At 37.5% G+C, this 60,948-nt stretch overlaps 2 protein-coding genes across 2 annotated transcripts; both read right to left on the reverse strand.

Moving 5' to 3' along the window:
* Positions 1-36,473: 36,473 nt before the first annotated feature.
* LOC126828082 (uncharacterized) lies at positions 36,474-36,894 on the reverse strand. Its single transcript, XM_050557660.1, has 2 exons — positions 36,739-36,894; positions 36,474-36,611 (listed from the first exon to the last, which is right to left on the reverse strand). Exons 1-2 carry the CDS (start codon positions 36,892-36,894, stop codon positions 36,474-36,476), a joined length of 294 nt encoding a protein of 97 aa, XP_050413617.1.
* A 2,622-nt stretch (positions 36,895-39,516) lies between these two features.
* Positions 39,517-50,881, reverse strand: LOC126827327 (protein rolling stone). The gene is made up of 4 exons (XM_050556608.2): positions 50,176-50,881; positions 46,540-46,771; positions 44,498-44,608; positions 39,517-41,163 (listed from the first exon to the last, which is right to left on the reverse strand). Exons 1-4 carry the CDS (start codon positions 50,254-50,256, stop codon positions 40,763-40,765), a joined length of 825 nt encoding a protein of 274 aa, XP_050412565.1. The 5' UTR covers positions 50,257-50,881; the 3' UTR covers positions 39,517-40,762.
* Between the last annotated feature and the right edge of the window lie 10,067 nt (positions 50,882-60,948).

Raw genomic sequence — 60,948 nt, forward strand, 5'->3', positions numbered from 1 at the left:
TCCCAAGCATCAATTTATTTTAAAAATCTAGAAAAGAATGCATTTGACCCAATTTTTGAATATTTATGTTTTGTTTTTACTGTTAAATATTCTTCCCAAACACAATTAGATTTTAATTCTCTACAGAAATTTATGTATAATATAGAATGTAAAGTGACATATTAATCACTTAGAATTTGGTCGGAAATCATAAAGTATTTAATAGGCATAATCTAGAAACCAAATGTAGATCAAATATACCCAGAATTACAAAAAACCTTGACCTACATTAAGGTGACTTTCCCTTGCTTATGAAATGAAATAGGGTTTAAGATCCTACTTTTCCGTGTTAATATGGTGATTCTGCCCTACAACCTACTCTTATATCAAATATTTCAACTGTCAAGGGTTGTTTAAAGGGAACCCAGGAGGGCCGAATGGTTAACACACGCACATTGGATCAGAAGGTCTGTCATTGAGTCAGATAATTCAATTGTCAAGGGTTCTTTAAAGTAAACGCAGTGGGGGTAGTTTCAATTCCGGGCTTATACCCAATTATCCCTTGCCATGTCCTACACTACTGACGTGTGGGAACCATGTCGGAAAATCCAATTGAAATTTCTCGGCCAATGCCTTATACTCACTGAACCACAGTGACTCCTCCTTGTTTTTGACTTATTTATATATATTTTGTACATATTATTTAATGTTTGCGATTTTCTCTGATATTTTTTTTATTTTTCAGTCCTGTAATCTTGATGCTTTGCTCCTTTTATGTACAAAATATTCATTTTGTTTGTTGTTTTTTTTTAATGAGGAAAAGGTTCTACATCATTTTATTACTCCTGCAAAATAGTGCATTTTTCTTTTGTTAGTTTTCTGTGTATGCTAGTTATTTCTAGATGCCTCACAAATCACTTGTAATATGACCTTGTAGCACTTTTCAGTTTCTGAAAGTATTTCAATTTAGTGCATAATTAATCTAATTAGGGCTTGGTTTGGATATTATTAAATTTAGATATATTTGAATTATATATTTTTGGGGTATGGGGTAGGGATCTTTCTTTGCTCAGTTCTTGTTTTCGGGTAAAGAAAAAATTAAATAGCTACTTTGTATTTTGTGATGTGGGGGGGGGGGGGAGAGCAAAGTATAACAAAATTTTTATTAGTATGAGAATTATATTTCTGTTTTTCTGTTAACATTTCAAATGATGTCTATTTAGTTTTGATTTGGTGGTGTTAATTTACTTTTTCCTATCATTTTATGAATAAATGATAATTTAACAAATAAAATTATTGTTACCTCATTTATCAAACTTTACAGGTTAAACAGAGCAAAAGGGGTGGGGGCTGCATGGAAAAGATTGCTAAATTAAGGGTAAATAAAACACAAGTTTTGGTGGTGGTTATACACAAGTTTTTATGAAACCACACAAGTTTCAGAAATTTCAACACAAGTTTCAGAAATTTCAACACAAGTTTCAACACAAGTATTGTGTAGATTTTCACACAAGTTTCAACACAAGTTTGTGTTATTTGGTAAATTTTAACACAAGTCTTGTGTTGTTTCAACATTAAACACAAGTTTGTGTTGTTTCAATACAAGTTTGTGTTGTTAAATAGAGACACCTAACTTGTGTTGAAAACAACACAAGTTTGTGTTGATTCAACACAAGTTTTTTTTTCAGTGTAGAGATATTATTTATTTTCTGGAGCTTTCAAGCCAGCAAGAGTGTTATTGTCCCTTTAATTGTAACAAAATTCCCTTGGAAGATGTAAATTATAATTTTATAAAATATACAATAATGAGCTTCTTAATGTTAATTCAAAATACATTATGATAAACGCAAAGTCTAGTAGACCAAAAGCTATTGACCAAATCTGGAGGTGGAAAATACATTTAAAATAATAAATAATTTATGTCTTAATACAAAACTGAGAAGCTTTGTATAAAAATATCTCCATGGGATTACATATATTCACAAAAGAAAAATTATTCCAAATTAAAAAATAATTTAATAACACACTACGTACCTTCTGCGAGTCTAATATTAAAAATGTGGAACATCTCTTTGTGTTATGTCCTTTCTCGCTAATAATATGAAATCATTTTATTACTATCTTAGATCGCAGTGATATAAAGATAACTAGACATGTCCTAGAGACAGGATTGATAGTTTTAATAAAAATAAAAAATAAAAAAGTACACGCTTGTCGTTGATTTCAACATCTGATATATTAATGTGTTTTTTTTTCTGCTGTTTTCCCTTTTCAAGAATCTTGAAAATGAAAGAATTATTAAAATCTGTCAAAAAGTCGGTATCTTATATAGCAAAAACATTTCATCGAGAAAAACTTCGCTTTTTTTTAAAAACAAATTGCTCATAACTTATGTTTACAGACCGGTTGTGGTAAGCACCAGAATAAGCACCAAACGATTTTTTGTACGATCAGGGGCCATAATCCAGGAAGATACTGTCCGGTATGCGTGAATGTCTACAGTAACCTAGATCTTCTGGATATAAACAAAATCAGATAAAAATTGTGACCTCTAGACGGTCCACAACCTTGGTATTACATACTTTTACACTATTTGCACACAAGGAGTGGCCATTTTTTTGTCGGACAGTTTCGATCCGATTTTAAGGTAATTCAAACTCAACCATCATTTTGGAGTAACGGTGATATATTTATACAGTTTTTAAAATCAAATAAAAATTCTGATCGGTCCACAAGCTAAAAACGCGATTTTTCGTACAATCAGGGGCCATAATCCAGGATGTTACTGTCTGATATGCACAAATAGTGAAAGGAACCGAAATCATTGGGACACAAACGTATATTTTAAGTTTCATCCAAATCTGATAAAATTGGGACCCACTTTCGTATTACATACTTTTTACACTATTTGCGTTTAGGGAGCTGTCATTTTTTGCACAGCAGTTTCGGTCCGATTTTTACGAAATGCGAGCTCAACGGGTGATAAATTTGAACTTTTGTTTTAAATCGGATTAAAATTCAGGCCTCAAGAAGTTCCACCAGCTTAAAATGCGATTTTTCGTACAATCAGGGGGTTACGATCCAATATTATTGATGTGTAACGGTGATATATTTCAAAGTTTTTTAAAAATTGAATGCAAATTGTGACTTCTAGGGAATCCACAAGCTACAATTGCAATTTTTCGTACAATCAGGGGCCATAATCCAGGAACTTACGTTCGGATATGCAGGATTATCGACAGGAACCAAGACCTTTGTGACATAAACATAAATTTAATGTTTCATCAAAATCGAATTATATATTTACACTATTTGTGTACGAGGGGCGGCCATTTTGTAATAATCATATTTATTGTTATCACAAAATAATCGTTTTTGAAATCACTAGAGTACATTAAAAGAGAGCTTAAAAACCTTTCGGAAACTCTTCATCAATCTGATTTACTGTTTTTTGTTTCATCACCTGGTTACTAGGTAACCTCGATATATTTTGCATAATATATGTATTAAATATATGATGTAAAATGATATCGCTGACATACAGCTAACGGGAAGAAAGGATTAACTTCCACTTGACACAAATTATGTCATTTCGGGACTAACATATGGCACAATGTTTATTTCAATAATTGCGGATTAAAAATGATTGATATGACAGAATTTTTAATGTATAATAGTATTTTTTGGTTTAAAAGGTATATCAGTCACCTGGCTTATAGCATATGAATTTATTATGACTGAATATGTCTGCTTGCAACTTTCCAGTAAATCTAAACTTTAACACACCCTTTTATACAATTCTATTTGCACACTACTATAAAATTTAAACAACGTTTATAACTTTGTTCAAGCTAAAAACCAAAAAAATTTGGAATAACACAATATAAAGAATAACAATAAAATCATATTTCTAAAAAATTTCTTAACAATAATATTCGGTACTTATGGGAATACGTTGATAAAATAAAGAAAATAATCAATATTTAGAAAAATGAAATGAAATCTAATTTAACGTCCTACTGTTCTGCTCCGAATATATAGAGAAGGACAAAATCATCTTAAATGAAATAGAAAAAATGTATCTTGAGGTATGTAAAGGAAGTAGAAGGCTGAAAAGACGAAAGGGTTAAAGGCTCAATACCACTCTTGTTGTAACTGAATAATATGTCCCAATCTTTATTCTGGTCAACAAATTGTACTATTTTAGAATATTTCAATTAATTGATGATACAAATTTCATCTTAACACACCTTATTTAAAAATTTTGAAAAATTCAACATAATGGTTTGAAACGTCTAACGTAAACCTTTTCAAATGAAACTTCGATTTAAAAATATTTTCGAACCCTCTGGACAAGTAAAATAGGATGTAATGGATAATTTAAACAACAGGTAGGACACTTAAACATCTAGTACTTAGATAGAGATATTATTTATTTCTGGAGCTTTCAAGCCAGCAAGAGTGTTATTGTCCCTTTAATTGTAACAAAATTCCCTTGGAAGATGTAAATTATAATTTTATAAAATATACAATAATGAGCTTCTTAATGTTAATTCAAAATACATTATGACAGCCGGATAAAGTTTAGTAGACCAAAAGCTATTGACCAAATCTGGAGGTGGAAAATACATTTAAAATAATAAATACTTTATGTCTTAATACAAAACTGAGAAGCTTTGTATAAAAATATCTCCATGGGATTACATATATTCACAAAAGAAAAATTATTCCAAATTAAAAAATAATTTAATAACACACTACGTACCTTCTGCGAGTCTAATATTAAAAATGTGGAACATCTCTTTGTGTTATGTCCTTTCTCGCTAATAATATGAAATCATTTTATTACTATCTTAGATCGCAGTGATATAAAGATAACTAGACATGTCCTAGAGACAGGATTGATAGTTTTAATAAAAATAAAAAAATAAAAAAGTACACGCTTGTCGTTGATTTCAACATCTGATATATTAATGTGTTTTTTTTCTGCTGTTTTCCCTTTTCAAGAATCTTGAAAATGAAAGAATTATTAAAATCTGTCAAAAAGTCGGTATCTTATATAGCAAAAACATTTCATCGAGAAAAACTTCGCTTTTTTATAAAAACAAATTGCTCATAACTTATGTTTACAGACCGGTTGTGGTAAGCACCAGAATAAGCACCAAACGATTTTTTGTACGATCAGGGGCCATAATCCAGGAAGATACTGTCCGGTATGCGTGAATGTCTACAGGAACCTAGATCTTTTGGATATAAACAAAATCAGATAAAAATTGTGACCTCCAGACGGTCCACAACCTTGGTATTATATACTTTTACACTATTTGCACACAAGGAGTGGCCATTTTTTTGTCGGACAGTTTCGATCCGATTTTAAGGTAATTCAAACTCAACCATCATTTTGGAGTAACGGTGATATATTTATACAGTTTTTAAAATCAAATAAAAATTCTGATCGGTCCACAAGCTAAAAACGCGATTTTTCGTACAATCAGGGGCCATAATCCAGGATGTTACTGTCTGATATGCACAAATAGTGAAAGGAACCGAAATCATTGGGACACAAACGTATATTTTAAGTTTCATCCAAATCTGGTAAAATTGGGACCCACTTTCGTATTACATACTTTTTACACTATTTGCGTACAGGGAGCTGTCATTTTTTCACAGCAGTTTCGGTCCGATTTTTACGAAATGCGAGCTCAACGGGTGATAAATTTGAACTTTTGTTTTAAATCGGATTAAAATTCGGACCTCAAGAAGTTCCACCAGCTTAAAATGCGATTTTTCGTACAATCAGGGGGTTACGATCCAATATTATTGATGTGTAACGGTGATATATTTCAAAGTTTTTTAAAAATTGAATGCAAATTGTGACTTCTAGGGAATCCACAAGCTACAATTGCAATTTTTCGTACAATCAGGGGCCATAATCCAGGAACTTACGTTCGGATATGCAGGATTATCGACAGGAACCAAGACCTTTGTGACATAAACATAAATTTAATGTTTCATCAAAATCGAATTATATATTTACACTATTTGTGTACGAGGGGCGGCCATTTTGTCCGGCAGTTTTGGTTCGATTTTCACTAAATTCGAACACAAACGACATTACGGTGTAGCGGTGAAATATTTGAAAGTTTTTTTCTTGATAATAATTGTGATCTCTAGAGGGACCACAAGCTAAAACGCGATTTTTCGTACAATCGTGGGTCATAATTCAGGAAGCTACGATCCGATATGCGCAAATATCGAAAGAAACCAAGATCTCTGGGATATAAACACACATTGCAGGTTTCATCAAAATCATAGATGAAAATGGTGACCACAAGCTAAAAACGTGATTTTTCCTACAATCAGGGGCCATAATCCACGAAGTTATGCTCCGATACATGCCAATATCGAAAGGAACCGAGATCTTTTAAAATGAAATATCAATTTTATGAGGTCCAATTTCAAAATTCTAAACCCAACGATCGATTACTAATAGTAAGTGGTTTCCAAAACTATAAAGATATTGAAAATCGAATAAGAATCGTAGGACGAGATAAATTTTGAAGATTAACTTACATTTTCAAAATCGTGGCACTTCCGGTGTATGTTGATAGACGACTCCTATTGACAAAATATCTTAAATATTCTGCATCCCGCATGTGAAGTCCAGAGCTAGAGAGTACCTATCGGCTTCCACACATAGGCCTGTCTTCACCAGCCTGGTTGGTACAGAAATCAGGAGCCATGGTGGTTCAATTAGTAAGATGCTGGCCCACAAATCAGGAGGTACTGGGTTCTATCCTATCCAATGTTGGTCAATAAAGTACCAGGACTTTGCAGCGTTGGTTCCAGTTGTCACTGGCGCAAGATGGAGGGCCTGACAAGGAACCGTGTCTTACATTCGGACAGGCCTGAAAACTTGTGTACACGTTGTCGTTCGCGTAAAAGATCTCTTTGACATAATTTGAAATAAGATTAGGCCATAGCGCTACTGTTCATCAGAAGTACCTCATAGCATACTATAATCTTGCGTTTACCTGTCTTCATTACCCCAGATGGTACAGAAAAGTAGGATGTTAAACCCTATTTCATAACTGGGATCGACGGTGGCTCACAAACCTTAAGCTCTCTTGTTCGATCCCGGTCTTTGTCGAGAAAGTTCATCTGTATTTTCCGACATATCCCCCCCCCGTCAGTGGTGTAGGACAGAGGGCCTGGCAATGGACAGCATATAGCTGTGCATGGAGGAAGCCTGAGGACCCGGAGTAAAATACATGAGGTTGGACGCCACTTGACTCAATGACAGACCTTGTTATCGAACGCGCACATTCTGCCACCAACTCCCGCAGGTCCAAGAAAGAAAGTATTTTCATCACTATAATATTATCTCAGTCTAAAGTAGAATTTATTCCCCATCCACAACGAACTGGCATTAATATTAATTATACTAAGTTCTTGTAGGATTCAGTTCCCCATAAAAAAGGAGATGTGTCAGTTTTGTTTGTATAAGTAGATGAGGTTGGTAATTTATCCATCATATTTTCTGCTGGTAAAATATATATAACCTTTCGCTTTTAAATTATTTAATGGTGAATGAAATAACTGGATGATCTTTAACTGTCAGTTCTGAAAAAAATGAAGGTGGATGTAAAAATGAATCAATAAATGAAATGGAATTTATTGTCCTTAATCACGATTTAGGTGGGTTATATCAGGAAAAACACACGTTTATTTACATTCTATGGTTAGCTGTGCAATGTCAGCAGTTTGTCTATCAAGCTGTTAATCTGCTTCCTCTTATAGATGCCTAACTCCCTCGAAATATCAAATGTGCACTGTCAGTAAATATTAATATGATTTAAAACTGCCACGTATTCGGACCCCATTCCCGATAACAATCTGTCGGTATCAGGGGCGGATTGGTGCTGGGAACCGGCCCGGGCTCCCGTGTCGGTGCGGCCCCTTTTACTGACCGCGGAGCCCGGAGGTGAGGGTGGGGGGTCCGGTGGATGTTCCCCGGGAAAATTTTGAAAAATGAACCCCAAATATGCGATTTGGTAGCATATCTGATTAAAATCTCTGTCAAATAAGATATCTCATAAATCGATTAATTTAGGCCAAAACCCCGACCTGCAAGTAATTTACGACCATCAACCTGTGAAATTATCATATCGTCATATTATCGTCATATTATCATTGTATCGTCAAGAGTCAAGAATCATAAGAATTTAACTGGTTAAAAAATGGGATTAGTTGAGAAAATTTTGACCATTTGATTAACCCGTTAGGAATATTTTTGTTAGGGACGGGGACTGAGATAACGTTCTTTTGCTGGTTCAAGGGCGTATAACAGGTGGCCTTGACGGAGTGGGAGCGGACATGCATAGGCGTACGGGACACAATTCATTTTTGAATTTTTGGAAATGGGAGGCCATTTCCGGAAAATTTGAGACCATTTCCGACATCCCAGTTCTGTAATTTCCATCTCTGAAAATAACGAGTTAATAAAAACGTCAAGGAATGTTTAACACCAGCCTCAGGAAATCGTCTCGCACTCATATTCAGCCAGCAGACCAGCTATCATCAAATTTTACTGAGGCCTTAAAATTGATTTTTTTTGGAGTTACGAACCATCGGCAGACGTTTCTGGCGTATCCCCACAAACAGGGTGCAGGTGACTTAATAATTAGTAAATTTGCGGGCGACAGTGTCGGGTGAATACGATGAAATTTTCGGATGAAATTCGGAATTCCCATTGCAGGATACCAAATTCCGGTCCACACCCAGCACACCCGGCCCAGAAAGTCTATTATACCAGCCCATTCCAGACTCCAGTGATGGCGTGGCGGTCCGTTAAAGCCACCGGCCACATACAACATGATCATCATCGCTCCATGGCCGGTCCAATACCCCTCCCCCCATATAATGTTCAGCAGAAAGAGGTTTTTTTAGACGAATTGGACAAAATTATTTTTTTCATTTTTTGTCCGACCGGCCCTTCGGGCCGCCCGATGGCCCAATCCGCCCCTGGTAGGTATCTTCCTAATGACGCCCAAACTCCAACAAAGCGACACGGTCCGCGACTTTAATTGGGATTAAATTCTCAAGCTTTTTCAAATGAGCATCTGCTATAATGTGTGATCGATCGACATTTACTTGTAATGTTTTTCTAGCTGTGACATACCTTTCTCTGGGGGTAAATTTACGCAACTTTCTATCGCGTCGCGTGCCCTTAAAGGTATAATGCTGTACTAATAACTGCAGTCTCCTTTCGCTTTCTAAACACGATTTGAAATTATGACGTTCGACGATTGCTTAAAGAAACATTGCCGCGTACAAACTGGGTATATTTGAACTAAAAACATGTCCAGAATCTAAATGAAGTAGGAGCTAAGGTGGGTCATAGAGTGGGACGTTTGCTCTCTTACTTCAGTGGTGTAGGAGGAAAGACCTGGCAAGGGACCACGTATAGTCGTTCGGATGGCATAAAAAAACAAGGTCCCGTGTTAGGCATCGAAATGAAGTGGGGGCTACGGTGGTTCAGTGAGTAGGACGTTTGCTATTTAACTTCATCAAAGTGCATCGGGATTTTTTATAAAGATCTCCACGCTTGTCAGTTGTGTAGGACGGAGGACGGAGGGCCTGGCAACCGATAACGTGTAGTCGTTCGGATGGGACAAAGAACGGGGTCCCGTGTGCACACATTGGCGTGGGGGAAGGGGTGGGGTCTGTCATTGATTCAAGTGGTTCGGTTTCGATTCGCCGCTTGAACGTGACAATGATTAGGGTCGTCTGTCCCACCGTGTGTGTTTTCTCCGGGTTCTTCGGGTTTCCGCCACTGCTAAAGACCCCTAAACGCAAGCAAATCATTTAAATAAAATTGTTTGTCCCGGGATGACCTGGTTTGTGTGGAGTCTATCTCTCCCTCTTTCTCTCTTTCACACACATTGGCGTCCACGTACAAGAACCCTTTACCGTGGGAATTCGAAATAAGAGTAGGCCCTCGTAGCACACTGCATGGCGTATATTCGCTTTCAATAGCTCAGTTGGAGAAGGACAGTATGGGTTGTGGTAGCCGAATGGTTAACGCGTTCGCATTTGATCATAAGGACTGTCATTGAATCAACTGGCGCGGTATCGATTCCCCGCTTGTACGCGACAAGGGGTATGTCGAATGTCCAACCCCCGTGGGTTTTCTCCGGGTCCTACTGTTAAAGACCCTTTAGGTGTATTTTGATTTAGCGTGGACGTTTACTGAAACCACGGATGCTGTAAACTTTGAGGTACGATAACTCGATAATGCAACATAGAAAGTTCGTGAAGAATATGTATGTACGGTGAGCGTGCCCTAACCCTATTTTCAGTAATGTATTTCGAAAAATCAACAAAGAAGGCTTCTGAAAGTGTGCAGTCTAGTAGTTGACTCTGTGAAATAAATAACAATTTTGCCACCAAGGCTTAATTAGGTGGTTTTGATGCAGCCTAAACGTACCCCTTGATTAATAAACCCAAAAAGTTTGTCCCGAATCCAGGTCATGAGAACTTTACGGTGATATCTATATAAATAAAATCAAAGTATGTATGTATGTATGTATGTATGTATGTATGTATGTATGTTCGCCCATCACACTTTGTGGCCATGAGCACTTTGCGGTGATATCTATATCGATAAAATCAAATTGTGTATGTGTGTATGTATGTATGAATGTATGATAGCCTATCACGCTTCGTGGCCATGAGAACTTTGCGGTGATGTCTAAAATTTAAGTGTGTATGGATGGGTGTGTATGTATGTTTGTATGTATTTTCGCCCATCACACGTCGTCGCTGCTCTCCACCCACACATTAACCAGCATCACAAAATGAATGTTTAGGCCAGTGAATTCGGGCCTCAGGCGAATTACGCTTCGTCGCCGCGCTCCATGTCCACATATCTCGTATTAAATTAGAAAGCCTGACCACGTGAATATTTTAGGCCATCGAATTTGGGTCACAGGCGAATTTGGGCCACGGGCGAATATGGGCACCTGGCAAATTTGGGCCCGGGCGAATTTGGGCTCCGGGCGATTGGAGCTCCGGTCGAATTTGGGCCCGTGTAAAGCCGGGTGTCCTACGAGTAATTTGATAATGCATCATAGAAAGGTAATGGCCATTAGTATGTTCATAACTTATTCAGCCGTTAATTCGAAAACAAACATCTTGGAGCCACCAAAGCTAGTTTAGAAGTTATAACGTGCGTAGTGAGCCTAAAATAACCCAATTTTCCCATACTTTTGGTATGTATATGGTATTTTATGTCGACAAAACAGCAAAGGAGGCTTCTGAAATGTTGCAGTCTAGTACTTTATTCATCCCTTGATTCTGTGAAATATTAAGCATGCTGCCACCAAAGCTGGTTTGAATACTTTTTGATGCCCGTACCCTTTTCTGTGTGCTCACTTAGTCTAGTGTGCGACATTTTAGTGAGTGTAAAGTAATGACTTAATGTGGTTAATTTTGTCTAGTTCTTATATTATGTATTAATGTGTCTTAAAACCTTATTTTCTAATACAAAGCAATTTCGGGACTAACAATTTGTTTGCGCGTAGGGGCCTTTAACAGTTTTTTTTTTTGGGGGGGGGAGTGGACCTGGAGAAAACCCACAAGGTTGGACAGACGACCCTACACCTTGTCACATATAAGCGGGGGATCGAAACAGAGCCCCCCTCCCCCTCCCCCCCCCTCACCACCACGCCAATGTGTACACGGGACCTAGTTTTTTCATGCCATCCGAACGACATGCTGTCCCTAGGCATTCCGTCCTACACCACTGACAAGGGGGTACCTCGCCAGAAAATTCCCGACTACGCACTGAGCCACCGCATATACGCCATGCAATGTGCTACCAGGGCCTCGATTTCCACGGTAAAGGGTTCTTGTACGTGGACGCCAATGTGTGTGAAAAAGAGAAATAGGGAGAGATAGACTCGACACAAACCTGGTCATTCCGGGACTAACAATTTTATTTCAATGATTTGCTTGCGTTTAGGGGTCTTTAGCAGTGGAGGAAACCCGGAGAACCCGGAGAAAACACACACGGTTGGAAAAACGACCCTAATCATTGTCACGTTCAAGCGGCGAATCGAAACCGAGCCACTTAAATCAATGACAGACCCCACCCCTTACCCCACGCCAATGTGTACACGGGATTCCGTTTTTTTCCCATCCGAACGACTACACGTTATCCGTTGCCAGGCCCTCCCGTCCCCCGTCCTACACAACTGACAAGGGTGGACATCTTTTGAACAATCCCGATGCACTTTGATGAAGTTAGAGAGCAAACGCCCTACTCACTGAGCCACCGTAGCCCCCACTTTATTTCGATATCGGACACGCGACCTCGTTTTTTTATGCCATCCGAACGACTATACGTGGTCCCTTGCCAGGTCTTTCCTCCTACACCACTGAAGTAAGAGAGCAAACGTCCCACTCACTGACCCACCGTAGCTCCTACATGTACTTCATTTAGATTCCGGACACGGGACCTCGGTTTTTTTTATTCCATCCGAACGATTATACGTTGTCTCTTGCCAGATTCTCCGTCCTACACCACTGACAAGACTGGACACCGCCAGAAAAATCACAATGAACTCTGATGAAGTTAGAGCAAACGTCCTACTCACTGGGCCAACGTAGAACTAACTTCATTTCGATTCCGGACACGGGACCTCGTTTTTTTAATCCCATTCGAACGACTATACGTTGTCCTTTGTCAGGCTTCCCGTCCTACAGCACTGACAAGACCAAGCATCAAAAAACCTGATGAACGTTGATGAAGTTAGAGAGCAAAGAAAGATTCGACTGAAGACTTAAAGGGGAAGACCAACGATTTTCAACAAGGTTTCCATAAACCTTAAATATATATTGATAAATAATCCCATCTGTAACACAAGCAAAACCGTTTTTGTAAGCGAGAAATTAATTTTGATTAAAACCGGAAGTGACATAGTTGGTTCAACACGCTCTCTGTACTCTATAGTAAGCATACAGATTTGGCATAAGTTTACAGTTGTATTGTGTTCACGCGTCGTCCTTTGGCCAAAAATCTGATGAAATGGGCTGTTTATTTGGATATTATAAACACGAATTTATGGGTTTTTTTTAACGTTTAGTACACTAAGCCGCCACGTAAATTCACTCATACTGAACAATACGCTGTGCCTCAATTCACGCCACATGGCTAATTGTTTACATCACGTGGTTTGATTGACAACTTGCCAGTGACATGTATTTCGTCTGCTTCGATGTTTTTGGGCTTGCTGACAGCTTTTTTCAACATAAACAGATCAAAATTATGGGCATGTAAGACATATAATATAGTGCATTTTGGCACATAATGTCGACGTGAACGGCTTTTCCTTTTTTCTTCCATTTCCTCTTAAGAATGGCTGGGGTCGAATGTTTATACGGCATTAATGTAGACCCATAGAAGAGATATTTTATATTCCAATACGTTGGTGTCTGACGTTGACATACTTTGTAAATTTATATATTTATTTCAATATATGTGTGCCACAAGTCCGTTGAAATAAATAAAAACAATGTCAGCAGACTCAACACGCACAAAAACATTCAAGCAGACGAAACATCTCTCACTTGCAAGCTGTCAATCAAACCACGTGATGTAAACAATTAGCCATGTGGCGTGAATTGAGGCACAGCGTACTGTTCAGTATGAGTGAATTTCCGCGACGGCTTTGTGTACTAAACGTTAAAACAAAAATAAATTCGTGTTTATAATATCCTAATAAACAATCCATTTGATCAGATATTTGGCCAAAGGACGTCGCGTGAACACAATACAGCAGTAAACTTATGCCAAATCTGTATGCTTCGTATAGAGACCACTGAGCGTGCTGAACCAACTATTTCACTTCCGGTTTAATAAAAATTAATTTCTCGCTTACAAAAAACTTTTTTGCTTGTGTTACAGAGGGGATTATTTATCAATATATATTTAAGATTTATGGAAACCTTGTTGAAAATCGTTGGTCTTCCCCTTTAAAATCGATTACAGAATACAATACTATCTGTGCAAGAAGAGATTAAAATTGTTTAGGACTAATAAATTTTCTAGAACTTCAAACATTTCCGTCTATTTGAATCCATGTCCAAATATAAATGCCGATGTGGTAGTCAGTGGACATGCGCATAAACTGCACTTCCGAGGCGAGAACACGAATAGACGAGAAGTCGAGATTGTGACGAAGCGAGTGAGCGAGAACACGACAGGACGAGATTAACTCAAAGGCGAGAACGCGAGGATTTTCAAAGGCGAGAACACTCCTTCGTGTTCTCGCCTTTGAGTTAATCTCGTCCTCTCGTGTTCTCGCTTCGTCACAATCTCGACGTCTCGTCTTCTCCCGGCGAGAAGTCGAGATTTTGAAATGGTCGCAATAGGCTTCCATAATCATGAACAGGGGAAGGAATATTATCAATGGTGTGTAGGACACTAATAGGTTTGGTGGTCTTAATCCACTTTGTTACATAGTGTGTAGAGTGACTTCCCTTAAGACGAGGATCACTTGTGGATGTATGTGTTTAAAGGAGCTAAATCGCTAATATTTTAGACCTAGAAATTGGCACAAATGGGTCTCAACACATATAATAATGTAATATGAATTTATATAAACTGTTTTACATTCAATCGTGTCCGTTTTACTGTGAATTGTCATCAGTTATGTTCGGCAAAATACGCCAGAAGTCTCAACCGCAAGTCAGTTTCTAGCGGCTTGTTATTCCAGTCAACGCCGATATTATTTATGGCGCATGCTTTCCAAATAAGAATATGATATCACCGTTTGACATGACTTGTGGAATATGTCTAGCTTCATTCTTTGAGCACCTTGTTACAAATGGCGCTGAAACGCATTATGGTACACGATTCGTGTACAAATGGTAAAATGTTTATTTTGTCTTAAATATTGGATATCAGAAGCCCATCTTTTCCAGGTAAGATCACAACACCAATGCTGATTTAAATTGCAAAAGAATTCGTGTTTTCAATGTCGAAGATTTTGGATGATATTGAGTTACGGACTTAGCTACTTTAAGTACAGCTGTTTGGTCTTTTATTAATGAATACAATCAACATAAACCCCGCATTGTCTTATATGTTCATCAGAGGTGAATGCACCATCGCGCAACAACAAAATTGCTGAATACGATGAAAACTTAAAATTTGCATCGCTACTTTGTTTTTTAACTCGGAGGGCCTGACAAGTACAGCTGTCTAGTCCTTCGGATGAGACGAAAAACCGAGGTCCCGTGTATACATTGGAATGCACGTAAAAGATCCCTTGGCAGTTGGAATTCGATATAAGAGTAGGCAATAGTGCCGCTGCCCGGGCAAAATTTCCCTCATAGCACACTGTATGGCATATGCCCGTCTTCATTAGCCCAGTACAGGAGCAGAACAGTAGGACGTTAAACCCCATTTCATTTCATTTCATTTTTGTTTTTTAACTAAAAATTTATGACTGCGTCCAAACTGAAGCTTAACAGACACCTTTGTCGTCGATAGTTTGAGTTAATTTTGATCTTTTGTTCATTCCTTGTAATTAAACAGACACAATAGGTGAAGACAGCAGGGTGTTTTTCAACAATCTTTAAGCGAAATTTTAATAGAAAAGGTACATTTTCTCAATGACAAGGTCATACAATGTTGATTGATCCAAACATGATTACAGGGCCCGGTTCCTAGAAAATTCTTAAAGTAAGCACAAAGTCATCCTTCACTTTTTCTTACGTAAGAAACTTATAAAAATACCGTCCCTAGAAAATTAATAAGACCATTCTTACGTAAGCACAAGTCAAGTATAAGTCTAAGCACATTGTGACTGGTAAAGTTTACCATAAACTGAGACTACGATGCTCTTTAACGTTACAAAAACAACTTTGGTATGCGAATTACGTCATAAATTTATCGTCTGCTTCATTGACGTCATATATAATATACGGTTGATTTAGATGCATTTGACATGTCCCCTATAAAATGTGCCACAAGATAAAAAAAACGCAGACACATACAAACTAAATGAATAATTGTGAGAGCGCCTGATCTTAAAGTAGCCTGTGTGTTTGTAGCCTATTGTTTACTAGTTGGCAAATAAATAAAATGGTTTCAGGGTAGAAGCAAAATTTTCTATAGCATTCTTAATTTCTTCTGGAGAAGGATTTTCTCTGTCTTGTAATAATTGTCTGTATGGTATCAAAAGGTGTCGGAAATGCCGTCGAAAAACTCTACGGTCAGCCATCTTTTTGAAGCAGAAACAGACTTAAGGTTGGTAAGCAAGCCGTATACCTTGCTTGGGACTTGTGCTTAGATTGACTATGTTTAAGAACGAAGTTGTGCTTAAGTTTTTTCTTGGAACGCATAATAACGTTCTTGTGCTTACAATGAAGTCTACTTAAAATCTTAGCACAAGAACGTTCTTAAGAATTTTCTGGGAACACAAAATAAGGTAAGTTTACTTAAATGCAAAGTCTACTTAAATCTAAGCACAAGAACGTGCTTAAGAATTTTCTAGGAATCGGGCCCAGGAATCATTGCCCAGACGGTGACTGCTGTACTACAGTCTACACAAGAATCAAAAATAAATTCAACTAATGACACCGCTAGCAACATTTTCTGAAAACCAGTGAAGTCGAAAGTAGACATCAAACTGTATCCTTATACATTTTACAAATTATAACAATATCAAACAGGGTTTGAAAGTAGTATAACTCCGAAACCGCAAGCGGTAGCCCATGCTACTCCCCCGACCCGAGCTACCCCTATGCACCAAATTTCAGCCTCGGGACAGCCCTAGTGTAGCCACCAACCCTGAGCAGACAGATATACACACACGACAAACAGGTAAACAAACAAACGACAGTCACAAATATTAGTATATGTCACCGACAATGTCAGGCATAGATTCAGACTTTGTCAGGCCCGGCGGAGTGGGGGCGGCTGGGGGGGGGGGGGCTCAATAATTTGGCCGCAAGTACTCTTTTCTCCAGGTTATTGCGGCCCCTGGACCCACGCCTATAAGGACCTAGGATGGAAGCCCCCCCTGTCATTTTGTCCGGCACTGATTTGTCTTTTTTATTGATATTATTAATGTATGCCCGGTACTAAGTTGAAAATGTCAGGTACTGACTATTTTGTCAGGTACATGTAAAACCGTTATTTCCAGGCCTGGGGATATGGTACCTACAAATAAGACGAGAAATACCTATATATCAAAAAACTCAGTTTTTTAAAGATCTAATTAGCACCCCCCCCCCCCCTTCAACATCTTAATACAACATTATTTCGACGATTACGTTGACCATCTTTTATTTAATTTCTTATGGGAAAGAAAATTGCTTTCGACATCATTGGAGAAATAACCCGTTCGAAGACTTAGCCATTTTCTTTTTCTGTAGGTCTGGGTGGATCTTCATTTTATCTTTCTCCACGAGTTCTTTAGATTGTGCAAATGTGTAAATGGCCAGAAAATTATTAACAAATAGGGGTATGGTTAAGGCTATCAGAACAATTCCCGTAGATGCACAAACCACTCCCACTACACGCCCGCCTGTGGTGTTAGGTACCACGTCACCATAGCCAACCGTTGTCATGGTAATGAAAGCCCACCATATCGCGTAAGAAAGATTGCCAAAATTATGATCGAAACAATAAACTAGAGTGGCGAAGAGAACAGCATTGATGCTCAGTAAAATAAACATGAAAAACAATTCTTTAACCGAGTTTTTGACGGCAAAAATTAGAACGCGGGCTCCTGTAATATTTCTGGTCAAACGAAAAAGTCGTAAAACTCTAAGGACCTGTAATAGCTGAATAAAATCAAAATAATTAGATGAGTATTCTTCTTTTTGCGATATCTGATTAAGACAAATGTCCACATAGGCCACGATAACCGCTAAAACATCTATTATATTCAATGCGAACCTGAAAAACAACTTTAAACTCGGACAGAAAACGAGACGAAGAATTAATTCAATAGTAAAGAACGCCGTACAACAGTATCTAGTCAGTGTTAACGGTATGTTTTTAACTCGAAACTCAGTCGGAAATTCATCCAGTTCTTCTTTCGTGATGTTAAAAGCAGAATAGTTTCGGGTGCCACCGTTGTGTAGCTGACTTATGAAATCCACAATATGTTTCTGATCTTCGTAGGTATCACCGAAGTATAATTTCCATCCTTCCGGGCTCAGGTGTTCGTCAAATATGACATGCGTCAGTAATATTGTGGTGATTGTTGACGTCAGAACGACCATGGTGGAGATCACATATAACACCTTAAATATAGAAAATGGAAATAAAACCAGGCGTAGTATAGATATTTTCTTCTTGAAATTGAGAAGTTTAAAAAAGTATTTTTTTTTCATTTTCACTCCTATCTATAATGAAGACTGTTTAGAATTTGCAGAGTGCAGTTTTAGTACGAGAATAAATGCTCTGATTTCCAGTTCCATTGATGCAATAAAGAGGTTGATATATATGCTATAAACATGACTAAATCGGTGTTTAACGTTTCATAGATGTACTTTAAGACAGGAGTTGAGGTGATCATTTGGGCTGTAAGAAAACTAAAACACTCTCTTTAAGCCGTTTGCCTGCTTGAAACGTTCAACGCCATTTTATGCAGCTTCTCGGCTTACAGATCCTGATGAGAGGACGGGTATAAAAGTAATAAATATACAGTCACCCTTTCTATAACAGAACAGAACAGAGCAGGGGACATAATCCTTGTAGTGGTAGAGTACTCGAAATTAGAGTAGGCCTTTGCGCCGCTGTCTTGTGCTAAATTCCACTCATCGCACACTGCATGGTGAATGCAGTAAAGTAGTAACGTGGAGACCGTTAAACTCGATTTTCTAGTTATTATATTGTTTCATACAACGACAAGCTGTTTAGTGTCATCAGTCAATACAATGATAAATTACACGGGAACGACACCACATAAAACAAATCATTAAGAGCAAAGGCACTTATCTCATTTAAAGATACATTATGGGAGATTAGATAAAGAGTCGGCAGTTCTCACTATAATAGTTGCAAACTAGATAATTTAAAGGGAATTTGCTGAAAATGTCAGTCAAATTGATCCACTCTGAACCGAGAATTTAGCGATTGAATTTTTGGCCTAGCCGCGATCTTCATTACTAAAGACGGTACGATAAAAACGAAGTCTCGATTATCCATTTCATGATTAAATCATAATTGAGGGTAGAGCAGCAGATCGGGTCCTAATCTAGTAAATATCGCAGGCTAGTGATGACATCGAGAGTTGATTATGTTCTGGATAAGTTAATTAATGTCTAATTAATAATTTATATTTCAGGCCTAAAGAAAGATCTGCAATAGGCAGACTTGCATAATGTATGTTTAATATTTCACTATGCGTATTGAATTAAATTAAACCAATCTAATTAAAATATAGATCTATATTTCGTTTCGTTTTTTATACTTTCGATGGCCTACACCAAATGTAGTAAAGACAAGTAAAAACGAAATGTTGAACTATAAAAAACGAAACGAAATTGGATCTGTGTTTTAATCAGATTGGAATTAAACTAGCTTACCTTGGCGAATACATTATAACTACAGTTATCTAACAGGTTCCAGGCGATAGATCTCCATTTTCCCGACATACATCCACAACATGACGACTCACTTATTGAATAATTAGTATAAGTCATTTCATATTTTTCATATTCGTTTAAATCTCTCTGTCCAGAACGAAAAGATGCCAGTTTTCTTTGACAGCATGTCGAAATATCCGACTCACAAAATCCCCAGAATTTAATTTCTTCAGTAAAACCGTTACAGCATCTGGACTCGGGTATGTGGAGATCACCAGTTTGGTAAAATTCTAAAATGACCTCGAAAGCTGATAAAGGCCTTTCCAAGAAAATTTCTTCATTTTCACCGGTAGCGAAACACATTTTTGTTAACGTACTTTCGGGATATTTCTGAAGCAAATTTCGACTTATTTCGAATTTACGTCCACTTACGTTCACTGTAAACCTTTCTGTCATTTTTAAAATACGTTTTATTTCGAATTTACATCAATCACAAACAATATTCTGGTTAGCATTAGTTTCTAAAGAACCACCGGTTGAGGTATTTCCATTAAAAGAACAAATGTGTCTATGATTTAAACCAACTTGCTACAAATCTATGACCATTTCAATTAAAGGTGAACTCCTAGTAGAGACTTGCTTTCTGAAAAAAAAAATATCATCGTTAAAGTATGGGAATCAAAGTCCAAAATGTAACAGTACAGCCCATTTACCGTCTGTGAATGATTTATGTCATGGATCCGTTTGGAAATAAGGGGCAACGACTCTTTTAAAATTAGATCGCTATAGCCTTATTTTGAACTATTCGATAGGAGTAATTAAATCGCAGCAATAACCAGCAATATTATGCATAGGCGTACGGGGAAATTTTTGACTGGGGGGTGGGGGGGGGGGGCGGTGGTTGTTGGTGCCCAAAAAATGTAGTTAGGATCTTAGTATGTTACATAATAATAATAAATTCGCTGTTAAATTGGACACATTCAAGAACGCAATATTTTTTTATACAACTTTTACAAAGTACAATTGTGTGCCTAAAGTTTCCCTGCATTTGGTGCCCAAAATGCCCCCCCCCCCCAGCCCCCCAGCTCGTATGCCTATGATATTATGGCACGTAACAAAAACAAGCAAGTACGCAGCGTGAAGTTATCACTGCGCACAAGGCGGTTGGTAGTCAAGAAGTTCGTCGTCTTCAGCAACACTTGACAACTGGACGTTCATATTGCGTGAAAATAAGTATCACAGGGCTTTATTGAGTTGCTTGGGACTAAAATAAAGGTCCTAAGTCCAGTTCGAACTTGTCAGGGGTGGCGTGTGCGAGGATGTCAAGGATTGGAAGAAAATCTGTCGTCTATTGGAGTGCACGTGAAAGCGACGTTAACAGCTGGAAATCAATGAAGAGTAAGCGGAAACCCGACTCTCCCTAGCAGTTCAGACGTGAAAATATAAAAATGAAAATATCTCCTCAAAATGACGTTGGTATTGTGTTGACAAACTTTAAACCCCATTCCTATAACCTAAAATAAAAGCCCGTATTCATAAGCCCAGTCGGTGCAGGAAACTAGGACGTTAAATCCCATTTCATTACCCAAAATAAAAGGCCCCAGAAGCCTTCTTCACAGAATTAACCAGTTTTCTTCACAGAATTAACCAGTTTTCTTTTCTTCACAGAATTAACCAGTTTTCGTCACTGAAATATCAGAGGGATTGCTCCTTTAAAATTGTTAAAGGGACAATAACACTCTTGCTGGCTTGAACTCCAGAAAATAAAAAATAGCCTTATTCTAAGTACTAGATGTGTTAGTGTCTTACCTGTTGTGTAAATTATCCATTAAATCCTATTTTACTTGTCCAGAGGGTTCAAAAATATTTTAAAATCCATGTCACATTTGAAAAGCTTTACGTCAGGCTTTTCAAATCATTTAGTTGAATTTTTCCAATTTTTTAAATTAGGTGAGTATGAAATTTGTATCAGCAATTAATTGGAATATTGTAAAATAGTACAATTTGTGGACCAGAATAAAGATTGGGACATATTATTCAGTTACAACAAGAGTGGTATTGAGCCTTTAATGAATTGACAAAGGTAGCTCGCAGTCATTATGATTCTTTACGGCTGAATAGTCCATCATAGTACTAATAATGCCACACTGTAAACCAATTAGTAGTTATGTGTCCTCGTGATTATAGGATTTTTGAAAAGTCTGGCTGAATAAAAACCATTGTGGAAGAATTGAACATATTGATCCATAGACATACAACAATCGATAAGTTGCATTTCAACGTCAATTCAAATGCGAAGATGTTCTGATCAAGATTACTTGTATCGATAAACATTGATTTTCAATGCAATGATCGATATATAGAGTTAACGTTTACCAAGACTATCGAGGAATTTGAGGAGCGGGGGGTCCAAGGTGGATTACCCGCTAATTTGATCTGCCTATTTAGGTGCAGACATGTATATGATAAGTGGAGTGAGATCAAAACGACGGCAAAGCGTCACGCGTTTGTTTTTTTTTTCAAATTATAGGAGAAATAAACGGCTCTGTGCCAGCAGTGGAGGGGCCGGACCCAATTGACCTCGCTCTGGACACGCGCCTGTTATTTCAATACGAACGAAAGACGTGAAGTGTAGTCGTCTCGTCCTGGCAGTAACACTATTATAGTCTTCACCACATTGCTCGAATTGTAATTCAACTTCCACTCTAGATTTATTTCCCTTTTACTAATAAATAGACAGCATACACTACTAACATTAGATAACAAACCTTATCTCTCAATCCTCCGTGTTTCGAGATAAGAAATGGTGCTATTAACTTCAACGTAGCACATGCGGGAGCGATTCGCACCAGGCATTTTTAAACAAAATTGACAATATTTTTTAATCAAAACAACGATTGATTATTGTTATTTATAATATTTCTGCCACACCCAACTACAATTAAGCAATATAATCCTACCTGAAACGGGTACAAATCCCCTCTTTTTAAATCAAAGCGACAGTAGATTGCTTTTTCCGACATTTTAAATTTACGCCTGTAACACATAAAGTCGGGGCCTCGTGTGCAATAGCCAATCAAAGTACTAATCTGATCAGAGTTGCGCAGTAGTAATACACCGTAATTATGAACGTCCGGATCAATTTTGATAAAAAAACAACGCTTGATTTACTTTATTGTCAATGTTTGCTGATAAATGAATGTTGTTTCGGTAGATTGGACTGCGTATGTGTAATACGTACTAATAATATAAAATTAACTTATTTTTAAGATGGTAGATGCATTAATAAAGAAATTGAGTTTGCCACTTGGAACTAAAGGCATCCAATTGAAGCTAAAAACAAGCACATCAGTATATCTCAGCGTTTTTTTTTAGTTACGTTCTCGTAGCTATACTAACATGTACTACTATACCAGCTCCATACCAGCTGAAAAGGTGGCATTTATATATATAAAAAAATCTTTAATTGGCAGTAACTTTCCTTACACGATTTGCAAGATTTTTTTTTTCAGATTGGATATGGGGGAAATACAATATTTTAAAAAAAAATTTGTCTGATTTATAGTGGAAGCAGAATTGACACGTAGAATCCATGTAGGGTGACTTTCTACTAACATACCGATCTGAACAGACTTGTAACGGGATAAAATGGGGTTTAACCTCCCACTGTCCTGAACCAACTGGGCTAATATAATCAAGGCCAGGATACGCCATACAGTGTACTATGAGGGTAATTTTGCCCGGACACCGGTACTACGACATGCTCTTATATGAATTCAACCTGTCAAGGGGTTCATTTACGTGTACACGTAACCTTGGTTTTCGTCACGTATCAGTTATATGTATGTATCGCATTCATGGCAGCATAAAATTGATCACAGAAGTCGACATTACTAACAAAATATACAATACCCATTTGTCTGGCACTGACCAAGTCACTTTATATATGATTTGCACGAAATTATTATGTCGGATAGGAAATGCATATAAATATAGTGTTTAGTTAGTAAAGATCATCTGCTTTGCAAATTTAGAGCGCAGGATGATTTGCGATTTGCAATTGATGTGGTGAAGATAGAAATGTATAGAATATGACTTAGCTTATGCACTCTGATTAAAACACAGATCCTATTTCGTTTCATTTTTTATAGTTCAAAATTTCGTTTTATTTGTCTTTACTACACTAGGATCTGGAAGAGTTGTAATATAACCTGTGTTCTGGATGGCACGGAACTGTCGGTAAACTACTAGGAACGCCAACGCTGATCGATTAATCAATGTCTAACGTCATAGAGTCAAAAACCGTTCGTACGACCTCTGACGCGACCTTTTACTACAACCGGTCAGATCTTCGTCTAGTGTAGGCCATCGAAAGCATAAAAAAAACCGAAACGAAATATAGATCTGTATTTTATTGGCAGTGTCAAATTTGTAAAATAAGAGATACACTGACTGTTTTCTTCGTTTTCCGGTTCTTTGTGTGGATAGCTTGGTTTGAACTGACTTTTTCTCCAGGCCTTATCGACAGCTGGCAAGACAAAAAGACTTCCAGTTGTAAAACATTGATTTTTCGTAAATAACCGTGAAGATACGGATTTCAGGTACCCAATGGGTAATTTCGGTTGGATTCTAATGGATAATAGGCCTTTTATGGCTTGATGTATATTTCCATTAGATGTTTTTCGGTATTTTAAAAGCCATTTTGTGCTATTTTTAGACACAGTAGCGTTAAATCATCCCCATCCCAATAACTAATCAGTGATCAGTTTTCAAGAATGATCAAATACACAAAGCATGAACTCTTCAGATTTAACAAAACAATATTGACCAAGACTCCTGTCCCATCTCAAGATTGCTCAACATTAAAGCACGAAGTATTCTGATTAAACAAAAATATATGAGAAAGGCTCCTGTCTCATCTCAAGATTGCTCAACCTTAAAGCACAAAATCTTTAGATTAAACGAAGCAATACTGGCCAAGACTCGTGTCCCATCTCAAAATTAAAGTAACACCACAGAATGTTAAAGCTAAAGCATTGGGCGAGAAAGTTCATCGGGATTTTCCAACGTGGTTTCTCCATTGTCAGTGGTGCAGGACGGCGGGTCTGACAAGGACAACTGTCTAGTCGTTGGGATGGGACAAAAAACAAGACCCCTTGTATACATTGGCGTGCACATAAAATATCCCTTGGCATTTGGAATTCGATATAAGAGTAAGCCATAGTGCCGCTGCCCGGGCAAAATGTCTCTCATAGCACACTGTATGGCGTATACCCGTCTTCATTAGCCCAGTATAGAAGCAGAACAGTAGGACGTTAAACCCCATTTAATTTCATTTCATTTCGTCTTAAGCCACAACAGAAACAGTACCATTGCCCGTCTTCATTAGCCCAGTTCGGAGCAGAACAGTAGGACGTTAAACCCCATTTTATTTCATTTCATTTCGTCTTAAGTCACAACAGAAACAGTGCCATTTTCTCAGCAGAGGCCTTACCTTAGCCCTAACAGAAACCTCACCTTAACCTCAACATAAACCTTACTTAGGCGCAACAGAAACCGTGCCTTAATCTCAACAAAAACCTTACCTTAGCATCAAAAGAAACACCTAGCCATAGCCCAAACAGACACCGTATTTAGGAGAAAGCTTACCTTGTCATCAACATCAGCCTCAATCATCAGTTATCGGAACATATTACTATGTGTCGATACTTCTTAATACAATAAACACATTGATTTTAAAATACTAATTAATACCTTGACAACACTTATGAATAATTTCAAGTATCGTTTTTCTTGTTGAAATCAGACAATAATCAGGACATTCGTCTAAACATGAAGTAAAAACTTCAAGACGGCCGAGTTATCAGCTTACCGAGCACTTGTATACCGGAAAGATAAAAAATGTGGTTTAACGTCCACTCGACACAAACTAGGCCATTTATGGACTATCTTACAATTCGCATGCGCGTGTCCTTGTATACCAGGAACTCGGCTAAATTCATTTCCATGGAAACACAAAAATATACTAAATCAGAGAAATTTCTAATTAGCAAAAGGCAACTGCTATAATGTGTACAATATTTCAGAAAGATATCCATGAATTGTTTATGAGTTGTGGTCCGGAATAAAAGAAATTGTATACCAAAATTAAATTAATCTTTTTTTACCATGGAAACACAAAAATGATTAAATCGGAGAAATCTCGAATGAGCATCCAACTGCCATCGTCTCATACTAGCACGCCAATGTATACACGGGACATCCGTTTATCGCTACGTCTGAACTAATGGGCGGTTTTAGTAGTTCGGCCCTCAGACTGGCGCCATTTCCAGAGGAAAACAAGACTGGCAAATCCCGAGGAACTTTCTCGGCTGAAACCGGGATTGAACCCTTGATATCCTACTAGTAGCGTGGGTGTGTTTGTGTGTGTGTGTGTGTGAGAGAGAGAGATAGTCAGAGAGAGAGAGAGAGGTGGAGTGGGGTAACGCCAACTCGATACAAACTATAGGATGATTTCGAGACCAACAAATGGTTCAACTTTATTTCAATAATTCGCGTGCGAGCAGTGGTCTTTAGCAGTGGGAGGACACCGAGGGACCCAGAGAAAACCCACGAGGTTGGACAGGCGACCCTACTCCTGGTCACGTACAACTAAACAGGGAATCGAAACCACGACCGTTGACTCAATGGTAGACCTTATGATCCAACGCGCACGCGTTAACCATCGCCCCCTCTCCTACTAGTGAGCCAGCGCCTTAGGCATCGAGCATACTCACCGTTCACAGAGACAATTATTTTACACACAGGAAATACTACACATAAAACTGTTATAAATGCTCAAATGATACAGAATAAATTTATAAATTTACCTTTTTGGGATTGCAGTTTCATTTCAAGAATTAAACAGGTGATATTTATGACACTTCTGTCGAGCCGACAGTCACTCATCCATTCTTCGCTGTAAATAATATTCCCATTCGAGAACCTTTCTGTGATAATATTTATCGTTATCATGAAATTATCTTTTCTGGACTCACTTGAGTCGGTTAAAGTCTTTCGGAAACTCTTCATCGATCTCATTTACTGTTTACGTTTTCATCGCCTGGTTACTAGGTGGGCCTAACCTCGTTATATTTCATATATATGTATTAAATATGATGTAAAATGATATCACTGACAGATAACGGGAAGTAGAACGGGTTTTATGTATTATACTGGGAGCTACGGTTGATCAGTGAGAGAGAGAGAGAGAGAGAGAGAGAGAGAGAGAAATGCTGTTTAACATCCCCTCGACACAAACTAGGTCATTTTAGGACTCACATATGGTTCAATTTAATTTCAATAATTCGCTTACGCGTAGGGATCTTTAGCAGTGGGGGGAAACTGAGGGACCCGGAGAAAACCCACGAGGTTGGACAGACGATCCTACTCCTTGTCACGTACAACTGGGGATTCGAAACCACGCCAGTTGACTCAGTGACAGACCTTATGATACAGCGCGCACGTGCTAACTATTCGGCCACCCCCCCCCCCCCGCACAACTACAGAAACAAGACGTTTAATTGTTTACTGCAAGTGATTATTTTTAATTAGTGCACTTAAAGATACATTCCCACGTACAAACTTTGTGATTTGATGATATATTTAGAATAAAAACATATTCAAAGTATCCAATCAATCAAAAATTTGCTGCAATTCCCTCTCAAAATTTTGTATTCGCCGGGGATTCCTATAGCTATAAGTAAGCTGTTGTTAGACGCAATGTCTGTCAACTTAGCTTCATTGTGGGAGGGTCCATTTTTCAGAATGTATTTATCATTACTTACTGTACATTTACCATACATATTGAGGCCTAAGTAAATTCTTAATTATTTCTGTCAACTTCTTTTTCCGCCGTTTAATTGCGGAGTCCTTTGTACGTTGACACCCTCAATGTTCGCAAAACCGCCTAACCATTTGATCAAGAAATAACAACCGCTCCCTCACTTAAGCTGGCGCACAATAAGCTAGCAGAAAACAATCGGGTTGCCAGTTAGTGAAACCCTGACAATTTTGACCAGTGCTTGCCCCATGAGCTTTTTTCCGGTAATCCAGAATTGTTCTAATAAGATAGGGTGGCTATACTTTCCATATATACCAAAACTGACATACTTTTATTGGAAATAACCACCCGATAAATACTTTTCTGGGAGAGTATCTTTAAAGTATTAAATACACGTCCTTGCAAGAACAGCATACGGTTTTTTACGAACCAATTCCACCAGGTATATTTATTATAACACCGTGTAATGGTTTGGGATTTATCAAATATTCAATGAAATTTAAATATGTATAGATAATCAATACAAGTACATTAAACGATGTTTGTTTCGTTCTGCTACAGGCTGTTTATTTTCTGATGTTTTTTTTCCTTGTTTCAGTTATAAATTAATGAACATTATATTGGTAAACTATGGTTGCATGTTTTGTCTATTCTAGCGTAAATCCTGTATTAGTTGTCCATTATGGATACCATTCCGTTTATGTTACTTTAAACCAATACATGAATTCATTTGTGAAAAGCGCATAGACATTATAGAGGTGGAAAAAGGGGCTATATTATTTTTCATAGTTTCGTATCTGTTGTTATAATTGTTATATTATGTATAGTTTGTGTTACTCTGTTGCCTTGATAACGTTGAGGGAATGCTCTCCGAAACGTCACCCAAAATATATAAATAGCTATTTTCCATAAGTATGTGTTATAAATGCAACTAAAAGATTGATATATATAGAATTAGTTTTTCTACATTCAGTCATTACGGTAGTACATAGATTTTACATGTAGCACTTGAGAAAATACTGGGGATCACGTGGCTAAGTGGGTAAGACGCTAGCTCGCTAGCCTGGAGGTCGGGTGTTCGATCCCTGCATTGGCCGAGAAAGTTCATCCAGATTTTCCGGCGTGGTTCTCCCTTGTCAGTGATGCAGGAAGGAGGGGCTGACAAGGAAAGCTGTCTAGTCGTTCGGATGGGACGAAAAACCGAGGTCCCGTGTACACATTGGCGTGCACGTAAAAGATCCCTTGGCAGTTGGAATTCGATATAAGATTAGGCCGTAGTGCCGCTGTCCGGGCAAAATTTCCCTCATAGCACACTGTATGGCGTATGCCCGTCTTCATTAGCCCAGGTTAGGAGCAGAACAGTAGGACGTTAAACCCCATTTCATTTCATTTCATTTCATTTTGAGAGAATACTGTTCTAAACTCCACCCAGTTAGTAGATAAACGACTCTAAAGGCCATTTTACACGATCCTACTTTTGTTCAAGAAAATCATCCAACATTTGTAGGATGATGTTCAAGGTCATGAGGCGTCCACAAACATGTCAATTTACACCATACAACATTTAGTGAACATGTTCAAGATTTTTGTCACCACTGCCCCTCTCTTTAAACTTTATTTTTCCCTTGTGATATTTTATAGAAATCACAATTCAAACAGAAAAATCTATTATTGTGAATCGAAGATTATTTTGAGCCCAATTTTCTTGGTGCTTCATGGTAGGAAAAAATGAGGCTGTCTTTTTAATGTCTGTAAAAAAGGTTTTTCTTTATATAGTCAAAAAGTAATGGGTAATGGTAATTAATTACTTTCAATGTAATGGTAATTAATTACATTGCGAAAAATGAGAAAGTAATTGATTACATTTGTAATTGTAATGGTAATTTAGTTAATTACATTGGCATTTTAATGGCCCCAGCCCTGCAGTATACATGACTTACCTGTTGTAGAAAAAACAGCTGCAATATCATCAAGGGCTTTGCTTTTGTAGTCCTCAATTTTTATATTGTAGAGACAATGATTCTTTTCATAGATCTGAATCAAATCAGTGGTTTCTTGAAGGGTCCACTTCTTTTTACCGGTTGTATTTTGTTTTGATATGGTGGTCTTGATTTGAGATGTATAGGCTGCCATTTTGCCTGATTGTCATGTGACCCAATACACCACGTGACCCAGAGAATCATTCATTCTCATTGGTTCAAGACCTTGAACACTGTCCTACCATGTTCAAATTAATGTGCATGCTCGAACACCAAATTCCCATACACACGATAGGACATTTTCCTGCGATCATCATCCTATAAATGTTGGATCGTGTAAAATGGCCTTAAAAGATTGTCATATATGAATAGTTTCTCTACAGTCAATCATTACACTAGTACATATAGTTACATGTAACACCTAGTGACACTCCTCATTTAAGGAGTTTGCACATAGCTGTTTCTTGCATATTTAATATAACCCACCAATTAAAATACTCAGTTGATAATTTTGTGCTAGTTGTGATTCAAGCTGGTCATATCTGGAATTCTCTTGAAAATATATCGTACAAATGCATTAATTTGTAATATTGGATTGGGATGGGATGGCCATTCAAAACGCGAGATAATGAAATTGAATCACAATGAGATCCTATTAATTCATAATAAAAATTGACATCAAACTGGGTGTTGGATTTCTCTTTTTAAAAAGCTCAGTGTGTATGTTTGCCTACGTAATTTGGAGACGATGATAGCTGGCATCATGCATTGTCAACTGTCAAATTTCCTTAACCGGAACCTGGCAAAACCCCTACTGTAAAAACTCCTGGATCCGCCCCTGTTGAGATTGTACTGCTGTAAATATTAATGTGCCATGGATTTATTACGATCGGCCGTAATTAAGTGGTATGAAAGCGGATATCATCTACCGGAAGTTACGGTTGGACGAGTATCACAGGAGCTAATATGATTACAATATGAGTGGTTTTAACTTTGAAGCAAGGCTGTGATAAATTAAAATAAATATTCCTGAACAATCAGTGATCATTGTAAAATACTTACAAATTAAAGTTGATTTCTGAGTTCAATTATCAGATTTTGATATAAGGACGCCTTAGTTCTATAATATAGAGCTGCTAAGCTGAAAATAAAACATAGATTCATGAACATTATTGTTGAAATGACTGAATGCTAGCCCACATTTTTGAATGATACACTCGGTTGAAGGTTTCGAAGATGGTAGAAGGCAAACAAGCACTAGTTTGAATACTAACAAGACGCAAGGCATTTCCTAATCTTTTTCAGAAAAACCATGGGCAATAACTCCCCGAAACTTTAAATGATCGTATTCCGATTCACACGCATCTTGAGATCCTACCAATAAGGCCAGTATACCATGGACCGTATGCGGCGCTATTACTTTTGAATTTCTTAGACTGATATAACAGTTCACGATCAATTGTTTATATCTTAGAATTCAAATATCTGACACTCAATAATTAATGACTGGCATTATGTTCTATTGGTGTATTTGCATCTGAGCACGATACTTTAATCTAAACTTTAATTATTCAATAAATTTGGATCGACGCATGAGACTCTATTTTTGAAAGAAAAATGTAACAAGTTCACACACTAACTGTGCAAATTCTAAGTTATCCGGCATCTGTAGAGCGATTAAGATTGCAATATATGTTGATCTACAATCGCAAAATTCAGCGGCAATAACTTTGAAAAAAACCTTTACATAAAACCATCATATACTTTCAACAGTCATATATAAATGGTATATAGCACTGGAAAACGTTTAAACTCGATTGGAATCAGCTGTATCCCATCACAAACATTTCATCATATTCTAAGCAGTATACATTAAATGACCAGTGTAAATTAAATATGCATGACATAATTGTTACATATTTTTCTTCAATATATACATATATTGTTATAATAACAGGTCAGCTCAATTACAATTTAAGTAATGGCATAATATCAGGTACTCACAGTAACAATATAATTAATGGTATAATACTCACAGTAATATAATTAATGGTATAATACTCACAGTAACAATATAATTAATGGTCTAATACTCACAGTAACAATATAATTAAGGATATAATACTCACATTAACAATATCATTAATGGTATAATACCCACAGTAACAATATAATTAATGGTATAATACTCACAGTAACAATATAATTAATGGTATAATACTCACATTAACAATATAATTAATGGTATAATACCCACAGTAATGATATAATTAACGGTATAATACTCACAGTAACAATATAATTAATGGTATAATACTCACAGTAACAATATAAGTAATGGTATAATACTCACAGTAACAATATAATTAATGATATAATACTCACATTAACAATATAATTAATGGTATAATACTCACAGTAACAATATATTTAATGGTATAATACTCACAGTAACAACATAATTAATATAATATAATACCCACAGTAACAATATAAGTAATGGTATAATTCTCACAGTAACAATATGATTAATGGTATAATACTCACATTAACAATATAATTAATGGTATAATACTCACAGTAACAATATAATTAATGATATAATACTCACATTAACAATATAATTAATGGTATAATACTCACAGTAACAATATATTTAATGGTATAATACTCACAGTAACAACATAATTAATATAATATAATACCCACAGTAACAATATAAGTAATGGTATAATACTCACAGTAACAATATAATTAATGGTATAATACTCACAGTAACAATATAATTAATGGTCTAATACTCACAGTAACAATATAAGTAATGGTATAATACTCACAGTAACAATATAAGTAATGGTATAATACTCACAGTAACAATATAAGTAATGGTATAATACTCACAGTAACAATATAATTAATGGTATAATACTCACAGTAACAATATAAGTAATGGTATAATACTCACAGTAACAATATAAGTAATGGTATAATACTCACAGTAACAATATAATTAATGGTATTATACTCACAGTAACAATATAATACTCACAGTAACAATATAATAAATGGTATAATACTCACAGTAACAATATAATTAATGGTATAATAACAGTTGATGTGCTGACGCAATTCAAGCCATCTTGAAACCACACAGGAGGGATGCAACTGCGTGCCGTAATCACTTCGTAGACTTGGTTTTCCAGTCGGAAAGGACCACAATTAAACGACGGAGATAATCTATAACAGAAATGCGTTAATATTTTTAAACTGTATTTGGGGGCGAGTAAGACCTTCTTTAAAACCACAAGTTATGATACTGTACAAGTGCACTTTTCGTGTATTTTCTGGAATCTTCGTTGTTGATTAAAAGAAGACAAGACTGTTGATGGCTGTTAATATTTCTCTATATTCTTTTGGTAAACAGTAATCAACATAAATCACAACAGACAATTAATATAACAATTATTGGTTCAATGCTTAATAGTAAATAAGCTCCAATGTGGATATGGGAATTGACATAAACTTATGTCTCCAAATACAGGTAAATAAGGTTTCCTCAATTATTGATATAAAATTACATTTATCTCTCTCCCAGATAGTAATCAGACATATGTTATTTATGAAGCTTCGGGCTGTTTATATAACTCCCATTTATCAAATAATTTTTCATACTTACACAATAACAAAATACGTCATAGGAAACAAAGCAACAAACAAATTAATCAACAATATAAACATGTAAAATGTTCCAGATCGGAAAGCTTTAAATACTTTAGTTGGTGGTGTATTACAATATCTAGCAATTATATACCGAACATAGAATGTTGTAACCAGCTTAATAACTCGAATAAAAGCCAGAAATGGCGAGAAGTAGAGACCAAGCCATATCAACATTCGACGTTACATCAAAATCTATGTAGCCAAGTGGTTTCGAATCCCGGTTGTACGTGACAAGGAATAGGGTCGCCTGTACAACCTGGTGGGTTTTCTCCGGGTCCTCCGGTTTCCTCCCACTGCTAAAGACCTCTATGCGCTAGCGAATTATTGAAATAAGATAAAGCCATATGTTAGTCCTGAAATGACCTAGTTTGTGTCGAGTGAACGTTACTCTCTCTCTCTCTCCCCCTTTCCCCCCCCCCCTCTCTCTCTCTCTCTCTCGCCAAACTGAAAGTAGAATTTTGAAAAAAAGTCCTTTAGTTTAAAACCAGCAATTTTAATATTTACATCAAACGAGTCTAGACAAGTCCATCTGCAATTGGTTACCTTACTAAATTGAAAATTGTTAAAACACAAACGTTCGTAAAAAAAGAAATCAATACTGACTCCAGCAGTCGGTATGAAAACAACGTTATTTAATCAATTTTGACTAAAACTTCACATTAAAATCAATTTTAACGCAAAAATTATTAAAACATCATTATAAAATCAAATCTTATTTATAAGGAATTTTCCGTTTAGAGAATGAAAAACAGAAAGGTGGACGGTTAAACCCCATTTCATTTTATTGAAGTAAAAATATGTATTACCTTATTCCAGATTTGACACTGAACAATATAACAATCTAATGTAACAACTTTAAATATCTCTTCGCCAACTTCATTCTCCCAACAACAAAAATCACTCAGGTTCCGCTAAATAACCCTAAGAATGACCCTAAGAGGGTACTAGAATTTGGAGGATAGACTGCAATTGAACGTTGGGGGATCACGGTGGCTAAATGGGTAAGACGCTGACTCTGGAGGTCGGGTGTCTAGTCGTTCGGATGGGACGAAAACCCCAGGTCCCTTGTACACATTGGCGTGCACATAAAAGATCCCTTGACAGTTGGAATTCGATATAAGAATAGGCCGTAGTGCCGCTGTCCGGGCAAAATTTCCCTCATTTCCCTAGTATGCTCGTCTTTATTAGCCCAGTTATGAGCAGAACAGTAGGACGTTAAACCCCATTTCATTTCATTTGATTTTACATTGAAGGTGAAGTGATCGGGGATACGCCCTCCCAAGAAGATGTTGAAGATTTGGATTTATATTGTACTATTTTAATCCATCTAATGCCATTGGTTTGTACAGTTACGATGTTTCCAGATCAAAGATATCCGCGGCCCATTCGACTACATCAAAAGGTGTATGTTGTAATACTACAGATAACAGAAGATCAGCATAATGATAGGACCTTTATTAAGAACATGAAATAGAGATAATTTGCGGTAAGGGATTTGGAGGGCCCCGCCGTTCATGGCAAAAGGAGAAAAAATTCAAATGCCAGATAAAAGTTTCACGGTAATCGATCTAGCGGCGCGAGGGCGGAGACTGAGCTATCCCTCAACCTTTAAAAGGATATGAAATAATCTTAAGGTCGCGTTAGGGGCCCCGCGATTCCACACAGGCCCAGGGGCCCGCTCCGGTTAAGCTGGCCTTTGATTCGCGGGGAGTTCTATTCCATTTTATCACAATGTACGCAGTTCATGCCTTATAGTGTTAGCTTCAAGACGACAGTAGAAATGAATGTAAAATGTCAAATGACACTAGTTAAATTACAATTCGTCGATTTGAGTTTCGGGCGTGATTGGGAATATTATTGTGTGAGGAGAGGGGGGGGGGCATGGTTTCTTGGCGAGTAAGGCGGTGACTTGTTAATCGGGTCCCGGGTACTTTGGAAATTTTTCTATTAATGTGGGGCGGAGATGGCAAGGAAAAGCGTCCTGGAAGAAAATCCGAGTCCCGTGTACACGTTGGTTTGTAAGCATAAGAACACAACGAAGAATAGGCAGAAACGCCACTGTACGGGCAACATGCCCCTATAACACATTGCTTGACGTGTGCTCGTCTTCATTATCCCGGTTAGATCAGAAAACTAGGACGTGAAACCCAATTTCATTTTCCAGGGATATGATTGTCATTTCATGACATGACATTGCATTGCCCCTTTAAGGTTTTATAGAATACATTTTCCTTATTTTTTTTTATTGCCTACTTTAAAATCAGTCCTGATAGCCGCCATTCTAACTGATACTCCACTTTTATCAGTTACAGTATAATCCCAAGACGACAGAGCTCTCCACGCAAACCGGTACTCATCTCCTTGATCCTCCATTTTACTTCTTCGGTAACCAAGACAACAAATAGACATTTTAATAAAAAATATGCCACAAAAACAACAAAATTACCTCTTGAGGGAATAATCTGACTAATGGGTTCCTTTTAAAAAAAATAGATAAAAATCTTATCAACGTCTGGCGAAAATATGATTGAAAAATGCTATGGGAACAAATGTACTTATATTGAAGTGCCTGCAGTTTAAAGGTCGAGAGTGGTTTAACTTCAAGATGAAGATGGCGATGAGACCTATATATCATAATTTGTGTTTTGGAATTATCAGATGAACAGTAAGGCGTAAGGTAATTTATCCTGCATGCAAACTATGGATGAAAATTAATCTCGAACCGGGATTAGGATTGTTCACCAGAACAGAGTCAGACAATTTCACGCGATCATTCGGAACTCGGGTCCTGGACTTACTGAATTAAAGGAGATGTGAATTCTAGGTAGAATACATATATATGCACCAATCTTGCTTGACTTTTTTCATTTAAGTTTTTAAAGTTCGGTTAGTGACTCTGTTGGTGATCTTTATTATTATCCAGATGTTAACTTCGAACAAAGTAGCTTTGACTCCGAAATTCTAAACGGAACGAAATTGAGTTTAAAGTCTCTTTATGTCATTTTTAGAAATGGTAATTTTCCACCTAATCTTCTTCGAATTCTAGCTGCCAAGGCTTTTTTTTACGTGAACACCAATGTCTACGACATGACTCGATTTCCTTGCCAGCAGCACAGACACCACTTACAAACTTTCGCTTCAGTTTTTTTTTTAAAATGGTGCTTAATAGAGCTTACAATGGTGATTATGCATACTCTGCATAAAAACATCCAAAGACATTCGGTCATATTTTTGGATAGTCTTTCCCGTTTTTGTACGACCACAGTAATACAATTTCAACATTTTAACAGTTGAACAGAATTTTTTATTTGGCGTGATCATAATTATTGAACTGTCGTGTCGTGATTTATTATGATCTTTTATCATCCAATGATTGGTACTTCGGCACCCTCCGATATAATAAAATCTTTGAAATATGAGTAACAATCCAGTCTGGAGGCCCACGGAGGGCTTCCACCACCAAAAATTGGCGAAAAGAAGAGACCATTAATTATCGCAAACTCTCCATATTAAGTTCTGTCCACTATAAACCAGATTTCCATCCACAAAAAGCTTAGCAAGTCCATTACTCTTCCCAACAGTATTTAGCTGAAGATGTTCAGTGAGATTACCTGGGAAACAAATTACGTCTTTTCTTTCGTAGAATCCCGCAGCCTGATCTGGCATGTATACATAGATCTCTCCATCACCTTTCTCCCTCCACATGAGTCGAGCAGAGAAACAGGTGGTTGAATGACGTCCACCAGAACAATCACCAAACAAGCCGGGTAACTTCCCTCCCATTACAAAGTCGAAACCAGGACTGGAATACACTTTGTAGGATACGGTAATGGTAGTTTTCGTTTTCGCTTCCACCTGCAGGATCTTTAGAAACTGTCAAAGAACCGTAATTGAAAGAACCATGTTTGAGTGGATAGAAATTCTTCAGTGGATTATCTACCGGAAAATCATTGTTTCTCCATAACACACCCCTTGTGAATAAATATATTTCACTATCATCAAAAGAGTATCAGCATCACGAATCACACTTGAATAATGTCAAACAAAAGAAACCCCTGGAACTAGCATATCACACTAGAATCAATGAATGCGATGGTGATATACTAATTCATAGTCTCTAATTGTTTTTTTTTATGTTTATGAAGCCAGGTGGCTAGCCTGGAGGTCACGGTGTTGGCGGAGGAATTTCATCGGGATTTTCCAGTGTGGTTTCCCCATGTCAGTGGTGCAGGAAGGAGGACCTGACAAGGACAGCTGTTTAGTCGTTCAGATGGGATAAAAACCAAGGCCTCATGTACACATTGGCGTGTACGTTAAGGATCCTTTGACAGTTGGAATTCGATATAAGAGTAGGCCATAGCCCCGCTGTTCGGGCAAAATTTCCCTCATAGCACACTGCATGGCATATACCTGTCTTCATTAGCCCAGTCGGAGCAAAACAGTAGGGCGTTAAACCCCATTTCATGTCATTTCACTTGATGTTTTTATCTCCAAAACAACGACTCTGTGTGTATGGCACTGACTTACTAACTAGGCGGTATCTAAACCATTGGTATGGGTGTCCCGGGAACAGAACAGAAGAGAAACAGTATAAAGAGAGATGAAATCATGCTTTCTGAATTACAATGGTCTCGTTTCATCTTAATTCTGGTTAAATCATATTTTACACCATTATAACATGTAGTCCGTACTCTTATCATTTGTGTAGTCCACGATTAATACAGACGAGATAAGACAAACAAATCAAGGTCATCAGCAGAGGATAACAACAGGAATTATGTAACCAGAACAAGCACTCGTTTTCGGAAAAAGTATCAGTCAGACTGGGGATGAGGAGGTTAAGGATGAGGAGGGGGCAAGGCGGGTATATAGCAAACCTCTGTAAGGAAAGTTGTGAATATTCAATTCCGGGGAATGGAATTGGTTTTGTTCAAGTTTTTTTAAAGGGTAATTCTTGTTTTATATTATTAATCTTACTACGTCGTGCTACTAAAAATACAGATGGTACGAAAACCAGATGTTCCGTGTACACAATTGGCTGTACGTAAAAGAACCATTGACTGAAGTAACTTGACACAAGAGTAGGCTGTAGCGCAATTGTCAGGGCACAATTTTACCCAAAGCACACTGTATGGCGTATGCTCGTGCTCATTAACCCGGATGAAGCAGAAAAGTATGATGTTAAACCCCATTCCATTCAATGGCGGATATATAACAATTAAAGATAATATAATGTTGACAGAAATCCTGGGCTCTGTTTCAAGAAATTTTAACTAAAGATAAAATCCAAATTTTAGTAGATACTACAATTTTGATTGGTTAAGCACTAAAATCAATCGAATATTATCCAATCAAATTACTAAAATTTGGATTTTGTCTTAGTTAAAATTTCGTGAAATAGGCCCCAGGTCATTAAATAAACCAATGGTCGCTCATAGTAACCCCAATCGTTCTTATTATACGCTCCATAGAATAGGACGCTGGTAGATATTACTCCCTGAAAATACAAATAAAAGCTGGTAGATATTACTCCCTGAAAATACAAATAGAATACACAAACGGATATTTAAACATACATTATGCAAGAGCTAAATCTGCCTATTGTAGGTCTTTCTTTAGGCCTGAAATGTTATAAATACTATTGATTAGACATTAATTAACGTATCCAGACCATAATCAACTCTCGGTGTCAACGCTAGCCTGCGATAATTGTTGGATTATGATCCGATTTGCTGCATAACTTATTTCCTTCTCGATTTAACGATTAAATGGATAATCGAGACTATGATTTTTGTCGTACAGACTTTAGTAATGATGACCGAGGCTATGCGGAACTTTCAATCGCTTATTTTCGGTTCATAGTGGATCAATTTAACTGAAATTTTCAGCAAATTGCCTTTACATTATCAAGTTTTTAACTATTATAGTGAGAACTGCCAACTCGTTATCTAATCTCCCATAATGTATCTTTAATTAAGAAATGCGTCTGTTTACGACATCAAAAATACCCCACAGGTCAGTTCCACTTTCACAAAACGTGATAATTTAAGTATTCATAAACATGACCGGGCAATGTCCGAAGGGTTGGGACGTGTAAAATGGCCCCTGCTGAATACATATTTTGTCTATTTTCACAGATGCAACCTATTAATGAATAATGGGTCGACCAAGTACTAGTAGATGAATGCTGGTCAGGTCTATTATAACACTAAGTCTGTTGTAATTTTAAAGCAAGGCCTTCACACGATTTCTAAAGATACACCAATACTGTTTACTTACAAAATATCCAGTAATAGTCGAAGGAATATTAGAATCATTAGGTAGAATCTGAAATCAAATTTCATATAAGATAAATGGAGATATAAAAAAACAAAACAAAACAACATCACTGATAATTTATGACATTTGAGGAAACAATGTGTACAATATGCATGGGTATAACGGTTACTTTTTGCAATACTTTGTGCACTACTGACACAAAACACTGTCGTCAGTTCTTGTTGGTGATTTGTAGGATCCTTGATTAGCCATACAGTGTGCTATATGATGGAAACGCTGTCCGGGTAGCGGCGCTACGGCCTACTCTTATATCGAATTCCAACTGCCAAGGGATCTTTTACGTGCACGTCAATGTATATACGGGACCTCGGTTTTTGTCCTTGTCAGACCCTGCGTCCTGCATGACTGACAAGGGGAACCACGTCGGAAAATCTGGATGAACTTTCTCGGCCAATAAAGGGGTCGAACACCAGACCTCCAGGCTAGCGAGCCAGCGTCTTACCCACTTAGCCATCGACATCGGGGCTACTAGGGCTGACTGGGAATCGGACTGTCGGACATTGTCCGAGGGCCCAGTGGGTCAGCTAGGGGCTTTTCGGTCTCGATTGAAAACATTTTGACTAATCTTTTTTTCAAAATAAATAAAAGTCATCTTTGAATCCACTAATATAATGCCTTAAATCCTGATCTATGAGTGGGGTGCGGGAAAAGGGAATCAAGTTGCTATGTCAAATATTCTTTACTGCGATAGGTGTAATAGGGGTTTAAAGTCCACTCGATACAAACTAGGCCATTTCGGGACTAACATATAGTTCCTGCATCACTGACAAGGGACTTTCTCAGCCAATACCGAGATCGGACTCAGGAACTCGTGGTTTATGAGCTCACTAACGTGGCCCCACGAGGTTCGTGTAAATTTGGCTAAACAATGGGAATTATATACAGAGAGAGAAGTAACGCCGGGGGGGGGGGGCAGAGAAAACCCACGAGTTTAAACTGGCGACCCAACTCATTGTCACGTACAAGTTTGGGATCAAAACCACACCATTTGGCTCTACTACAGACCTTATGATCTAACGCGCATAAATAAGACCACTCACCCCAAACAACCAGACCCCTGATTATATACATTTTCAACGTTTAACATCTAAGCATAGTATTAAAATAAGCAATAACCCCATTATGAAATGTTTAATAAAATGTACAAATATTTTAAATGCTCCATTATTTTCATCAATAACATTTTAAATGAGTATCTCAACATACATTAATAAAATATACAAAATCTATAACATCAAATAAATTAAATTAAAAACACAAATATATATATTTTTTAAATCGGTACGTAATAGTTCAATTTCTAATGGCATGTTCATTTATTTAATAAGTTTTTGGGTTTTTTTTCTTCGAGTTCTAAATCAGCATCTTCTCTTTTTAAACATGCATTAAAAATGGCTCTTCGGGCGAGATAAATAAGGAACACTACCACGTGACATAGAGGTGTCAGCACTAAAGCAGCAAGAACTCCATATAAGGCAGCAGTTTCAGGTTTGCTCCAATCAATGACAGAATAAATGTAGGGTTTATCTAGGCCATTTTTTCCTCCAGCAAACTGATAAATTACAGTAAATATGATGTATATGACACTGAATATGGTTGGATGAATGAAATGGTACAAGCGAATAGGCACAGCCGTTATTATCAGGTTAGCCAAAACATAAAATGAATTCAAGGCATGGGTTGCCACATCGGCCGTTGTTAGGGTATAGGCAGCTGAAAAGAAAATAAAATCATAAAATAAACAGAATGATCAGTTCGAAAAGGCAATAGGATACATAAATTATATCCTTATAAAAGAAGCAACTGGTCGGTTTGTTAAACAAAGAGTAGCAGTAAACATGCAATCTGTACGGTGGTGTTCATTTTCAGGTCGGTCGCGGAGGACATTTCCATACGGGAGCCACGGTGGCTAGGTAGTTAAGACGCTGGCTCGCTAGCCTGGAGGTCGGGTGTTCGATCTTTGCATTGGCCGAGAAAGTTCATCCATTTTTTCCGACGTGGTTTCCCCTTGTCACTGTCAGTGATGCAGAACGGAGGGCCTGACAAGGACAGCTGTCTATTCCTTCGGATGAGACGGAAAACCGAGGTCCCGTGTAAGGGATAAGGTTACCGACATGTTCTGTTGTCTACATCAGTTTGTAGGAATTCCCGGCTTCTGTAACCGACCTAAAAATAAACACTCCCAATTCTTTCCACACTTCTTTCCGGTTTCCTACAGACATATGGCCGAATTGACCAAACTACCATAATAAGCGAAACCTGCTGTAAGTTTGGTATGACGTTGGCTGCCATCTACCATCGCAAATTACTACGATATAGTAAAATATTCTACAAATATGAGCTGGACGTGGGACTAAACAGGTACAATAAATAAATGAAAACGGACGATAACATTTCAGGCCTAAAGAAATACCTGCAATAGGCAGATTTAGCTCTTGCGAAATAAAAGGAAACGGGATTTAACGTCCTACTGTTCTGCTCCGAACTGAGCTAATGAAGACGGGCATATGCCATATAGTGTGCTATGAGGGAAATTTTGCCCGGAGAGCGGCACTACGGCCTACTCTTATATCGAATTCCAATTGCCAAGGGATCTTTTACGTTCACGCCAATGTGTACATGGGATTCCGAATTTCATCCGAAAATTTCATCGGATTCACCCGACACTGTCACCAGAAACGTCTGCCGATGGTTCGTAACTCCCCCCAAAAAATTCAATTTTAAGGCCTCGGCAAAATTTGATGATAGCTGGTCTTGACGATACAATGATAATACGTTAATTAATAATATGACGATATGATAATTTCACAGGTTGATGGTTGTAAATTACTTGCATGTCGGGGTTTTGGCGTAAATTAATCGATTTATGAGATATATTATTTGCAGAGATTATAAACAGATATGCCACCAAATCGCATATTTGGGGTTCATTTTTCAAAATTTTCATAGGGGAGAGCCCCCGGACCCCCCATCCGGGCTCCGCGGTCAGTAAAAGGCGCCGCTCCGACACGGGAGCCCGAGTCGGTTTCCCGCCCCAATCCGCCCCTGATCATGATAGTGGGAACCTAGCGTTAAGACGGCTGTATTAACGTCTTCTATTTATATGTAACTATTGTTAACACCTCACTGGTTTGCACGAATAAAATGAATAGTCAGACCTTTTATACTCCTTAACGCCGTCACATGTGTAAAAATGAAATAGATATTTGAGTAACGTCCTTGTTGAATAAGTATGTATAACATCAACGATAAATAAATTCATTATTTATACATTTGGATTATGACCTGACTTTTAATTTTTTTTATAACCAGAAGCCTTTTATGAAGGGTGTTTCACGTTACGTTTCAGCGGTGTCCTCTTGCAAAGATAATTCTAGAAATATCAGATACATTTATACATAAAATGGTCCCGTGATGTACGAACTCGATGAATGTTTGAAAATTTAACTGGTTAAATACATTCCAAATATAATTTTAACACAGAGATCATTGCTACGGGAGACGTGTAACAAGTACGTGAAGAAACAGGAAGTGACGCCAAACATGACAAACACGAGTTGTCCTTCTATATAACTGACTGAAGTAACGAGCGGTAAGAGACAAACGATCGAATTTCATTTCACTGATAATTCCGTTGAAGTTGAAAAGTTATTATATGGGACGGTGAGAGGGTATCTCACAATTCAAAAATAGAATTGGCTGTCACTAGATAAGGAACACGAGAAAAAGTAGAAAAATCCCGTGCATTCCCCCGTTTTTATTCATTCTGTTCTTAATAAAAACATCGTAATGCACGGACTTTTTCTAATTTGTTCGTTATCTTTTATCTACTGACAGCCAATTCTTTTTTTGAATTGTCAGATATCCTCTCATCGTCTCATATAACAACTTTTCATCTTCAACGGAATTATCAGTGAAATGAAATTCGATCGGTTTGTCTGTTACCGCTCGTTACTTCAGTCAGTTATATAGAAGGACAACTCATGTTTGTCATGTTTGACGTCACTTCCCGTTTCTTCACGTGCTTGTTACACAACTCCCGTAGCAATGATCTCTGTGTTAAAATTATATTTGGGATGTATTTAACGAGCTCTATCACATATTTTATAATGACTGACACCAATATTGTCCTTTAATGTCGTCCAATATAGCCTATTAGGTGACTTACCCGAATCCCAAATCCCAGACAACCAATCAATCGTCTTGGGGTATGGGGTACTCGCGCTCCCCGGGATGTATTTAACGAGCTCTATCACATATTTTATAATGACTGACACCAATATTGTCCTTTAATGTCGTCCAATATAGCCTATTAGGTGACTTACCCGAATCCCAAATCCCAGACAACCAATCAATCGTCGCGGGGTATGGGGTACTCGCGCTCCCCGAGAAAAGTTTGAAAATTTAACCGTTTTTCTGAGCTCGTGAATTAAGCAAATTCAAAGTTTCCAATCGGGTTGCACCCGAAATTCCACTCTAGGCCGACCTGAATTCCAACCATTCCACAAATAATAATCGATGCCCGAAAAATGTCGCACAAAGTAGAGTGGCTCCAGACAAAATACTTTAATCCATAGTAAATTCAGTATAGATTCGTGGTGTTCAATTAAAAAAAAGGTTAAATAATTTTTTTTTCACTTTACACGTCTGCCCGAAAAGTCAGATTGCTCCCCACGCATATAAATAGTGTGTATTGTTTTTTTTTTTTTAGGGGGTGGGGGGGGGCGGACGTAAAATTATAGGTCACCACACCCCGGTCGAATTCTAATTGTCGAGAGTTCTTTTACGAACGCCAACGTGTAAGGAGGACCTCGGTTATTTTGTTCCATCCGAATGACTAGACACCGTTCCTTGTCAATTCCTTTGCCCTGCCCAACTCTGGGGAAACCACACTAGAAGATCCCCAGGTACTCTCTCTCTCTCCCCCTCTCCCTCTCTCTCTCTCTCATCGAGCACCGGGCCTCCTCGGCGAGTGTATCAACCAGCGTCTTATTCACCGAGCCACTGTGGCTCCATGTAACTTTTAAAAATTGTCTCAAATTCTTACGTGTATATAAAAGACCCCAGAATAGAACTGATATAGCGAATGATGCAGCATTAGAAACATTAACCATTACCCACACAGCCTTTAGATAAACTGACATTTCTTCACTTTGGCCTAGAAATAAAAAAAAACAAACATTGAGTAAACAACATTATGTAAGCCTGAAATATCTGACAATTTCTTGACCTTTAAGTGTCTATTTCAAGGTTGGTCACCTGTTATCGGGTCTGGCAATGGTTAATGGTTTTAGAAAGTTCGTTGCCATTGGATATGTTTTTGGTAGATGGCGAATACTTTTTCAAAGTCTCAGAGTGGTTTCCCAGGCTTCCTGATTATTGCCGACAATGAATATTGTGACCGCTTTCAAAAGGCAGGTATCGCTGTCAATCTGATTAAAAAGCGGTCCTATTTCGTTTCGTTTTTTATAGTTCAAAATTTCGGTTTACTTGTCTTTACTACACTAGGATCTGGAAGAGTTGTTATCATTGACGTGTTCTGGATGATGTGAGGGATTAGGCTATGAAACGGTCTGTTACGGCGATCTTTTGGCGTGACCTGCACGGAACTGTGGGTAATCCACTAGAAACATCAATGCTGATTGGCTAATCAAATGTCTGATGTCATAAGGTCAAAAGTCGCTCGTATGACCTGTGACGCGACCTTCCAGTACAACTGGTCAAATCTTCATGTAGTGTAGGCCATCGAAAGTATAAAAAAACGAAACGAAATATAGATCTGTATTATAATCTGATTGGTATCGCTTTCTGAGATCCTGTAATGGACCCGATTATTGTGACCAATTCATGTAGTTTCTCTTCTCTCTTCTTTTCTGCTTTTGGGTGCCACGGTGGTTCAGTGAGTAGGACATAGGCTCGCTAACCTGGCCCAGAGTTCACAAAGAATTCTTAGACTTAAGTTAAGAATTTACTCAAAATTCTTCTTATTTAACTAAATTATAGCCCTTTATATTTTTTTTTTTGTTGTTTTAATGTATCAAATACATCAATAAGAAACTATGTGCAAAGTTTTGTGTTTCTGGAACAAAGATATTTCTCATAAACATTGCTTGAAATTTGCGTAAATTCTTAACTTAAGCCTGAGAATGTTTTGTGAACTCGGGGCCAGGAGGTCCCGTGTTTCATCCCTGTGTTGGCCGTGAAAGTTCATCGGGATTTTCCGGCGTGGTTCCCCCTTGTCAGTGGCGCACTTCGTTTTTTTCGCGCGATCCGTACGACTAGACGCTGTTCCTCGTCATGCCATCCGTCATGCACCATTGACAAGAGAAAACCATGCCCGGAAATTCCGAGAATCATTCTCGGCCAACACCAGGATCGAACCTGGGGTCTCCAGGTTAGGGAGCCAGTGCCTAACTCGCTGAACCAACAAGACAAGAACTATCATGATTATAGCATATACCTCAGCATAAATTCTTCATGTTGCTAATATTGATATTACACAGGTACATGGGGACAGACACGCCCTTATGTGATGCACCTATGTGATTTTTTTCAAAATATTTTGATGATTTTCTGCAAATGATACAGGTATGTGAATAGTAGGCAATATATACAGAATATGCAAAAAAGATAAGAATTAAATACATATCTTTGTTGCATATTCTGTATATATTTGCCTACTATTCACATACCTGTATCATTTGTATGTGTTATAGTAGACAAATATATATAGAATATGCCAAAAAAATAACAATCAAATACAATTAAAACTTAACACCTCTGATTAGGTGGCCATTTACAACTAAACCAACACATCTGTTGCATATTCTGTATATATTTGTCTACTATTCACATATCTGTATCATTTGCTTGATAAAGACGAGGGTATCCTCGTCGAAACGTCGCTTAATATTAAACTCAGTAATTGTGTATCCATAAAATTGTACCTTGTGTTAATATGTCCAATTACTAAATGCCAATCAAAGAAAAAAAAAAAAAAATAAAATTTTTTAAAAAAATCACACAGGTAACAAGGGCGTTCCTGTTCTCATGTATACCTGTATACCTGTGTGGTATTAGTGTAGTTACCTGCAGTAATATCCGGTCTGTTACACTTGATATGTATAGAGGCCGCCATTTCCATAAGAGCACTGACTGTCAGCACCACGTAACCCCAGTGTGTTAAATATATAAACCACGTGATCTCGTTAGCTTTAGATGTCGTCCATTCATAGGCATAAACTCCAGTTAATATCGTCCATGTTAAATGATACAATGCCCAGAAGACCCGCCATACCAAATACACTGTTGGCCATCCCCACTGAAATAAATCAAACATATTTTATAAACCTAAAACGGTAAATCTCTTTTATCTCTGGGGTATATTCTACGAAAGCCCAGAAGGCTCATTCCAAATTCCAAATTCCAAATTCCAAATTTGCTGCTGTAGCAAAAAAAAAAAAAAGAAAAAAAATGCCAGTCCTAGGATACCGAGTAGCAGAGTAGCTCACTGCAGAGGAACTTTGCCCCAAACTGTTCACATCTGCCGAAGCAAACCCGAACTGGAATATTGTTATTATACTCTAACTGATTAGTCAAAAGCAAAAACCTGATCCGATTGGTCGGATCAGATTTGGAATTTGGAATTTCGCATTTGGAATTTGGAATTTGGAATCTGGAATTTGAAATTTGGAATCTAGAATTTGCAATTTGGAATTTGGAATCTGGAATTTGGAATTTGGAACGGGTATTTATCCGGCTAGATAGGTAAACTAGAAGTAATTAGTTGTGTAAAATTACAATTTATATAAATTCTAATTTGTTTAATTGAGGGGGGCTGCCAATTTGCTATTTTATCGGTAAGACATGAATTTGTAATTTGTAATTTGTAATTTGTAATTTCGCATTTGGAATTTGGAATGAGCCTTCTGGGCTTTCGTAATATTCTATGCCGGAATAACGTGCGGTCTGAAAATCAGGGGAATTTGGGGTTATTCTTCTGAAAGTTTTTCTTCAAACCTGTAAGGGGTTTTTCTTCCAAGGTAGTTTTTTTTACATAAGAAAACATGATATACGGTTTTTCTTACTGGAATGGTTTCTCGTCCCATCTGAACGACTAGTTATATTCTCAGCCAAAAATACGCCACCAAGGATAAGATTCTTCTTGGCCTTCGTCGGGATCTTTCTTTATTAGTTGGTAGGACGCTGGCTCGCTAGCCTGGAGGTCGCGTGGTTCCCCCTTGTCAGTGATGCAGGACGGAGGGCCTGACAAGGACAGCTGTCTAGTCCTTCGGATGAGACGAATACATTGGAATGCACGTAAAAGATCCCTTGGCAGTTGGAATTCGATATAAGAGTAGGCGATAGTGCCGCTGCCCTGGCAAAATTTACCTCATAGCACATTGTATGGTATGGCGTATGCCTGTCTTCATTAGCACAGCATAGGAGCAGAACAGTAGGACGTTAAACCCCATTTCATTTCATTTCATTTCTTTATTAGTAGCTACAATTTTTATTTTTGTCAAAATTAGGGGAAATACGTTTTATTTCATTATTTTTTTTAATGTTCTTATATCTATTTATGACGCATCTGGCCCCGAGTTCACAAAGCATTCTCAGACTTAAGTTAAGAATTTACTCAACTATCAATCACTGTTTATGAGAAATAACATTGACCCAGAATCACAAAAAATACACATACTTTCTTAGTGATGTATTTGATTCATTAAAACAACAAAAGTTTTATAAAGGGCTATATTTTAGTTACAATAAGGCGAACAATTTTGAGTAAATTCGTAACTTGAGATTGCTTCGTGAAACCGGGGAATGTATGTATAAAATATAACTAAAAGTACATGTACCCATATATCCGGAGGTGAAGGTCATTGTTATGAATTATTAATTATATTAAATAGATTTGGTCACGCTCTATAATATAGATAATAACTTCTATAATTAAGCTAAAAACAAGATTGACGTTCAATGTCCTGAACTTCTCTCAAATCTATAATTTATAATACTAATCATAAAAAAAAACAATATTAACCTTTATATGCTGGTAGATAATTGAATTTATCTTGTGTAAAACTCGTGTAAATTTTTTGACATTAATTATAAAAATGCACAAGGCACAAAAACGATAATTACAATAATTGAATGTGTGTGTAACATCTCCTAGGTCAAAGCGGACGTTAGTTCCCAGGAATAACAAGACAATAGTTAGCATTTAGATCTGGCGATCCTTAATTCTTGGGGGGGGGGGGGAGGTGATGGACGAATGGTTAGCACGTGCGCTCCGTATCATAAGGTCTTCCATTGAGTCAGCTGGCGTGAGTTCGATTACCTGGTTGTACGTGGTAAGGAGTAGGGTCGTCTGTCCAGCCTCATGTGTTTTCTCCGGGTCCTCCTGCTTCCTCCCACTGCTAAAGACCCCTACGCACAAGCGAATTATTGAAATAAAATTGAACCATGTGTTAGTCCCGAAATGACCTAGTTTGTGTCGAGTGGATATTAAACCCCATTAGTGACATTGTCTCATTACCAATATAAGTTGTTGTTATATTTGGGAGCCGCGGTGGCGTGATTCCCCCTTGTTAGTGCAGGGCAGAGGGACAGTTGGAAATTAAATGAAATGAAATGGGGTTTAACGCCCCACTGTTCTGCTCCTACTAGGATAATGAAGACGGGCATACGCCATACATTGAGCTATGAGGGAAATTTTGCCCGAACAGCGGCACTAGGGCCTACTCTTATATCGAATTCCAACTATCAAGGGATCTTTTACGTGCACGCCAATGTGTACACAGGACCTCGGTTTTTCGTCCCATCTGAATGATTAGACAGCTGTCCTTGTCAGGACCTCCGTCCTGCATCAGTATATACTTATGTATATAAGTAGGCCGTAGCGCCGCTGTACGGGCCAGATTTCCCTCATAGCACACTGTATGCCGTTTATGCCCGTCTTCATTAGTCCAGTTATTTCATTGCTGTTATTATAGTATTCTATTTGTTTGGCGATATAAGAGTAGGCCGTAGCGCCGCTGCCCGGGCAAAATTTCTCTCATAGCACACTGTATGGCGTATGCCCGTCTTCATTAGCCCAGTTTAGGAGCAGAACAGTAGGACGTTAAACCCCATTTCATTTCATTTCATTTCTATTTGTTTGATAATGACTTGAGATTCCTACTGGAATCAGTAAGTCATCCAGCATTAATTCACGGAATCGTGTCGTATTATGCAATCTTTATAATTGTATTTTATACACGTGATAAAAAAGCTCAGCAATATATAGTAATTGTATTTCCTAGATAGAGAGAGAGAGAGAGAGAGAAATGGGGTTTAACGTCCACTCGACACAAACTAGGTCATTTCGGGTCTAACATATGGTTTAACTCTATTTCAATAATTCGCTTACGTGTAGGGGTCTTTAGCAGTGGAAGGAAACCGGAGGACCCGGAGAAAACCCACGAGGTTGGACAAGCGACGTACCCTACTCCTTATCACGTACAACCGGGGATTCGAAAACACGCCAGTTGACTCAATGACAGGCCTTATGATACAGCGCGCACGTGGTAACCATTAGGCCATTAACCCCCCCCCCCCCCCCCAAGTATTTCATAGAATTGAGACTTGTGTATAAACTGGATAGTTTCGACTTACTTCAAATAGTAATTGCATTTTATAGAATTGAGACGTGTATAAACAGTTTGTATAGTTTTGACTTACCTCAAAAGTAACGAAATGTTTTGGTTGATGATAAGATAATAGAAAGTTTCTAGGGTGAAATAACTGACTACACTTCCCCATGTTTAACTCTGACCCTTCAACAAGGTATGATCAAAATATGTATATAAACCAAAGCCGTAATTCACACCATTCCTTTATATCACGGCTAAATAACTGAGTTAACCTCTGGTTTCTGGTATATATAAAACACTATAATATTCTTAACTTCTATATAGTGTAGGTCACATCCACTCATATAAATAAAACTGAATCGTCTGAATGGATCGCTACTATTGCTTATTATCTGAGCCAACTTCTGATTTCTGGTATACATGTATATAAAACACTATAAGACTATTCACACCAATCTTCTAAACTTCTGTAGTGTAGGTCACAACGTCTGTAGTGTAGGTAACATACACTCAAAAATAAAATTTTATATCTTCATAATGAATCGCTACTTAATATCAGGGTTAAATAACTGGGTCAACTTCTGGTATTTATAAAACACTATAAGACTATTCACACCAATCCTCTAAACTTCTGTAGTGTAGGTCACATCCACTCATAAATAAAATTTCATATCATCTTAACGGATCGCTACTTGTCTTAAAATAAATATCAAACTTCGGTAATATAATAACAAACACACTCAGCAAGCTTAATATGACATCCCTGTTAAATAATATCCTTCATGTATATTAGAAGGTCGACAACTCTCAATAAGCATGTGAATAACATGTATTATATACAGCTAGAGGTATTCAATATAAACGTCACGGTATATGACCCCAGATAAAAACAGGTAGCCATTGACCTACATGGAAATGTTTTCTTCTCGGATGATTTCATTTCCTGAATACAAGTTGGTTCAACCGTAACCGTGTTTTTAAAATGAGTAGCCCAAACCATTCACATTGGGTTATTTTATTGGGCATTGGCTTAAACTAATACTACCTACTTTATATAGCCGAAAATAATTGAATTGGCCGATTACATAACAAACCAATGGTCCGAAGGTGAATATTACGCCATTTATCAGTGGGACCAGTACGACACAGAGGAACACAGACCAACAACTCTCTAGAAGGGTGTGATTCCATGATCAAGGAGCTAAATATAAATTTCGAAAATACAAAATAAGTATGAATAGTCCAGATGTAAAATTTAAAACGATAATCAAAATAGAAACGAAAATTGCGATTTTTGTCCTTGGGGCATTTTACCGATAAGACCAGCGATAATCTCGTAAGATATGACCCTTACTATGTCTTTTATATGCCATGGATTTTGATGTCTCTGAATTAAAAGACGAATTTCGAAAATCCAGCAATTCAAAGTTGCAGCCAAAATTGAATCCAGAATGGCTTTTTCTGTAATAATCGTCATCTTCTTCCGTTGGATATGGCTTGTAATATGTCTTAAATAAGGTTTTTGAGGTTACAGTCTAACTTTGAATAGCACAGATGGTGTAAATTTAAGACAACACAGATCCTATTTCGTTTCGTTTTTTATAGTTCAAAATTTCGTTTTACTGCACTAGGATCTGGAATAGTTGTTATATCACTGGCGTTTTGGTTGCAGTGAGAGATAAGCCAATGAAACGGTCTGTATTACGGCGATTTCTTGGTATGCCATGCACGGAACTGTGGTTGATTAATTAATGTCTGACGTCATAGGGTTAAAAGCCGCTTGTACGACCCCTGACCCGACATTCGAGTACAACTTGTCAGATGTTCATGTAGTTTTCTAGGCCATCGAAAGTATAAAAAAACGAAATATAGATCTGTATTTTAATCATCCTGTTAAAATAGAATCCATAACGGCAATGCTTTTAAAACTAATAAGACTTTCGGCGTTACTGATTTCTATTTTGGTTTAGTACGATTTCTGTTGTACAAGTCATATCCAACAGGAATAAATTAATGACGATTAATTGAAAATCCGCCATTTTGAATTTCTGCCACGTTAGATTTTTCAAATACATTTTTAAATTTATAAACATCGTAAACCATATATAAGTCATAGTAAAGGTCATATCTTACGAGATAGTCACTTGTTATATATGGGGACAACGCCATTATATTACCAAATTTTGCAGCCATTTTGAAAAAGGGCTGGTATCATGTTAAAAATACATTTTTTAAAAAAATTGTTTCGGTGAAACTTATTTTCTTCGGTAAATTTCGCCACCATGTGCAGTGTAAATAGTAAGAATTAAAAAAAAAAATCAATTTATTGTCCATGTCCCACTAATGAAACGGTCTGATGTATGTAGGATTGAACCCAAATGCATTGTTTTCTTTTACAGTTTGTTTAGGCTCACACGGTGGCTTAGTAGGTAAGACGCTGGCTCGCTATCTTGAAGGTTGGGTGTTCGATCCCTGCATTGACCGAGAAAGTTCATCCAGATTTTCCGGCGTGGTATTCCCCTTGTCAGTGATGCAGGACGGGGGCCTGACAAGGACAGCTGTCTAGTCGTTCGGTTGGTACAAAAAACCGAGGTCCCGTGTGTAACACTTTTTGTAGAATTTTTGCTCTTGAAATTAAAGATTGCATTATATTGTATTAATTAATTTTTTTGGCACGTTATTAGATTCACCTATATGTAGTATGTAATTAATTCAACTTAGTGAATGAATGACATATTGTTATATAAAAAAGAGTCATAATGTGCTAAACATTCAATTCTAGTTTTTTCGGTAAATTTTCATTTCCATATAAGGGTGGGTTTCGACGTCATTTGGTTAAATTGACCAACTTGCTCCGGGGTCTGTCATGATTGTGGCTCATCAGATGTGGATGCAAGAGTGGCAGCCCATGCAGTACGCTTGCTTGTAGATGTACCAAAGGGGGGGAGGGGCTTAGAATGTTCAGTATTTTGCGCTTGGCCAGAAACACGACCAAATGATTAAACTGAATATTGCCTAGTTTTGTGGGGGTTATTTTCGTGCTTTGTGGGTAGAATTTAGTTTTTTTAAATGTTCAAAAAAACCAGCTTGTACCCCCCCCCCCTTTCAGGACCGGCCCATGAGTCCCCTGATAGGCATGTATGTGATGTTATTATATCACTCATATGCCCCTTTATTAATTTCTTTGGCAAGTTATTAGATTCACCTATATGTAGTATGTAATTAATTCAATTTAGTGAATGAATGACATATTGTTATATAAAAAAGAGTCATAATGTGCTAAACATTCAATTCTAGTTTTTTCGGTAAATTTTCATTTCCATATAAGGGTGGGTTTCGACGTCATTTGGTTAAATTGACCAACTTGCTCCGGGGTCTGTCATGACTGTGGCTCATCAGATGTGGATGCAAGAGTGGCAGCCCATGCAGTACGCTCGCTTGTAGATGTACTAAGGGGGGGGGGGGGCTTAGAATGTGGGGGTTATTTTCGTGCTTTGTGGGTAGAATTTAGTTTTTTTAAATGTTCAAAAAAAAACCCAGCTTGTACCCCCCCCTTTCAGGACCGGCCCATGAGTCCCCTGATAGGCATGTATGTGATGTTATCATATCACTCATGTGCCCCTTTATCCAGAAATATATTGTTTGCCTCTAGATATAGTTTGCTTTGGTGAAATAATGGTCCTCAACCGCCGCTAACGAGTTAACGGGCCATATGGTCTGGCATTTTAGATTTTACTATCACCTAATCACCCCACAACATATTGAATTATTTCAGTGTATTTCTAGACACCTGGAACATACGTTTAGACACCAAAATTATTATCCTAGACTAAATACTATGGATGTGATAGGGGATTTTTTGAAATGGCGGCCGTCCTGGACGCCATCTTGAATTTATCAAAACGCTCAAAGGTGACCCCTGAAACTACCATGCCCCTGTTCAGCCCATCCGTAAAAAGGGAGGGGAAAGATAGGATGTTATAACGTGTTGCAAATTTCTGCATTACATGAATCATCAGTAGAAATACGCTATATAAAATGACAATTCGTATATTATTCATCGGCTACAAAATAGAAAAGAGATATGTTTCCGTTCTATCCAATAAACAATTTATTGTTATTTCATGCAGAAAGATATGGTGTTAAAACGTATTTTGTATAACATGATAGGGCTTAAATTATCATATAAATTAACATTTGGTATTTTGATCGAGTGTTTTACAGCAACAAGAATGTTACTATTTAATCGAAAATTCCAATAAACAATTTATTGTTAGTTCAAGGGGAAAGTGCTACAGGTGGTAGACAATATTTAAATGTTGTTTAAGTGCGTATGATGAAGGTCCACTTGAATATTAATTAAGATTTTGTGTGAAATAGGCGTCCTGAATACAATGCAACATTTTGCAGACTAGTAGTTTATTCATCCCTTGATTCTATGATATAAAAAAACATTTTTCCACGAAAGGTGGTTTGAATACTGTTAGGTGTTTTTCTTCACAGTCAGAAGATACTCCATCTTGTGGTAACTATGTATTATGACATCACATCTTGCGGTAACTATGCTTGACATCATAAATTAGTATGCACAGATAGTTCTTTGTATAAAAAGACCAAATTTCGTTTTTTAGTGTTATTAAAGAATTTCTTTTTGTTATAGCATTATAAATGGGCTAATTGTTTTTATATTTTTGAACTTTTTACCCAAAAATATGTTCTTCAAAAAACGTCACATAAACAGCTTCATTCTGGCCTTTATTTCATAGAAATTGACAGAAAACTAGACCAGGTAGGATATAATTGATATAAAGTCGGCGGCCATATTTGATGACATCATAGTGGAATAGCCTACCACGTGGTGAGTGTCCTACCAAGTTCAAAATACTTACTTTAGCACCATTAAACATTTCTTCAAAACAATTTTCCCTACTCCAACTTTCCTACAGAACCATAGTCAGATTCTGGATTAATAAGAATTGTGACCTGTAGAGTGTCCACAAACAAATTGTGGACGGACGGACATGAAAATGTTGGCGTATAAAAACGTTTGAATATATCACCGTACGCCAATAGTGTAAATAAATGGTTTATCAAGGTTGTGGACACTCTAAAAGCCACAATTTTGATGAAACTTGAAGTATGTAGTCCAGTCGCCAAACCCAATATTTCGAGTGAACCTGGAAATTGTCTACAAAGTTGTTTTTATGGTTTGATTGTAGTAACTTATGGTGTCCTCCTTCAGTATCTGCCGGGTGGACCTCGGTCACCCGTGAGCGTTTTGAGAAATTCAAGATGGCGTCCAGGACGGCCGCCATTTCAAATAATCCCCTATAACAACCATATTTAGTCTAGGATGATAATTTTGGTATCTAAACGTTTGGTCCAGGTGTCTAGAAATACACCGAAATCATTCATTATGTTGTGGGGTGATTAGATGATAGCAAAATCTAAAATGCCAGACAATATGGCCTTTTAACTCGTTAGCGGCGGTTGAGGACCATTATTTCACCAAAGCAAAGTATATCTAGAGGCAAACTATATATTTCTGGATAAAGAAGCATATGAGTGATACGATAACACCACATACATGCCCATCAGGGGTTACATGGCCACATGGTCCGGCCCTGAAAGGGGGGGGGGCACAAGCTGTTTTTTGAACATTTAAAAAACTAAATTCTACACACAAAACACGAAAATAACCCCCACAAAACTAGGCAATATTCAGTTTAATCCCTTGGTCGTGTTTCTGGCTGCAACCTACGACAGCATAAGCGCAAAATACTGTACATTCTAAGCCACCCCTAGTACATCTACAAGCAAGCGTACTGCATGGGGTGACACACTTGCATCCGCATCTGATGACCCATATGACAGATCCCGGAGCAAGTTGGCCGGTTGTAATGTCCCCAATTTAGTATCCTTCACCCACCAATAGTTCCGAGAGAGAGAGAGAGAGAGAGAGAGAGAGAGAGAGAGACATAACATCCAATCGGCACAAACTAGGTAATTTCGGGACTAACACATAGTTCAATTTTATTTCAATAATTCGCTAGCGCGTAGGGGTCTTTAGCAGTGATGGAAACCGGATGACCCGGAGAAAACTGAACAGGTTGGACAGGCGACCCTACTCCTTGCCACGTACAACCGGGGAATTGAAACCTCGCCAGTTGACTCAATGACAGACCTAATGATATAGCAGTTATTTACAGTGGTGTAGTAATTTTTCATACGTTTGTATTGGATCACATAACTTGATGGCACATCATGTTAAGGTTGTGGTTACTTTCGAGCTGCATTTCGCGACTAACTATAAAATATCATTAATAAATTGTTTTTTGTCTTATTTGAACACGTCGAACATATTACGTTGAAATATTCAATTAAAATTAATATTAAATAACTTGTTTATCCACATAACGCTATTTACTTCCACTAAAATAAACCAATTTCCTCACACAAAAGCTGTTGCCATCTATTTGGCTTTAAATTAGACTGCAAGTACCATACTCCCCACTTGCTTTTAGCTTCAGATTAAAGATTCATCAAGATGTGTACTTTGTGGATGATTTCCGTTGCCGTTGTGCTTGCTTCCATGTTGCCAAGCTGTATGCCTACTGCGTGTAAGTATTACTATTTTAGGGTTAGTATTTATAATTGCCATGAATCAAATGCACTACATTTATTTGGATATAAAACATTAATATGCATTGTTTGCTTTTATTATAAAAACGGTTAATTGCAATGTCACAAACTTGGACATCGAGAAATACAAAATGGAAGCTAATTACGTCACTTATCGGGATAGATCATTTCGTATAAGGGGGTCGTAATGGTGTCTAGCTCTTTTACGACAATTCACATTTTGTGTATGAATAAGCTATTGCTCTCGGACCCAGTAATGAGTTTGGGCGTTTACAAGCATAAATACGCCCGTAGTCCGTTATTTTGTTTCCGTCTGGTAGTAATTATTTGGTTAGAGTGTTAGGCGGGATTATTTCTTTTGAACACAGGTTCAGAACAAAAAGAACGACATTCGTTTTACGGGCCTTGAATCTCACCCTTGAATATCTTTAATATTTTCTGATGATCTTAAGCAGCCATGTCAATTAACCTCGGCAATCTGCTGTAGCCGAGAGAAAAATACGTAAATGCCAATGTATTTTACATTTTCCTCGGCAAAATTAATAGCCGAGGCCATTGAATACCAAAAATTATTATCAACAAATCATACCTCACATCGATTTAATTATCGGCAGATAGTTCCATGTTTTTCTATTTCTCTTCGAATATTATTTCCGTTTTGCAAAAACTGTTCAGAATTTTATAATCGTGCGTCTCGGTAACACAATTAATTTCCGAAAATCCCGGCTTCGTTCTGAAATTCACAGGGCAATGTATTCATACGATTTTATGTATTAATATTGCTAGATTTCATTGGATTCTGGAGAGATTACCATCTGAGTTCCTAGACAATAGACAGATTCTGGAAGGAAACAGATCTAACAGGTTTCTATCAGCAGGCTCGCTGAGTCTGCCTGGCTAGTGTTGAGAATGACTTTATTATTGTAATCTATACTATGCTTGTATCCAAGTATCCGGCTATTATATATAAAATGTAAAAACGAACTGTTGCATTGTTTATAACTACTGAGAAGACAAACGTCTTAAGAAAACAGTAAGAAGTAAATACACAACGTGAAGGGAAAGCAAAGACAGACAGAGACAAATTCTAGACGATCACAAGGCTACTAAGATATGTAGTAAGAAAAGATGCGTGGGTGGTACGTAGGATGTGGCGACTGGAGTTGGTTCCCCCGCTCTCCACGTTTGACAAAAGGCCCATGGTGCTACATGTACTCTTAGTTATTAACTATATTATGTATATTAATCACAAGTACAACACCATCTCGAAATCCATGGAGAATGGAATTTTCTGATGGCATTTCGTATATCGCGATCATGCCTCAGCCAATCAATTCTTTGAATTCTATTACCGTAAAAGGTGCCATGCCATATGAGTTATTGTATGCTACACAGATGCAGTGAAAATGGTTAAATTTAGCGCGAAACTTGCACGTGTTTTTCGCCACGGTCTGAATAATTAACACACAAGACCCAATAATACACGCAATCTGCGATGCCTCTTTTGACGAGTGTTTTTTGTTAAATACATTTTTATAAAGACGATAAACTGTTCTTATCAAGAATGTTTCGATTTCAGTATCTGTCGAATAAACAAAAAAAAAAAGTAATTTAAAGCGAGAATTTCAAATTTTCTAAGAAAGTCAAAACAAAATTATTTCTATGTCTTTTGCTCAATAGGTTGTCAACTCACAATTATACGATCATGGGTGTCATTCTCACACTTAAAACTCATTTACACAGGAAATAATAACACAATTACCTCCCAGTTACCTTCCTTGTTTTCTATTCTCCACCATGGAGTAGCTTTTTTCAAACGTTTGAATTTGAAGAGCAAAATGATATTTTTGCCAATTTCTCAGCTGGCAATAGTGAATTATAGGATTAATAGGATTATTCTTTAACAAGGTATGACTGTTTATGGTTACCATCTATTTTAAGGCTTTATTTTAATAAATTTTAAAAATATAACTTAAAAATTTGAAATTTACGCTTTAATCAGGAATATTAGTGACACGAACAGTCGGAAATTATTGAGAAGGGGTGGCCTCTTTTCATATTTTTTTGTGGTAATCATTAAACTTTGAAAATGTACTATTAACTACAGAGCATTAGGATTAGACCCCGTTATGAAAAATGATCAATTAAAATTATGAAATAAAGTGTGTTTATTTATAAATGTTAGCCACAAAGTTGCCTATAATTGACAGGGACGTAATATGATTTATAAAAATATATCAGAGAGAGAGAGAAATGGGGTTTAACGTCCACTCGACACAAACTAGGTCATTTCGGGACTAACATATGGTTCAATTTTATTTCCATAATTCGCTTGCGCGTAGGGGTCTTTAGCTGTGGGAGGAAACCGGAGGACCCGGAGAAAACTCACGAGGTTGGACATGCGACCCTACTCCTTGTTACATACAACCGGGGAATCGAAACCCCGCCAGTTGACTCAATGACAGACCGTATGATACAGCGCGCGCGTGCTAACCATTCGGCCATCCACCCCCCCCCCCCCCCAAAAAAAAATATATCATCAAATCACAGTCTGTACGTGAGAAGGCATCTTTAATGACAGATCTTGGGATCTAAACAAAGGTGGCAATTTAATGGAGGTTCCCTTTTGTCTACCAATAAATATGACTAGGTTGATCTCAGTTTTCGGAAATAAAAAACAAAACAAAAAATGGGCTGCCCTGTAGACTTAATACTATGATGGCATAGTTGTAGTTCTATTTTTAGCACTTCCGGGGTTTCATACAGTCTACCAATAAATATGACTAGGTTGATCTCAGTTTTCGGAAATAAAAAACAAAACAAAAAATGGGCTGCCCTGTAGACTTAATACTATGATGGCATAGTTGTCGTGCTATTTTAGCACTTCCGGGGTTTCATACAATAAGTGTTTATTTACGATATTACCAATATTATAATATTTTACAGTGAGAGTATGTAACCTGGCCGAGTGTAAAAAGAATGGTGGGTCCATATGTGCCGTGATAACATGTGTGACCGATGGTAAGATACCTAGTCTTCTATCATCTAGTTATTATCCACATCACACTCATGTTCCTGAAGCAACGACTGCGAGTTTTACAACATCTGGACGTTGTTACTTCAAAATTCCCGAACTTCTAGCTATGTTATCTACAGACACGTGAACGGTAGCGTCCAATCAGAGCTTGAGAAATAGCGACCTCTAACCTCTAATAGACATGGCAAGGTTTGGGGGCGTTTGGAAAAGTGGACAATGAAATATTTATGAAACATTTTCTTTTTATTTCGCTGGAACAATAATAGTTTATCCTATCATCTTGTAAGACCCAAAACACTATCAAAATTATTCTAAGTCGAAAATTCTGTGGAATGTAGTACCACACAGGCACAGAGGGGTGTCTGAGAAGAAATTTTTGAAAAAATTGATATTTTTTCTAAGTCCAATATCTTGTGGAACTCTTGTGGTGAAAAACACCACAGACCAAAAACACTCTATCAAAATTATTCTAAGTCGAACACTTTGTGGAATGTAGTACCACACAGGCACAGAGGGGGGTGTCTGAGAAGAGATTTTTGAAAAAATTGATATTTGACCTCTAAGGAAACCTTGACATTGAACGTACCTTGAACTTTGCAACTCGATTATTAGATGTAGACATTTTAGCTTGAAAGCGCGAAACTTGGTATTCGCGACGATCGAGGAATCTGACAGACTCACGCGCTAGTTCGCCCCCCCCCCCCCCGCAAAAAGTTTCGCCCCCCCCCCCCCCCCTGTGAAAAAAGTTGTTAACCATAAAAACAATAGATATACATTGTCCGTCAATTTTATAGCACCCCCTGAGAGCATTTCCCGTGCCTCTCGTTGCTCTGAGCTAGTTACGTCCCTGTTGGGCTTGCATTAATCAGTGCCGGACTGGGTCCACCTGTCCACCTGTCCGTGACAGGTGGGCCTAAGCTCATTAAAAAAAAGTGGGCCTATAAAGAAAAAAGAAAAGAGAAATAAAGGAGAGGGGGGGGGGAAGAAAAGGAAGAAGGAAGGAGAGGACAGGAGACAGGACAGGAGAAAGAAAAGATGGGAATAAAAAGACAAACAACACAAAAAAAGAAGTGTACTAGAATTCTCAATTCATCTAATGATAGTGCTCTTAGGTCATTCTGTTATCTAATTGTATCAGGAAATCAAACATTTGCCTTCTTCTGCTTTGGTCTGAAATGCTTG

Source organism: Patella vulgata, chromosome 7 (genome assembly GCF_932274485.2).
Source record: "Patella vulgata chromosome 7, xgPatVulg1.2, whole genome shotgun sequence".
Lineage (NCBI taxonomy): Eukaryota > Metazoa > Mollusca > Gastropoda > Patellidae > Patella > Patella vulgata.

Coding starts and splice junctions, on each gene's coding strand:
- LOC126828082 (XM_050557660.1), bottom strand. CDS start 36,894: ATGGGAGGGAAGTTACCCGGCTTGTTTGGTGATTGTTCTGGTGGACGT. Junction 36,612..36,738: donor GATTCTACGAAAGAAAAGAC/GTAATTTGTTTC, acceptor TAATATGGAGAG/TTTGCGATAATTAATGGTCT.
- LOC126827327 (XM_050556608.2), bottom strand. CDS start 50,256: ATGGGGAAGTGTAGTCAGTTATTTCACCCTAGAAACTTTCTATTATCT. Junction 46,772..50,175: donor AACATTTCGTTACTTTTGAG/GTAAGTCAAAAC, acceptor GATTTATTTCAG/TGGGGATGGCCAACAGTGTA. Junction 41,164..44,497: donor CTGGGGTCTTTTATATACAC/GTAAGAATTTGA, acceptor TTTTCTTTTCAG/CTGCCTATACCCTAACAACG.